Below are 72,089 nucleotides of genomic sequence, written 5' to 3'. Positions count from 1 at the left end.
TTCTAGCTGTTAAGTAGGAAGTGCAATGAGTCCATATCTTAATCAACTCTGGAGCTGGTCTAAGTGATCTGTAAAAGAACCTACTCTTTTAACACTGACACAGTTGATTTGCTTAAGTTTAGAAATGCAAAACAAATTTAACAGGAATTTTATTATAATTAATGGTTGTTCAAAGTTTTGATAATCCATACATTTTGGATGTAAGTTTGCCGGCTGAGCTGGAAGGTTTGTTTTCAGATGTTTCGTCACCATGCGAGGTAACATCATCAGTGAGCCTCTGGTGAAGCGCTGGTATTATGTCCTGCTTTCTATTTATGTGTTTAGGGTTCTTTGGGTTGGTGATGCCATTTCCTGTGTTGATGTCATTTCCTGTTTTTTTTCTCAGGCTGTGGTAGATGAGGTCCAAGTCAATGTGTTTGTTGATAGAGTTCCTTGAATTTTCTTCTGCATTGCAGCTAATGAGGATTCATAGTTTTGGGAAGTGCTGCTCAAAACATCAATATTTTAGTCCAGTCATTAGTGATAGACTTTATGATAAAATCCAACCCAAAAACTGGCCATTCTGCCCATTAAGTCTATACCGTTGATATTTTCCATTAGAGGCACCTATTGGAATCACTTAGATCACACATTTGATATATTTTAAAGACATCTCTATATGTTTCACGGGACCTTGATTGAACAAAACACAACATTACAACCACTAAAAGGCCTTTTAGGTCAAAAGACCCCAAATGTTTGGGGAGGTAGGTGTTATAAAAAGGTGTCGAGGAAGGAAAGCAAGGTAATGAGGCAGACAGCGTTTGGAATTCCAGGACTTAGCGCTCAAGCCCTCTGAGAGAAAAAAAATTGTCCTCATCTCAGTCTTAAATTGGAGCCATTTTATTCTGAGGCTCTAATCTGCAGTCCAAGACTCTCCCATGAGGAGAAACATCCTCTCAGCATTGACCCTGTCAGCATTGACATCCTCTCAGCATTGACTCCGTCAAGCTCTGATATGTTTCAATGAGATCACCTCTTTATTCTTCTGAACTCCAGCGAGTAGATTCGATTCCCTACAGTAGGGAAACATGGCCTTCGGCCCAACAATGACCCTCCGAAGAGTAACCCACCCAGACCCATTCCCTTACCTTATATTTACCCACGACTAATGCACCTAACACTACGGGCAATTTAGCATGGCCAATTCACCTGACCTGCACATCTTTGGATTGTGGGAGGAAACTGGAGCAACCAAAGGAAACCCACGCAGACATGGGGAGAATGTGCAAACTCCACACAGACAGTTGCCCAAAGCAGGAATCAAACCCAGGTCCCTGGTACTGTAAGGCAGTAGTGCTAACCACTGAGCCACCATGCTGCGTAGAGTTCCAACATGTTTGGCCTTTGCTCATTACTCAGTCCCTCCAGACTAGGGATCATCCTAGCAAATATTCTCTGACCAGCCTCCAATGAAATTATATCTTTCCTTAAATAAGGGGACCAAAACTGCCCACAGGTGGTCTCACCAGCCCCTTGCACAGTTGTAGTAATGCTTCCCTACTGTCATACTCCAACCCCCTTGAAAGAAGGAGAAAGTGAGGACTGCAGATGCTGGAGATCAGAGTTGAGAGTGTAGTGCTGGAAAAGCGCAGCAGGTCAGGCAGCATCCGTGGAGCAGGAGAATCGGCGTTTCTGGTCACCATATTATTAGAAGGATAGTCTTAAGCTGGAGAGAATTCAGATAAGATTTAGCAAGATGTTGCCAGGAATGGAGGGTTTGAGTTATCCTCCTGGAATGATGGAGGTTGAGAGGTGACCTTGTGGAAGTTTACAAAATCATGAGGGGCATAGATACGGTGAATGGCAGGTGTCTTTTCTCTAGGGTGGGGAATTTCAAGATTGTGGGTATATTTTAAGGCGAAAAAAGAAGGATTTTAAAAGGAAGTAAGGGGCAACGTTTTTACACAGAGAGTGATTTGCATGTGGACTGAATACCCAGAGGAAGTGGTGGATGCAGGTACAGTTACAATGTTTAAAAGACATTCAGATAAGTACTTGTATAGAAAAGGTTTGGAGAGATATGGGCCAGGAGCAGGCAGGTGGGACTAGTTTAGTTTGAGATGATGGGCAGCATAAACTGGTTGGACCGAAGGATCTGTTTCCGTGCTGTATGACTCTATGACTATGATTCTCCCCATCCTGCCTCCCCCAATTCACAAGCGAAGAGATCTAACTTGCCACTTTCAGAACTTTACATGTTAATATTGCTTTTTGATGGGTGGGATCGTGAGAAATGCTGTGTGCCCATTCTGTGTTTTACCAGACAGGGCTAAGAGAACACACGGTCCTCACAGAGAAACCTTTGGCAAGCCCTTTTATTTAGTATATGATGCAAAGTAGTTCTGCACATTTTTGAGTTGATAGCAAGCACAGCAAGGTGTTTTGTTCTGACTGTGTTATCACGCTAAAATGGTTCTGTTTTCATAAACAGAAAAGGCTTTAAAACACATTTCTCGTAAAGGCAGTGTGTCATTAACTCCTCATGTTATCTGCCAAAGAATGTAGGCTGCCCGCCAGGGGAATATTATCAGGAGTGCTGCATTGTCAGAGCTGCTGTCTTTTCAAGAAACAATTTGTTTGGGGTGCTTGCAATGGATTCCATCTTGTTGTTTGAAGAGGAAGTAAATCCCTTTGATGTCCTGGTCAAAATGCGTCCTCAACCCACACCATAATCATCAGCTTGCAAACGGTACTGAGCTTATAAATTGGTTAGTGCCCAAAACCAAGTGTAGGGTCTTAATATGCAATACTGCCATTGAGTGTGATGCGGTTAGTAGGTGTTGCTTGCTAATTGTAGTGACTTCTGCATGTAGCCAGTACTCTCTTACTGTTGACTCGCTACAGGAATCGGCAAATGGCCAGAAATTGCACTGAAAACAGGAATTGTAGGAGAAACCCGGCAGGTCTTGGAGAAAGAGAAGCAGAATTAATGTTTTGAGTCCAATAGGTAGCTAGCCCAGGTTATTTTGATGTGATCTATCCCTCTTAAAAGTGGCACACATCAGGCACTGGGAATGATGCCGATCTGTAGCAGCATGTTTTACTGGATGCAGCAAGGCACACATTACCCCTCTTTCCATAAGAAACTACAGTATCATGGCGTTGAAAAATCTAACAGATCTTTATTACAATGATAATTAGGGCAGGATTTATACACTTAACGATAAAGTCCTAGGGAGTGTTGCTGAACAAAGAGATCTTGGAGCGCAGGTTCATAGTTCCTTGAAAGTAAAGTCACAAGTAGATAGGATAGTAAAGGAGGCGTTTGGTATGGTTTCCTTTATTGGTCAGAGCATTAAGGATAAGAGTTGGGAGGCCATGTTGTGGCTGTACAGGACATTGATTAGGCCACTTTTGGAGTAATGTGCAATTCTGGTTTCCCTGCTATAGGAAGAATGTTGTCAAACTTGAAAGGGTTCAGAAAAGACTTATAAGAATGTTGTCAGGGTTGGATGGTTTGAGCTGTAGGGAGAGTCTGATTAGGCTGGGGCTTTTTTTCCTGGAGCGTCAGAGGCTGAGGGGTGACCTTATAGAGGTTTATAAAATTGTGAGGGGCATGGTTAGGATAAATAGACAAGGTCTTTTCCCTGGCGTGGGGGAGTCCAGAACTAAAGGGCATAGGTTTAGGGCAAGAGGGTAAAAATATGAAAGGGACCTAAAGTGCAACTTTTTCACACAGACAGTGGTGAGTGTATGGAATGAGCTGCCAGGGGAAGTCCTGGAAGCTGGTGCAATTACAACATTTACAAGGCATGTGGATGGGTATGTGAATAGGCAGGGTTAGAGGAAGATGGTCAAAATGCTAGCAAATGGGACTAGATGAATTTAGCATATCTGGTCGGCATGGATGATTTGGACCAAAGGGTCTGTTCCTGTGCTGTACAACTCTATGACTATGACTCCAATTACACTCTTCAGGTACATAAGTATCTGGGCTAATATTATATTAAAATTTACATCAGCAGAGCATGTGTCCAGTAGAGTATCATGCTTCATGTGATTTGAAGTAAGATGGAAGTTGAGATCTTCACTCCTTCAGGTTGCATGCTGTGGTACAGTAATGATGTCATGTGCATGCTTCTTACAGGCACACTGACATACTGGTTGGCAGACGTATTGCAGCATATTTGGCCACTGAATTGAACGTAGGAGCAAGGGACACATGGCCATTACTTGAGGGGAAACACACTCAGTTTTCAGATGCTGACCTGGCCAATGGAATAGAGAAGACATGTCCTATTCCCTGTAATAGAGACATCAACTAATACACATGGAAATCAATACCAGGAATGTAAAGTAAAGGACCAGATCACAATGCAGGAAGAGGTTTAGTAATCTTCCACCAATAGTAAAGGCCAGCATCTTCAAATACTTTGTCCAAATTACCTCAACCATGACACAATCCATCCTGTCTCCCACTCGACCCCCAACAACCTCCATGAATCAGAACTCATACCAAGCATTCATATACTTCACCTCACGCTGATACACTTTCCACTGGTACAAGTCCTGCATCCACATCTGATAACTTGGGTACTCTGGATGGCATGGTGGCTCAGTGGTTAGCACTACTACCTCGCACTCAGCTAAGGACCCAAGGTCAATCCCATCCTTGGGTGACTGCCTGTGAGGTGTTTGCATGTGTTCCCTGTGTCTGTGTGGGTTTCCTCCTACAGTTCAAAGCTGTGCAGGTTAGGTGGATTGGCAGTGAGAAATTTGGGGTTGCAGGGATAGAATGGGTCATGGTGGGATGCTTTTTGGAGGGTGGGTTAAATAGCCTGAGCCTACATTGTAGGGATTTGATAATTCTGTGAACATGAGTAGGCCATTCAGCCCCTTCAGACTGTTCCATCATCTCATACAATCTTGGTTTTTCTGTTTCTTAACTCTAGCTAACTGCCTTAATTCCATATTCCTTAAAGCCCCTTTCCAACTCAATATCTAATTTAAGACTACTAATTGATCTAGCATCAACTGATTTCTGTGGGGGAGAGTTGTATAGATTTATCAGTAATCTCAGCCTTGAATGGCATGACTCTGATGTTAAGATTATGTCCTTTTATCCATGGAAACTGAGTTTAGTTTATACCATCACAAGTCAGAGACTAAACCAGTGCTTCCAAAACATATTTCACTGCAATATTATAGTATTTGTAAGGTGCTTGACAGGGTCGATGCTGAGAGGATTTTTCCCCTCACGGGAGATACCAGAGGACATAGACTCAGAATAAAGAGGCTCCAGTTAAAGCCTGAGATAAGGAGACTCAAAGAGGTGTGGGAGTAGAGTTCTTGTGTATATTTAAGGCTGTGATAGATTCTTGATCAGTCGGGGAATCAAGGGTTACAGGGAAAAGGCAGGAAAGTGGATGTGAGGAATGTTGGAACCGACATAATCTTATTGACTGGTGGAGCAGGTTTGAGGGGCTGAAAAGCCTACTCCTGTTCCTATTTCATATGGTCTTGTGGATCCCATATTGAGCCTTGAAAACCAGACACGTGAGGCGTTTGGGGTGGGAGGGGGTGGGTTGGGGCTCGGTGCGGCCAGGATATTATGTTGGTGTATCAGAGCAACCTTGAGCATGATTAGGACTGGGGCTAAGCATAGTCGTGCCTTTGGGGAGGCGAAGGCCTATTGCTAAACTATTGAGCCAGAGACCCAAATGATGATCTTGTGACTCCGGTTCAAAGCCAGATGGTAAAATTTGAATTCACTAAATTTAACAATCTAATGATGATCCTGAAATCATTGTTGATTGTCAGGGAAACCCATTTGGTTCACTAATATTCTTCACTGAAGAAAATTTGCCGTCCTTACCTGATCTGGCCTGCATGTGACTCCAGACCCACAGCAATGCGATGGACTCTTAATTACCCTCTGGGCAATTAGGGATGGACAATAAATGCTGGCCTGGTCAGTGACACTCGCATCTTATTGGTCAAATTCTCAGCTCCTAGAAAGCAAGTGAGGAAAATGCTCAGACAGTCTTTAGGATGAGTGAAGTTCAATCTTGATGAACAGTAAATAGGCTTATTAAATATTACTTAACAGCTAGTTACTTTACAACTGAGATATATCATAGTTCTTATTTAATCATTGAATCGAATAGTCTAGAGGAGGATCTTTGGCTCCATGAGCCTGCCCTGCCAAAGCTACATTAAGTCTTACTTTCCAGCACCAGACTCTTAGCCTTGAATGCTATAATATTTCAAGTACTTCAGTTGACTCAGTGGCTCAGTGGTTAACATTGCTACCTCACAGCGCTAGGGACCAGGATTCGATTCCACCCTTGGGTGACTGTCCATGTGGTGATTGCACGTTCTCCCCATGTCTCTGTGGGTTTCCGCCAGTTTCCTCTTTCAGCCCAGAGGGTGTGCAGGATTGGCTGTGCCAAATTGCCTGTGGTGTTCGGGGATGTGCAGGTTAGGCACACTAGCCATGGGAAATGCAGGGTGACAGGGACAGGGTAGGGGGATGGATCTGGTTGGGATGCTGAGGGTCAGTGTGGACTTGTTGGGCCAAATGGCCTGTTTCCACACTTGGATTCTATGATCCAAGTATCTTTTAAAGGTTGTGAAGTTTCCTGTCTCAACTAGCGTCCCCCCATCCCCACAGACCATGCATTCCACACCCCCACCACTATCCTGGTGAAAATATATTTCCCCAAATCCCCTCCTGCCTTTCACTTTAAAATTATGTTCCCTTGTTATTGACCCTTTGACTCAGGGAGACAGCCTCAGCGGTGCCCACCAGCAAAGGCTAATGCTAACAAAGGTTGGGGAGAGCCACTAATTGGCACTGCCCATATATGGGGTGGGGGGAGGGGGGGAAACGGGGACTGGGAGGGCACTAAGTGAAAATCGCATTGGAGGGGGATTAAATGGACCCTAGCCCCTGTGGTGCCCACTTCTCTGCAAATAGCCTCAGGGCATACGTTGACTCTGGGCTCACTACCACTAGCGATCCCCAAGTATGAACATAGCTGCAGAAGAGGAGTGGGCAAGCAGGTGGCTGGAAGAATTCAGCGAGCTAGGCAGCATCTGAACATGGAGAGGTCAACATTTTGGTTACACTTTTGTTCTTCCAGCCTCCTGCCTGTGTACCTTGGATTCCAGCATCTGCAGCTTTTTCCTGTGGAAGAGAAGCAGGAATAAAAATGAATGAGTGTCACTTGCACCAAGTAGCTTTTCTGGTTTACCCCTAAGGGAATTTGTCTGCAGCCCTCACTATCTCCAATGTTCTGATGCTGACAACCCTGAGTGAACTCTAGTAACACCGCCATCGCTGTGTTTCAGTGACCTGTGTTGTTGTGTGAATGGACCCTTGAGTCTTTTTGGATTTCCACTCTTCCCAGCTTTTTACTATTTCAATAATATTCAGATTCATCCGTGTTGTCAGCACAAAATAGATGGTCTTACATGTAGTTGCATTGAAATCCATCTGTCACAGTAATACCTGCTCCCGTAATTTGTCACGGTGTCATTGTAATCTTGTGATCCTCTCTACATTACTTACAGCAGCAACATCTCTGTCATCAGCAAATCTAGCTACAGTGCTGTTGTGTTATCAATATTAAAACTGCAAATTATTGAGTCCTTAGCACAGATCCCTATAGAGAACTCTAGTCACTTATGTCTGATTCCATTTCAAACCTCTCTTGGCTTCCACCACCTAACTGGGTCAATCGTTTGAACATAGAACGTTACAGCACAGTACAAACACTGAGGCCCACGATGGTGTGCCAACCTGTGAAAATAATCTGATGCCCAACTAACTTACACCGTTCCATTCTTATCCATGTCTATGTCCAATGCCCATTTAAATGCCCTTAATGTCAGAGAGTCCATTACTGTTGCAAGCAGGCCACTCCAGGCCCCTACTACTCTCTGAGTGAAGAAACTATCCCTAATATCTGATCTAAATCTATCACCCCTCAATTTAAAGCTGTGTCCCCTCGTGTTAGCCTTCACCATCCAATGTTAGCTTTCAGTTCCATACGCTTTCACTTTTTAGCGAGAAATGTCAAACAATTCTTTGACAATGAGGACCATGAAACCACAGAGGGTTTTGGCTTCATCACTTCAGTGTGGATTATTTATGATATAAACACAAGAAAGAGATTTGCAGAAACAAAATCAGAAATTGCTGAAAAAACTCAGCAAGTCTGTCAGCATCTGTGGAGAGAGAAAGCAGAGTTAATGTTTCAGGCCCGGTGACCCTTCTTCATCTAGCACCTAGGAAAAGGTTGATGTACGTGCTAGAGGAAAGTTGGGAGAAGCTGGGAAAGTAAACGAGAGGTAGAGATGGACCCAGAGAGAGAGAAATCCAGTTGTTGGTAAAGGTCGGTCTGGGAGAATGAACAGCTGCTAATGGAGACCATTAGTGATTGACAAGGGGCTGTTTGTGGTAGCAGACCATGTGATGACAAGGCCTGGGTTGTAGGTCGGGGTAAGGACGTGGAAGAAGGTGTTCAAGCATTAAAAATGATTGAACTCTGTATTGAATCCAAAAGGCTGCAGGGTTCCCAAATGGAAAATGAGGTGTTATTCTTCCAACTTGCACTAAGCTTTACTGGAGCACTGCAGCAAGCCGGAGACAGAGATGTTGGCCAGCGAACGGGGTGAGGTGTTGAAGTGCCGGGCAACTGGAAACTCAGGGTCATTCTGCGGCCAGAGCGTAGGTGTTCTTCACAACAGTCTCCCCAGTGTAGAAGAGTTTATTAGCTATTATTAAGAGTTTATTAAAGAGGTTTGCAGTTCTATTCCTTTTGCTTTATAAAATAACTCTCTGGCATATTTATTTATTTATAATCAGATTCCAGCAAGACATAACGTAAAGCTTCAGCCCCAAGCCTAGTGCAGGGTCTCTCTAACAGCCTGGTGTGGAAAGGTGCTAGTCAAGGTTGTGTTGAGGAATACTGACTTCAAGACCTCTGTGCATGCCCTGAGTGTGCACTGGAGGAAGATTCAATTCAGACCATCAAAAAAACAATTGACTAATGACCTGAAGAGAAATTCTTCAGCCAGAGAGTGGTGAATCTAAGAGATTCATTGCCACAGAAGGATGTGGAGGCCAGGTCAATGAGTATATTTAAAACAAAGATGGATAGGTTCTTGGCAAGGGGATCAAGGATTATGGGGAGAAAACGAGAAAATAAGAGTTGAGAAACGTATCAGCCATGATTGAACAGTGGAGCAGAATCAATGGGCTGAATGGCCTAACTTCTGCTCCCAGGTCTTATGGTCTTAAACCAGTGGGTACTGGGATTGGCCGTCTTGTGGATAAGCCAGCACTGAAGTGATGGGCTGACTGGCCTCTTTCTGTGTTGTAACCATTCTCTGATTTGACACAAAAATGTCCGATTCACTTTCTGGATTTTTCCTGACACTTTCACGCGGAACATCGAGCACTTTTGTATTTCACACTTTCAGTGAGAATGACAGGCAATTAAGATGAAAGTTTTACAAGATTGTAATTATGAAATGGTTTAGAGCATTGACTAAATCAGCAATTAACTGAGCATTGTCTGTAAAGTGGGCCTGAGCATAATGCCGTTTATTAACCTTTAAATTGTGAGGTAATTTCTGTTTCACTAACAATGACAGTGATAGGTTCATTCTCATTATTTCAAGCAACATATTAACCCTTGGATTGTCCAGCTCCCACGTCCTTGCTTGATGGGAATTTCTCACAAAAGAGGGAAACAGGTGCACTTGTCTTGCAACCTGTTAAAATGACAAAAGGAACAAGTGTACCATTTGGCAACATCTCAAAACTGGTGGACTCTTGCAAACCAAGTAGCTGGGTATACTCACAATTCAAACCATCCTGAAATCAGTGCAAAACACATTTGAATCCTTCAGCACCATTCAGTACTGGAAGGGACAAATAAATGAATAGACCGCACAATCCTTCCAGCCTGCTCCCCCATTCACAGCTGATTGGATTTTAATCTCAATTCTACATTCCTGTGCATCCTCCGGCAATGTTTCATCCCCTTGGTCATCAAGAATTCATTTCCCTCCGGCTTACAAAATATTTCAAGATTCCACATCCACGGCTTCTTGAGGAAAGGCTGGCTCAGTGACTAGCACTGCTGCCTCACAACACCATGGGTCCTAGGTTCGATTCCAGCCTTGGGTGACTGTCTGTGTGAAGTTTGCACCTTCTCCCTGTGTCTGTGCGGGTTTGCTCCGGTTTCCTCCCACAGGCCAGGTGAATTGGCCATGCTAAATTGCCCATAGTGTTAGGTCAATTAGTCAGAGGGAAGTGGGTCTGGGTGGGTTACTCTTTGGAGGGTTGGTGTGGACTGGTTGGGCCAAAGGGCCTGTTTTCACACTGTAGGGAATCTAATCTAAACACTAAAAGCTCAGTAGTTTGAAAGGCAAATTCTATTATGGCATTTATTTTGACAGGACTTGATTTTAAAAGCAGAGATGTACTTCTGAGGCTCTATAAGGCTCTGGTCAGGACACATGTGGAGTGCTGAATGTAGTTATGGGCCCCATATCTCAGGACGGATGTACTGGCCCTGGAGTGGGTCCAGAGGAGGTCCCAGGAATGAAAAGCTTAATGCATGAGGAATATTTGAGAACTCTGAGACTATACTTGCTGGAGTTTAGAAGGATGAGGGGGGGATCTAACTGAAACAATCAGAATACTGAATGGCCTGGACAGAGTAGATGTTGGGACGATGTTTCCATTGGTAGGAGAGACCAGGACCCAAGGACACAGCCTTAGAATAAAGGGAAGACCTTTTAGAATGGAGAGAAGGAGAAACATCTTCAGCCAGAGAGTGGGGAATCTATGGAAGTCACTGCCACAGAAGCCAGTGGAGACCAGGTCATTGAGTATATTTAAGACTGAGATAGACAGGTTCTTGATGGTCAAGGGGATCAAGGGTTGCGGGGAGAAAGTAGGAGAATGGCATTGAGAAACTTATCAGCCATGATTGAATGGCAGAGCAGACTCGATGGGCTGAAGGGCCTAATTTCTGCTCCAGTGTCTTAAGGTCTTAAAAAGAACAATCTCTCCATACTTGGCTTTGTTGAATATCCAAATAAAATTGGAACCATGAGACTATAAGATTTAGGAGCAGAATTAGGCCAGTTAGCCCACCGAGTCTGCTGTGCCATTCAATCATGGCTGATATGTTTCTCAAGAAGAGAAAGTGAGGACTACAGATGCTGGAGATCAGAGTGTGGTGCTGGAAAAGCACAGCTGGTCAGGTAGCATCTGAGGAGCAGGAGAATTGACGTTTTGGGCATAAACCCTTTATCAGGAATGACTGATGAAGGGCTCTTGCCCGAAATATTGATTCTTCTGCTCCTTGGATGCTGCCTGATATGTTTCTCAACCCTATTCTCCTGTCTTTTCCCTGTAACCCTTGCTCCCCTAACTAATCAAGAACCAATCTATCTCTGGCTTAATTACATTCAATGACTTGGCCTCCAAACCCTCTGTGACAATGAGTTCCACAGATTCACTACCCTCTGGCTGAAGAAGTGTCTCCTCATCTCATTTCGCAATGCCTCCTCATCTCAGTCTCTCCACGCTGACATTGTGTCTCAGGTCCTAGCCTCTCCCACTCATGAAAAATCTTCCCTCTTAATATTCTGTAAGCTTCAATCAAATCCACCCCTCATCCCTCTAAACTTTATTGAGTACAGACCCAGAGTACTCAACCACTCCTCATATGACAAGCCCTTCATCTCCAAATGAAGGGGCAGCGCTCATAAAGCTAGTGTTTCCAAATAAACCTATTGGACTATAACCTGGTGTTGTGTGATTTGTGCTGTCCAACACCAGCACCTCCAAAACACTCTTCCCCAGGATCATTCTTGTAAAGCTCATCTGGACCCTTCCAACACCAGCACATCCTTTCTTAGGTACAGGGCCCAAAATTGATCACAATATTCCAATCGCGGCCTGTCCAGAGCCTTAAACAGCCCCAGTAGTATATCCCTACTCTTGTTTTCTAGCCTTTTTGAAATGATGATGAGATTAGATCCCCTACAGCATGGGAACAGGCCCTTCAGCCCAACAAGTCCACACCAACCCTCTGGAGAGCAACCCATCCTGAGTAATGCACCTGATACTATGAGTAAATTAGCATGGCTAATTCACTGACCTGCACATCGTTGGACTGTGGGATGAAACCCATGCAGACACGGGGAGAATGTGCAAACTCCATATAGACAGTTGCCTGAGGCAGAATTGAACCCAGGTCTCTGATGCTGTGAGGCAGCAGTGCTAACCCACTGTGCTACCGTGCTGCCCTGAGATGCTGATGTTGCAGTTGTCTTGCTCACTCTAACCAAACCTGCTTGTTAACTTAAGAGAACCTTGAACTAGGTCCCCTAAGACCCTTTCTGCTTCATATTCTGAGGTTTTTCCCCATTTAGAAAATAGTCTATGCCTCGATTCTGCCTGCTAGAGCCACACAGCCAATGGAACTGCCAATGCCGCTCTGCACTCATATAAAAGAATGTCAGACACTTGTCTATCAACACAAACCTTCAATGCAAGGCTCGAGTCAGGGACGCAGTTAACACAGTTAAAATGAAGGCAAGCATGCAGGTACAGCAGGTCGTGAAGAAGGCTAATAGCATGCTGGCCTTCATAACAAGAGGGATTGAGTATAGAAGCAAAGAGGTGCTTCTGCAGCTGTACAGGGCCCTGGTGAGACCACACCTGGAGTACTGTGTGCAGTTCTGGTCTCCAAATTTGAGGAAAGACATTCTGGCTATTGAGGGAGTGCAGCGTAGGTTCACGAGGTCAATTCCTGGAATGGCAGGATTGCCTTACACGGAAAGACTGAAGCGACTGGGCTTGTATACCCTTGAGTTTAGAAGACTGAGAGGGGATCTGATTGAAACGTATAGGCTTATGAAAGGACTGGACACTCTGGCAGGAGGGAACATATTTCCGTTGATGGGGGAGTGCCGAACCAGAGGACACAACTTAAAAATACGGGGTAGACCATTTAGGACAGAGATGAGGAGAAACTACTTCACCCAGAGAGTGGTGGCTGTGTGGAATGCTCTGCCCCAGAGGGCAGTGGAGGCCCAGTCTCTGGATTCTTTTAAGAAAGAATTGGATAGAGCTCTTAAAGATAGTGGAGTCAAGGGGTATGGAGATAAGGCTGGAACAGGATACTAATTAGGAATGATCAGCCATGATCATATTGAATGGCGGTGCAGGCTCGAAGGGCAGAATGGCCTACTCCTGCATCTATTGTCTATTGTCTATAAAAGAAGCTCAATGAGACTCTGATAGTCCTCTCTAGGAGGTTTGATTTTGTTCTAGAGACTTGGAGAAGCTCTGACGTAACCAAATTGAAGGTGGTACCAGAAACAGGAAACTGGAAAAGCTCAGTATCTCTGGCAGCATCTGCGGAGGGTAATCGGAGTTAATATTTTGGGTCCTCAGAACCTCAAACATTCCAAGTTCTGAAGACGGGTCATTGAACTCAAAACATTAACTCTGATTTCTTTCTGCGGATGCAGCTAGATCTGCTGAGATTTTACAGCAATTCCTGTTTCTGTTTCTGATTTCCACATTTCTTTCAAGGTGGCACCACCTTCTTCAAAAACAAGCAGAGAAAATGATCTTTCTGTAGGCTATTTACAGTTTGCTTTTATTGTATGTACAGCCAGCATTATAGAAGGTTACATTTTTGTAAGGAATTAATGAAGAAATATGCAAAAATAAAAGCTTTTTATGACGATCAAAAGAGCAGGAGCTACTTTTACTCTGAATGCTATAAATCTTTGGAAACCTCTGCCACAGAGGGCTGTGGAAGTTTGGGGTTTTATTCATTTATGGGATGAGGGTGTTGCTGCTGGGGCAGTATTCATTGCCCATCCCTAATTGCCCAGAGGGCAGTTAAGAATTAACCACTTAGCTGTGGGTCTGGAATCACATGTAGGTCAGATTAGGTAAGAGTGGCAGATTTCCTTCTTTAAAGGACATGGGTGAACCAGATGGGTTCTTTTCCAAACGATTAACAATAATTTTATGGTCATCTGTCAATTCCTAATTCCAGTTTTTAAAAAAAAATTGAATTCAAATTCCACTATGGCAAGATCTGAACTTGAACCCTGAGAGTGTGAATTGTTGGATCAATAGTCTAGTGACAATATCACCAGGCCATCACCTCCCCCAGTCTTTGCACATGCTTGAGGTTGGGATGGATTAATTTCTGATTCCCAATGGTGTTCAGGGTTCTGGGAATGGGGTGGCTAAGTGTTCCATCAGCCACGATAGCATTGAAGGATTGCGCAAGCTTGATGGGCTGAATGGCCTACTCCTGTTCCTATTTCCTATATGGAATATTATGTGCAGTTTTAGTCTCCCTACCTAAGAAAGGATATCATTGCCATAGAGTGAGTGCAGCTGAGATTCACTGGGCTGATTTCGGGAATGGCAGAACCTTCCTATCTGAAGAGATTGGCTCATATGGGCCTGTATCTATCGGAGTTTAGAAAATTAAGAGTTGATCTGATTGAAGCAGGTAAAATTCTAACAGGGCCGGACAGACTAAATGCAGAGGGGATGATTTCCCCGGTTAGAGAGTCCAGAACCAAAAGGACACAGTTTCAGGATATGGAATAGGTCATTCAGGGGTGAGATGAGGAAACATTTTTCACTCAGATGGTTAAGCTGTGGAACTGTGGTCCAGCAAATGCCTTACCCAGGACTGTAAGAAAATACAAAGAGTAATGAACATCGCCCAGTCCATCACGCAAGCCAACCTCCCATCCCTAACTCCATCTGCACATCTCATTGAGATGGAAAGGCAGCCAACATCATCAAAGATGAAAATGTGTTGCTGGAAAAGCGCAGCAGGTCAGGCAGCATCCAAGGAACAGGAGAATCGACATTTTGGGCATAAGCCCTTCTTCAGGAAAAGGCTTTAACATCGTCAAAGAGCCTTCCCACCCACCCCAGTTATAATCTCTTCCAACTTCTTCCATGCTGGTGTTGTGTGATTTGTGCTGTCCAACACCAGCACCTCCAAATCACTCTTCCCCAGGATCATTCTTGTAAAGCTCATCTGGACCCTTCCAACACCAGCACATCCTTTCTTAGGTACAGGGCCCAAAATTGATCACAATATTCCAATCGCGGCCTGTCCAGAGCCTTAAACAGCCCCAGCAGTATATCCCTACTCTTGTATTCTAGCCTTTTTGAAATGATGATGAGATTAGATTCCCTACAGCATGGGAACAGGCCCTTCAGCCCAACAAGTCCACACCAATCCTCTGAAGAGCAACCCATCCTGAGTAATGCACCTAATACTATGAGTAAATTAGCATGGCTAATTCACTGACCTGCACATCGTTGGACTGTGGGATGAAATCCACGCAGACACGGGGAGAATGTGCAAACTCCATATAGACAGTTGCCTGAGGCAGAATTGAACCCAGGTCTCCGATGCTGTGAGGCAGCAGTGCTAACCACTGTGCTACCGTGCTGCCCTGAGACGCTGCTGTTGCAGTTGTCTTACTCACTCTAACCGAACCTGCTTGTTAACTTAAGAGAACCTTGAACTAGGTCCCCTAAGACCCTTTCTGCTTCATATTCTGAGGCTTTTCCCCATTTAGAAAATAGTCTATGCCTCGATTCTGCCTGCTGGAGCCACACAGTCAATGGAACTGCCAATGACGCTCTGCACTCATATAAAAGAATGTCAGACACTTGTCTATCAAAACAAACCTTCAATGCAAGACTCGAGTCAGGGACGCAGTTAACACAGTTAAAAGAAGCTCAATCAGACTCTGATAGTCCTCTCTAGAAGGTTTGATTTTGTTCTAGAGACTTGGAGAAGCTCTGACGTAACCAAATTGAAGGTGGTACCAGAAACAGGAAACTGGAAAAGCTCAGCATCTCTGGCAGCATCTGCGGAGGGTAATCAGAGTTAATATTTTGGGTCCTCAGAACCTCAAACATTCCAAGTTCTGAAGACGGGTCATTGAACTCAAAACATTAACTCTGATTTCTTTCTGCGGATGCAGCTGGATCTGCTGAGATTTTCCAGCAATTTCTATTTCTGTTTCTGATTTCCGCAGTTCTTTCAAGGTGGTACCACCTCCTTCAAAAACAAGCAGAGAAAATGGTCTTTCTGTAGGCTATTTACAGTTTGCTTTTATTGTATGTACAGCCAGCATTATAGAAGGTTACATTTTTGTAAGGAATTAATGAAGAAATATGCAAAAATAAAAGCTTTTTATGACGATCAAAAGAGCAGGAGCTACTTTTACTCTGAATGCTATAAATCTTTGGAAACCTCTGCCACAGAGGGCTGTGGAAGTTTGGGGTTTTATTCATTTATGGGATGAGGGTGTTGCTGCTGGGGCAGTATTCATTGCCCATCCCTAATTGCCCAGAGGGCAGTTAAGAATTAACCACTTAGCTGTGGGTCTGGAATCACATGTAGGTCAGACTAGGTAAGGGTGGCAGATTTCCTTCTTTAAAGGACATGGGTGAACCAGATGGGTTCTTTTCCAAACGATTAACAATAATTTTATGGTCATCTGTCAATTCCTAATTCCAGTTTTTTTTAAAAATTGAATTCAAATTCCACTATGGCAAGATCTGAACTTGAACCCTGAGAGTGTGAATTGTTGGATCAATAGTCTAGTAACAATATCACCAGGCCATCACCTCCCCCAGTCTTTGCACATGTTTGAGGTTGGGATGGATTAATTTCTGATTCCCAATGGTGTTCAGGGTTCTGGGAATGGGGTGGCTAAGTGTTCCATCAGCCACGATAGCATTGAAGGATTGCGCAAGCTTGATGGGCTGAATGGCCTACTCCTGTTCCTGTTTCCTATATGGAATATTATGTGCAGTTTTAGTCTCCCTACCTAAGAAAGGATATCATTGCTATAGAGTGAGTGCAGCTGAGATTCACTGGGCTGATTTCGGGAATGGCAGAACCTTCCTATCTGAAGAGATTGGCTCATATGGGCCTGTATCTATCGGAGTTTAGAAAATTAAGAGTTGATCTGATTGAAGCAGGTAAAATTCTAACAGGGCCGGACAGACTAAATGCAGAGGGGATGATTTCCCCGGTTAGAGAGTCCAGAACCAAAAGGACACAGTTTCAGGATATGGAATAGGTCATTCAGGGGTGAGATGAGGAAACATTTTTCACTCAGATGGTTAAGCTGTGGAACTGTGGTCCAGCAAATGCCTTACCCAGGACTGTAAGAAAATACAAAGAGTAATGAACATCGCCCAGTCCATCACGCAAGCCAACCTCCCATCCCTAACTCCATCTGCACATCTCATTGAGATGGAAAGGCAGCCAACATCATCAAAGATGAAAATGGGTTGCTGGAAAAGCGCAGCAGGTCAGGCAGCATCCAAGGAACAGGAGAATCGACATTTTGGGCATAAGCCCTTCTTCAGGAAAAGGCTTTAACATCGTCAAAGAGCCTTCCCACCCACCCCAGTTATAATCTCTTCCAACTTCTTCCAGCAGGCAAAAGATACAAAAGCTTATACACACATACCAACAGGTTCAAAAACCGCTTCTTCCCTGCTGTTATTGGACTTCTGACTAAACATCTCAAATTTCAAATCTGATGTTAATCTTCCTTTTTGTGCACTTCTTTGCATCCATAACTTTGTATTCCTCGCTCTGTTCCACTACCCTCCGACCTTGGTATGGTATGATCTGGTATACCTGTACTGCACTCAAAACAAATGTTTCACTGTACCTGGGTATGTGTGACAATAATAAATCAAATCAAATTAAATCAAATCAAATCAAACCAAATCAAATCAAGTTTGCTATTGTAAGAGGCAGTAGAAACTGGATCACTGTGTTTAGTCAAGAAAGAGATTGATACATTAAAAGCATCAAGAGCAGGGAAATAGGGATGTTTGATTGAAGTGCTCAATCAGCCATGAGTAGATTGAATGGGCAGCAGGCCTGAAGGGCTGAATGGCCTACTCCTGCTCCTAATTTCTCGGCTTTAGTTTGATATCTCTTTCAAGGAGGTAGCATAGGTTGGATGACTTCTCCCTAAAGGGTCATTCTATTCCAATAAGTCAACTTCAAGTGACATAAAATTTAATTTTAAAAATCACACAACACAAGATTATAGTCCAACAGGTATAATTGAAAGCACTAGTTTTTGGAGTGCTGCTCCTTCATTGGTTGGACAACCACCTGATGAAGGAGCAGCACTCTGAAAGCTAGTGCTTCAAAATAAACCTGTTGGATTATAACCTGGTGTTGTGTGATTTTTAACTTTGTTCACCCCAGTCCAACACTGGTGTCTTCAAATCATGAAACTTTAATTTAGTTTTCATCTCTAGACTGAACTGATACCATTAATTCGCCACTTCATGAAGACACCAACACGGGCAGAAATGGAATGGTAAGGAGTAGGCCTATCTCAGATTAATCCTCTGCACCACTTTAAACTCATTGTGCTCGATGGGCAAGCCATTCTCTGTTACATGGCACTGTCTAGGCTAATCAGAGTCAGCTTGCCAACCAATTACCAACCGAGCCTTTTCCTCCACCGTTACTTCAAGAAACCATCTTGTGTTCATGCGGACATTTCTGTTCCTCGACCTGCTGCAGTGTTCCAACTAAGCACAACACAAACTCCGAGGAACAACACCCCACGTTCTGCTCAGACACGTTACACTCTTGATGCCTCACCATCGAATTCAGTAACTTCAGAAACTGATCATCTTTGAGGTGAAAGGCGAGGGACTTAAAAATGACATGAGGGGCTTTCTTTTTTACAGAGCATATGGTTCCCATGTGGATTGACCTTCCAGAGGAAGTGGTGGATATGGATGCAATTACAACACTTAAAAGACATTTGGATAAGTACATGAATAAGAGAGGTTTAGAGGCAGGTGGGGCTAGTTTAGTGTAGGATTATGTTCAGCATGGACCTGTTTCCATACTGTATGACTCCATGACTACAGCTCTAATACTTTATGACTGTTCTGCACTTTGTGTATGTTCTGTCTCCCCACCTCCTACCCCACAGCCTTGTCTTGTATGTGTCATACTTACTTGCTGAATACAGAGGATCCATTCTCCCTATTTTAAACATTAATTGACACCTATTTTACATCTTCTTTCCTCATCCTCCACTATAAACAACCCCTTTGTATATTGCACACTGCCTCTGGCTCTCCCTAAAGTATAAAAGGACCCGTTTTCCAACAGTTCTGAAAAAGAGTCTGACAGGATTTGAAAGATTAAATCTGTTTCTCTCTCCCTACAGATGCTGCCAGACCTGTATTCTCCATGTTTGTGTCCTTCCTTCTCCATTGTATAAATTGATGTTCCTGTTGAAATGTGGTGTTCTTGCATTTGTCCTGATGAAGGCAAGACAGAAAGCTGGGGAAACAAGTAATATAAAAGAAAGTGATGATGTCTACTAACGTTTACAAAGACAGGGTCAGGCTGCAATATAATGTCCACCACAAGGACAAGGGCCAAGCGCTGAAAAATGGGATATAAATAGTTAGGTCATTGTTGTTGACCATGGAGCATTCAATGGGCCCAAGGACCTTTTTCTCTCTGTGCTGTAGATCTCAATGTCTCTATAACCACAGTTGATCAGTCCATGAATACAATGCATGCATCAGCTCAGCACTCACTGGAAAGTGGGAAGAACTCAATTTATAACAAACTGCACTCAATAAGAGAGATCAAGTCTGAAGCTATAATTTCACACTGCAGAATGCGATAATTTGAATCACCTGCACTTCTGGATTAGACTAAATTTCCAGTTAATGCTCCATGTATTCATTATTTCCCATATAACATTGAGTAGGTTATTAATTACCCTAGTAAGTGCAGTCTCTGAGCGTAAAGGAAATTCTTTATTATGCCCTCGTTCAAATCATGACAGTATTATTCTGTAGCAATGGTATGGCAGCAATGTCTCAGTCTTTAATCATTGTAATTTCAGCTATGTTTGACTGTCATTAGTTTTTGTTCTCTTTGTATTAGAAGCACAGAATGGAGAAAGAACAAAAGGCTGGGGTTTAAAGCGGTTTTGCTACTCGGAACAGCTCAAAGAGTAATGGACTTCCTTGATGCACATAGGTCACATAATGAGAGCTTGCACCATGCTGCTGAGTGCAGGCTCATAGTGGGGGGAGGGTGGGGTGGGGGGGTGGGGGTGCTGGTTGGTTGGTTGGTGTTGAGGGGGTAGGATTGTGAGCTTGAGGGATGAATGCAGACCCTGTATTCCTGTATTGCTCAATGGTTCGACGTAATATGGAGAACTGCTTCTCCTGGTTAGGCTGGAAGAGGGCGTATCATCTAGAAATTAGCATTGGACATTACAGGAATGAAATTAGCAAATACATGTAGCCTTGTAAAATTTAGAACTCTCTTCTGTGTTTCACAGTTTAAGAATAATAATTTTCTTAATTCAGTTGTAGTACATAACTATCGCTGGCTGAGCCAACATTTATTGCCTGTTCCTAGCTCCCCTTCAGAAGGTGGAGCTGAGCTGCCTTCCTGAACCACTGTAGTTAGATTCATGATGCCGTTAATTCTGGAACGTTGACCCTGTGACAGCGAAGGAACGACAATATATTTCCAGCTCAGGACGGTGATTGGCTTGGAGGGGAACTTATAGGGGATGGTGTTCCCATGTATCTGATGCCTTTGTCTATTTAGACGGAAGTGGCTGTGGGTTTGGAAGGTGCTGTCTGAGGACTTTAGGTGAATTTCTGCAGTACATCTTGTAGATGCTGCTACTGAGTGCCGACGGCGGAGGGTGTAAATGTTTGTTGATGTGGTGCCAATCAAGCGGGCTGCTTTCTCCTGGATGGTGTTGAGCTTCTTGAGCATTGTTGGAGCTGCACTGATTCAGGCAACTGGGGACTATTCCAGAGGAAGGGACATTACTCTTGCACCACAAAAGCACGTTGGGGAATCTTTCAGTGCTGGTATGGGTGAGGGAAAGGTGGTGAGGTGCCCCGGGATGAGTGACTGCCCACTAGTGTTGGGGGAGAGGTGCAGTGAAGGGGGCACTGACAGTGAGTGTGGGAAGACATTGTACCTGACAGTGAGAGCTTCTCTCAATACTTTTTCAATGAGTTTTTTGTACCTAGGTACCTAAAATGGTGCGGTGTGTGGCGATATTCGACTCTTTTCACTGTATTCCTGTATTTCTGTACTTGAGTACATATGACAATCAAATCTCAATCTAAACCTAAATCTAACTCAAGAATACCTCTCCTTCAACACAAGGTTGCTTCTGGATCAGGGTTCAGATTTGCAAGTGATCTTTTCCATACATGACTACATTCTGGTGACTGAATATTTCACCAAATAGTCTTTGAGAAGCAAATCAATAATCTCACCTGTGCACCAGTTGGTGACCCAGAACCTGCCATATTCCATACGTTCAGTGTATTTCGATAAACTGTCTCTCACAGTTCATTGGTGCACCCTTTGAAGACTTGTGCAGGAACTGGGGTGTTCAACGTTTTACCTCCTATCCCCACTGCCCCCATATCTAACGGTCTCGGACAATGAGATGTTCATGCTGTGAAATCCACAGCAAGAAAACACTGGAGTTGGAACCGTTTATAAACAAATGCAAAGGTAGGGAAGGATGGAGGAACAACACAAATGCAAAATGAAAGTCTGGAAGGTGGGTAACATGAAATGGTAATGGAATTTTCTCCCTAACACCACTGCATGGGGTCTATACAATCAAGGGACTTGCAAAGATTTTCAAATAGTTGTGTTAAGTCCACGCATTTCTTTTTTTAGACAATAGATTACGTTTGTGTTTGGAATTTGGGGCTACCCAGATCTGCTCAGATACATTGTATGAAAGCAGGAAGAAAATAGAATAAAATCATGATCCCTGAGCAGGCAGACTGAATCTAACTTGAGGAAGGGTCATTCGACTCGAAATGTTAACTCTGATTTCTCACCATAGATGTTGCAGAGCTTTTCCAAAAATTTCCACTGTTGTATCCAGGGCAAAGTATATAAGTTTGAAACTTTTGCACGAATGCTTGGATTTATGCAAATGTGCAATGCTGTTGTGTCCAGCCTGGGTCTTATGATGTTGCAATGAATAAACTGTCAAGACCTGTGCAGAAATAGTTGACATACCTGAACTGCAGATCATCAACTGCACATCATACACGATGACAACGTAGGAGCAAATTACTGCAGATGCTGGAATCTGAACTGAAAGCAAAAAAATGCTGGAAATCACAGTGGGTCAGGCAGCATCCACGGAGAGAGAGAGCAAGTAAACATCTTGAGGCTTGATGACTCTTCATCAGAACTTCATCCAAGATGACATCGTGGCTACTGAAGATATCACACCATACAACTGCCTCCAGTGCCAGGATAATCAATACATATCCCTCCACAATGAGAGGTAGCACATTGAAGAGTGACGCTACACCGCCAAGTTAACAGCATGAGCAAGATGGCGCCAGATATGGCTGACTCCTTGCGAGCTCATGTGTGCAGATCTAAGTTTCCTACTTCCTACAATCATTCTATATTCTTTAAACTTAATAGCATGCTTTTAAAGATTACTAATAACTCTGTTTTATCTAAACTCCTAACATTCTCCTGTACCTGTGTTTTTGTTTTTGCCGCTGTTTACCTATTATTTACTTATTTATGTTACTTAACTCTGTGAGCTGCCTGTATTGCTCACAAGACAAAACTTTTCACTGTGCCTCGGTACATGTGACAATAAATTCAATTCAATTCAATTCTTATTGTATGTCCATCATCTGAATGCACAAAGAGAATACGTAAATATGCATCCTTGTATGTAGGCTTCCTATTATTTAAAAGGTGATTGTATTATGGCACAGACTCCAGAATGGGCCTTTAAGATGGTGACACGACATCACAACATGTAACATTCTGGTGTAAAGGGACCTGCCTTATCTTCTGTCACTCTCTGTAAGCAATGGAGTCCATGTAGCATTTTCATTCAGTCTACTCTGTGTGCGTAGTGAACAGTACAGAACATAAACTGTGTGTAAGTCATTGTAGACATGTCAACAGTTATAGAGTCATAGAGATGTACAGCACAGAAACAGACCCTTTGGACCAATTCGCCCATGCCGACCAGATATCCCAGCCTAATCTAGTCCCATTTGCCAGCCCTTGGCCCATATCCCTCCAAACCCTTTCTATTAACATACCCATCCAGATGCCTTTCAAATGTTGCAATTGTACCAGCCTCCACCACTTTCTCTGACAGCTCATTCCATACACGCACCACCCTCTGCGTGAAAAAGTTGCCCCTTAGGTCCTTTTTATATCTTTCCCCTCTCACCCTAAACCTATAGTTCTGGACCAGAGGAATTGGTGGAGGCTAGTACAATTGCAACATTTAAAATGCATTTGGATGGTTATATGAATAGGAAGGGTTTGGAGGGATATGGGCCGGGTACTGGCAGGTGGGACTAGATTGGGTTGGGATATCTGGTCGGCATGGACGGGTTGGACAGAAGGATCTGTTTTCGAGCTGTACATCTCTATGACTCTATGGACCAGCAATAGTCATGTCCCATGAGTGAAAAAGTAGGAGTGGTCAGGAGAAAGGTGTTAATCAGTAAACACAAGTAAACACAAGTAAACACAAGGTCAGTAAACACAAGGTGGGTGTACAGGAAGTGTCTGAACTGTCTGAAAGGAAAGGGGAGCAATGGGTTCTATCTGCAATTTGTGACCTCAATGCTGAGGTTGGAAAGTGGTGTAAAAAAAAGCGTAATTAAAAGATAAGCTGCCATTCTCTAACCTTCTGATAATTCTTCATTGGAACAATGCCAAATGCCTGGGGCAGAGGGAGACTGGTAACAAAAGTGGGAATAGTGGGCTGAATAAAGGTTATTCATCAGGCAATCATCTCTACATTGGTGTCAAGGAATGTCGGGGAAATGGTACTGTGAGTAGCGAATCAAGGAAGTGAAAGTAGAAGAGATGCAAGTAGATTGGCATTTATAATGGCTGTGGTGGCTGTGGAAGTGCAGGGGATGAAGGGTGAAATATTTGGAGATAGTGCAGGAGGAGATGGAAAGGCAAGAGCTAAACTCAGAAGCAGTGTTGATCACAGTGTATTCAGTGGAGCAGCTGCAAGACTTGACACTGCTTTTTAAGAAAGAGAATCTGCAAAATTCACAGTCAGAGTACATTTCTGGCTTCAGGCATCACAGTTCCTGGGGAGATTATTTATGTATTTATTTATTATATAGCTTTCAGCATTTCATTGCCATTAGTCCTGTCCCTAAACCTGACAAATGTCCTCCGCATGTACTGATACTTCATGCTCTTCTGTGTGTTGTTAAAATCACTGATATAAAACAAACATTGGATAATTGAAGACGTTTTTTTCTGGAGCTATTTGATGGTGCAGTTGAAAGATTTTCTGTTCTGCTCCAGCTCCCTCTTTGCTTTATTAGTGTAATAGATAGCATAGCAGCCAACAATATATCGATCAACTTAAATGCATCAGGATGAAAGAAGGAGCAGATTAACGCAAGAACTTTGTTCATTCTTGGAATTCTTGCCAGCAAAAGAAAGTTGGAAAAATAGCGTTACATTATGGTTTTCTATATGTAACTCCACAGTGCATTAACAATGGAAATGTGGGCTCTTATTGAAACAGACGTCTTGAAGTTTACTAATTCATTCATAGTTCCTTGAAAGTAGGTAGATAGGATAGTGAAGAAGGCACTTGGCATGCTTTCCTTTATTGGTCAGAGCAACGAGTGTAGGAGTTGGGAGGTCATGTTGCGGCTGTACAGGACGTTAGGCCACTTTTGGAATACTGTGCGCAATTCTGGTCTCCTTCCTATCGGAAGGATGTTGTGAAAGTTGAAAGGGTTCAGAAAAGATTTACAAGGATGTTGCTAAGGTTGGAAGATTTGAGCTATGGGGGAGAGGCTGAACCTCTGTGTGAAAAAGGTGTCCCTTAGGTCTCTTTTATATCTTTCCCCTCTCACCCTAAACCTATGCCCTCTAGTTCTGGACTCCCCGACCCCAGGGAAAAGACTTTGCCTATTTACCCTATCCATGCCCCTCATGATTTTGTAAACCTTTATAAGGTCAATCCTCAGCCTTTGATGCTCCAGGGAAAACAGCCCCAGCCTGTTCAGCCTCTCCCTATAGTTCAAATCCTCCAACCCTGGCAACATCCCAGGGTGCCCTTGAGAAGGTAGTGGTGAGCTGCCACTTTGAACCACTGCAGTCCACCTGCAGTAAGTAGCCCCATACAGTGACGTTAGGGAGGGAATTTCATTATCATTTAATGCCCCTCACCTTTCTCTCTTTCACAGTCCCATCTCATTTGCTCCGTTCCTTCCCTACCTCCCTATTTCCATACAAACTGTTCCATCTCCAACCTTTTCTTGTACTGATGGAATGCCGTCAACATACAGGATTTCACAGCCTCACCATTCGAGAAAGTCCTGATTTCTGTTCCTCTTTCTAAAGGCACTGAGACACTTGCTGAATATTTCCAGCTCAGTTTGTTTTGATGTTGCTATCCCAGCGTGTTTATTTACCTTCCAGGGATGGAATGAAAGCTGGAATGTTGTCTTTCTCACTCTGAATTGGAAAGCTGTCTTCCGATAATGAGAAACCTGCACCTTCTCTCTGGAATCACAAGATGGGGAATGTGTAGGGATTACAGCATACAAGTGCTATCCAAATACCTCAGGGCATGATCCACCACTGTAACCCTTTGCTTCAGACTAGAATTCAAAGTTATATTAACAGCAGGTTTCCTTTTGCCATCATTGTGGTTGGTAGAGAATTAAAACATTGTTAACCATATTCTAAAACAACATAAAAACATTCTTTGGATATATCTTTTATAAATTTGAAATGGTACCACCAGCACAGCAGTGATAATATTCAATAGATTGGAATATAGGGAGAAATTTGATGCTCAGACCTGAAGTGTTCTACTTGAATCAGGAACAATCAGACAGGATTTAATTGATATTTTAATGTCCTAGAATTTTGTGCTTTGATTTGCCATTCACAGAGCTGCATATTTCTAAAGGATGATGAAGTTCATTGCTTCGTAAAATGTTAGTTATTTTATTGCTCCCTTAACTAAGCATTTTGTTTTGCATCCTGCTTAAGATATATGCCTGCCAGAATTTTTGTTTTGTTCATTCACAGGATGGGGGCGTTAGCAGCCAGGACAACATCTACTACCCCTCCCTAATTGCTCAGAGGGCAGTTCAAAGTAGCAATGTTGCTGTGGGTCTACAGTCACGTGCATGGGACACTACTGCCGCATGATGCCAGGGACTCAGGTTTGATTCCACCCTCGGTTGACTGTCTGTGTGGAGTTTGCACATTCTCCCCGTGTCTGCGGGGGTTTTCTCCAGGTGTTCTGGTTTCTTCCCACAATCCAAAGATGGGCAGATTAGGGTGAATTGGTCATGCTAAATTGCCCATAGTGTTCAGGGACGTGTAGGGTAGGTACATTAGTCTGGAGTAAATATAGAGTAGAGAAATGAGTCTTGATGGGTTACTCTTTGGAGGGTTGGTGTGGACTTGTTGGGCCGAACGGCCTGATTCCACTCTGTAGGGACTCTATGATTCAATAAGCCAGCCCAGGTAAGGATGGCAGTTTTCTTTCCTAAAGAACATTCATGAACCAGATCGGCTTTTCCCAATAATTGACAATGAATTCATGGTCATCAATTGACTCCCAATTCCTGACAGTTTTTGAATTCAAATTCCACTATCTTCTGTGACAGGATTTGAACCTGAGTCCCCACCTCCTTACCTGGTCTTTGGATTAACAGTGCAGTGATAATACCATAAGATCATCACTCCCCTGTGTCCTGTTAGTATTGTTTGTAATCTAATACTATGCTGATATTTCAGGCAAATGGTAGAGCCAGTACTTTCTGATTGATATTACTTTGAACATTCTTCATCAGAGTCATCTAAACTCAAAACGTGAGCTTGCTCTCTCTCCATGGATGCTGCCTGACTCGCCGTGATTTCCAGCATTTGTTGTTTTCAGTACGGGATTCCAGCGCCTGCAGTGATTCACTCCTACATTGAAGTTGCCATGAAGCCCACTAACAGGAAGCAGGAAGCCCACTAACATCAGAGTCACAAGGTAGATAATTCTCAGCTGGGCTTGCAATGTGACTTGTAATATTGTTTCCTGGGAGTTGCATGCATTCGTACACAAGGACCGGTCCTATCTAGCCATAAGGAACATGTAGAACTCTCAAGGATTTTTGGGAAAAGCGGACCTGGGTTGTACGTGAATAAATAATTGAAGGTTCAGGACAGGGTGAAAGAGTGATAATGAAGAATGTGGTATCCTAGGCTTCAACTAGAGTACTGTGTTTTGTTTTGGTGCCACGCGTCTGTGAGGATATGAGGACTTTCAAATAACTGCATAATTTGGGCGACATGGTGGCCCAGTGGTTAGTACTGCTGCCTCACAGTACCAGGGACCCAGGTTCAATTCCAGTCTTTGGGCAACTCTCTGTGTGGAGTTTGTACATTCTCCCCGCGTCGATGTGGGTTTTCTCCAGGTGCTCCAGTTTCCTCCCACAATCCAAAGATGTGCAGGTTAGGGTGGATTGGCCATGCAAAATTGCTCATAGTGTTCAAGGATGTGCAGGCTAAATGAGTTAGCCATGGGAAATGCAGGGTTACGGGATGGGTCTGGGTGGAATGATGAGGGTTGGTGCAGACTTGATCGGCTGAATGGCTTGCTTCCACACTATAGGGATTCAATGATAAATTGTTGTTCCCTCTGAAATTTGGCATTCTTGCATTTGTCCTGGTGAGTGCAAGACAAAAAGCTTCAGCAGCAATATTTTTTAATCTCAGCACTTGTCAAACACCACTCAATTTGGTCTTGAATTGAGAGCATTGTTTAAACCATGAGCATCTTATACAGTCTCACGTTCTCAGTAAGAGCTGCAGACAAGAAGAGGGTGTTGCACTAGTTAAGAAGGTAAATATGCTTCTGTCAAGCAAAACATCTCATCAGCAAAAGTGCATGCTTCACATTTTCAGTCCTCTCAAGTGATAGAAATAATTCAGAGCATTTGGGAATGGACATGTTCTCTCTGCCACGGAAAATTGCATTTATTTTTAGCTCACAGCATTTGAATTCACCTCTTTCACCCACTTTCCTGTGTCATTGTGGTGAAGTGGAATTGTATGGATCTAACAGTTTTATCAGTAAAAGGAAGACAAACTTCCAGGACTACATTCAGGTCTTCTGTAACATGACGGTTGCATTCTTGTGCAACCCCGCTTTATAGAAATATCGCGCTTTAGAAACAGTGCTTAAAGTGTTGGTGATGTAATTATGTTATAGCCAACACGCGTCTTCAAAGTTTGCACTTTAGAAACAATGTCCCCAATTCATCAATCACGTTACTGCGAATTCGCGTTAACAAAATTGCGCATTATCACGGAACGACCTGTATGGGGATAGCGTGGGGAAATAGAACCAAAAAGTAACAGAATAACATGGACTCAAAAGGCTGAACAGCATCCCACTGTGCTGTTATGACTCTAAGGGACTACTAAGCATTTTAAAATATTTCTGAAAGGAGTTTGAGATATCTTTAAAAATTCACTGCCTTGTTTATCCACTACTGTATCTTACCTCAGTATAGATTTGAGACTTGCAATCATTCTGTAGATCCAAGGTAAAAACAATAACTGCAGATGCTGAAAACCAAATACTGGATTAGTGGTGCTGGAAGAACACAGCAGTTCAGGCAGCATCCAACGAGCAGCGAAATCGACGTTTCGGGCAAAAGCCCTTCATCAGGAATAAACCAGCCCACATTTTGTCTTTTCTAATGTGGCAACTTGGCCCCAGTTACCTGGACGACGGAGCGGTGGTATGGTTGCCAAATTTGCTGATGACACAAAGTAGGAAAGTAAGTCACAAAGAGGACATAACAGGCTCTGAAAAGGATCTAAGGAGGTTAAGTGGGTGGACAAAGATCTGGCAAATGGAGTACAATGTAGCAAACAGTGGAGTTATCCTTTTTGGGGTGAGGAACAATAAAGATGCAGATTACCCAAATGCTGAGAGATTGTAGAGCACTGAGAGGCAGTGGGATTTGGGCATCCCATTGCCCCTATTGAGAAAGGCTGCTCTGCAGGTACAACCAAAACTTAGGCAATCTACTAGAAAGTTATGGTTTACTGAGATGAGAACTGGATATAAAAGAAGGAAGGTTAAGGGGAAACAAAATGAAAGGACTGAGGATGCTGACAATCAGAAATTGCTGGAAGAACTCAACAGGTCAGTCAGCATCTTTATTTTTATAGAATCCCTACAGGGTGGAAACAGGCCCTTCAGCCCAACAAGTCCACACTGACCCTCTGAAGAGTAATCCACCCACACCCATTCCCTACATTCACCCCGACACTATGGGTAATCTAGCATGGCGAATTCACCCTGACCTGCACGTCTTTGGACTGTGGGAGGAAACCAGAATACCTGGGGGAAACCCACACAGACGTGGGGAGAATGTGCAAACTCCACACAGACAGTCACCCAAGGCTGGAATCAAACCCAGGTCCCTGGTGCTGTGAGGCAGCAGTGCTAACCACTGAGCCACCATGCTGCAGCGGAGGGAAGCCAGAGTTAACATTTCATATCTATTGACCCTTCTTCAGAACAGGCAGGCTAAGGTCCATTTATCCAGGACATTACAGTGTACAGCAGCAAGCACCTTGTTTAAGGAAAGATGTACATGCCGTGAAGGCAATTCAGAGAGGTTTTCCAAAGCTAATACCTGGAATAGGTTAAGTCTTTTTGAGGAAAGGCTGGACAGACTAGACTGGAATCCGCCGGATAACAAGAGGCAACTTTATTGAAACAATGAAGATCCTGAGGGGATCTCGAATGGGTGGACGTGGAGAGGATGTTTCCACTTGTGGGAGAATCTAGAACTAAAAATGAAGGGTTGCCCTTTTTAAATAAAGATGAGGCAAAACTATTTGTCACAGAGGACCGTGAGTCTTTGGAAGCCTGTTTCTAAAAAGGCAGTGAGTCTTTGAATAGTTTTAAGTCAGAGGTGGATTGATCCTTGAAAAGCCAAGGGGTGAAAGATAATTGGGGTTGAGCAGGGAATGTAGATTTGAGGTTACAATCAGATTAACCAGAATCTTATTGACCTGAGGGGCTGAATGGCCTACTGTTCTTCCTTGTTTGCATGTATTTTTAAACTTCATGAAACAATGAATAGCGTAGTGTCGGAGAACAGAGACAACAGACTCCCTCAAAACATTTCAAGAAAGTAGCCCAGACCCTAACTTTGCTTGTTGTTGTAAGGAGGTGTCAACAGATATTCCAGGAGGGATGCAGCTGGTCAAACCATGTAGTTTTAAACAAAGCAGAATTTATTTACGAGATTAGCGAATGAAACACAAACAACCAGAACAGAATACAGAATAACTTAGTGTCATAGAGATGCACAGTGCGGAAACCGACCCTTCGGCCTAACTTGTCCATGCCGACCAGATATCCTAACCTAATCTAGTCTGATTTGCCAGCACTTGGCCCATATCACTCTAAACTCTTCCTATTCATATTCCCATCCAGATGCCTTTTAAATATTGCAATTGTACCAGTCTCCACCACTTCCTCTGGCAGTTCATTCCATACATGTACCACCCTCTGTGTGAAAAAGTTGCCCCATAGGTCCCTTTTATATCCTTCCCCTTTCACCCTAAACCTATGCCCTTTAGTTATGGACTCCCCCACCCCAGGGAAAAGACTTTGTCTATCTATCCTGTCTATGCCCCTCATGATTTTATAAACCTCCATAAGGTCACCTCTCAGCCTCCGACGCTCCAGGGAAAACAGCCCCAGCCTGTTCAATTTCTCCCTATAGCTCAAATCCTGCAACCCTGGCAACATCCTTGTCACTCTTTTCTGAAAACTTTAAAATTTCTCAACATCCTTCCGATAGGAAGGAGATCCGAATTACATGTATTGTTCCAAAAGTGGCCTAACCAATGTCCTGTACAACTGCAACATGACCTCCCAACTGACCAATAAGGGAAAGTATACCAAGCCTCTTCTTCACTATCCTATCTACCGTGACTCTACTTTTAAGGAGTTCAGAACCTGCACTCCAAGGTCTCTTTTTCAACACTGCCCATTAAGTGTATAAAGCCTACCCTGATTCGCCTTTCCAAAATGCAGCACCACGCATTTACCTACATTACACTCCATAGGTTAAACTTAACCTACCCAAAAACCCAAAAGATTATCCCAAGACTATCCAAACTCAATGATGCTGTTCTAAATTCCTGCAACAATCCCCATGAACACCCCATGGCAAAAAGGGAAAAATCAAACACAGGGTCATACAGGGAGAGGAAGAGATGGCAGAGAGATTGAGCGTGGAACATCTTCATCAATGTCACAGTTCTGGGTAGCCCACAAACCCACCATCACACTAAAACAGCACCTTGTGAACTTGAAAAACCCTATACAGACAACAAGCAAAACTGACGTCATTTACAAAATACCGTGCAAGAACTGTAACAAACACTACATTGGACAAACAGGCAGAAAACTAGACACCAGGATACATGAACACCAACTAGCCATAAAGCGACATGATTCTCTCTCACTAGTATCCTTACATACGGCTGAGGAAGGACACCACTTCGACTGGAACAATACATCCATCCTAGGACAAGCCAAACAAAGGCACGCACGAGAATTCCTAGAAGTATGGCATCCCAACTGGAACTCTATCAACAAATACATTGAGTTAGACCCCATCTACCACCCCCTGAGAAAAGGAACAGGAAATGACTTCACAACAGGAAATGACATCACCATAGGAAATGACATCACCAACCCAAAGAAACCCAAACATATAAATAGAAAACAGGAATTATCAGCAGTGCTTCGCCTGTGGCCAACTGAAGATGCTATCTAATAGGGTGACGAAACGTCTGGAAATGAGCCTTCCAGCTCAGCGAGCAAACCTACATCCAATGTCACAGTTTCTTGGATCAGCAGCCTCAAAACCGCCTGACTGCTCTCAGTGAATAGCCAGACCGCCACAAACCAGAACAAAGCTGAGCTGGGAGAACTGGCCACTCTGTTTTTTTGTACAAGTGTTTCTTTTTAAAACTTGTAAGCCTTTTGCCTGAAGTCAGTATCTGTTAGCTATAATCAAATTGGCCCAAAAGCTCATGAAAAGCCAGACTTTTCAAAATCGCTGCTTCTATGACCCCTTTGAGGAAAACAAACTAAGGACAACATCACCTTGTTAGAGGATCAGCATCGTCACAGACCGAGGTGTTTGAGCACATAATATTTTGAAGTTACCGTTAGATGTAGACAGAGTGCTTAAGCGGGTGTTCAGCACGCTTGCATTCATTGCTCAGACCTTTGAGTATAGGAGTGCGAAGTCATGTTGAGGTTGTGCAAGACATTGGTGTGACCTTTTCTGGAGTACTGTGCCCAGTTCTGGTTGCCCTGTTATAGGAAGGATGTTATTAAGCTGGAGAGGGTTCTGAGAAGGATTGACCAGGACGTTGCTTGGAATGAAAGGTTTGAGTTATAAGGAGAGGATGGATAGGCTGGATGTTTTTCACTGGAGCATGGAAGGTTGAGGGGTGCCCTTACTGAGATTTATAAAATCATGAGAATTACAGATAAGGTGAATGGCAGATGTAATTTTCATAGGGTGGAAGATTTCAAGACTAGGGACATGTGGTAAAGTTGAGAAGAGAAAGTTTTAAAAAAGGACATGGGAGCAATATTTTTACACAGAGAGGTGTTTGTGTGCAGAATGAACTTGCAGAGGAAGATGTGGACATGTTTACTGTTACAACATTTAAAAGGCATTTGGGAATGTTCATGAATAGGAAAAGTTTGGAGGGGTATGGGCCAAGTGCAGGTGGGACTAGTTTAGTTTAGGATTATGGTCGGCAGAGACTAGTTGGGCCGAAGGGTCGAGAGTGTGACGCTGGAAAAGCACAGCTGGTCAGGCAGCATCCGAGGAGCAGGAGAATCGACTTCTCAAGCAAAAGCCCTTCATCAGGAATGGTTAGACTGAAGAATCTGTTTCCGTGCTGTAGGATTCCATGTAATGAGACAGAACTGGGTGCTGCAGATGCTGGAGATTAGAGTCAAGATTACAGTGGTGCTGGAAAAGCACAACAGGTCAGGTAGCATCGCAGGAGCAGGAGAATCGACATTTCGGCAAAAGCCCTTCATCGGTGGCACAGTGGTTAGCACTACTGCCACACAGCACCAGAGACCAGGGTTCAACTCCCACCTTAGGCGACTCTCTGTGTGGAGTTTGCACATTCTCCCCGTGTCTGCGTGGGTTTCCTCCGGTTTCCTCCCACAGTCCAAAAATGTGCAGGTTAGGTGAACCGGCCGTGCTAAATTGCCCGCAGTGTTAGGTGAAGGGTTAAATGTAGGGGAATGGGTCTGCACTTCAGCGGGTCGGTGTGGACTTGTTGGGCCAAGGGGCCTGTTTCCACACTGTAAGCAATCTAAACGAATCCAGAATGACACAAAGGGCTTTTGCCCGAAACGTCGATTTTTCCTGCTCCTTGGATGCTGCCTGACCTGCTGTGCTTTTCCAGCACCACTCTAATCTCGACCCTATTTGATGTTGCAAAAGAGTGCTGGTCAATCCATTCACTGCATCCAGGTAATGTGAGCAAACGGTAGGCCAGCTGATGGAAACCGCCTTCTTGTTGTTCCTGTGAATGAAAAGTGTTGATAGAAAAGTCTGAATTGTGACAGCGCCCTGCTGCCTTGTTTATAATCAGTGTTCATTTTCCATTTCCTTCTCCTGATAACTTTAGAAGGTCACTTTTCTCACTGACAGGAACGGCTGCATCTGGAATTAAAAGTGAACAAAATCTCATTTCTTTCCGTGTGAACCTTTCTGTTAATTAGTCTCAATGAGCTGTAAAATTGACGAAATATCTGCTAAAGCCTGCCAGCAAAGCAAAAGACAATCCAATCATGTCAGTTTCATCCTAAGTAACTGTAGCAAACAAAACAAAAAGCCATTAAATTGTCAGTGGTAAGTGGCACTTTGGATATGAACTGGATCTTGTGATTGTCATCATGTACTCATGTTTGTTTTGATGACCATCAATTGCAGACAATGATTGGATGTCTGTCACTCAATGGGGGTCAGCAAAACTAGGTCCTTATAGTTTTGGAGAACCAGGTGAAGTGGAAGAATTCCCTTGGCGAATGTTTTGGAGGTGAAGGAAAGAAAGTTAGTCAAAATCGACGCCCCTGAAGCACTTCCCCTCTACCCGAAACCTCAACAGTAGCACCTTTCCAGCTCTTCATCATTACGGTGACACTCGGTTGTAATTGATCATGTGAGTCTGTTTACTATTGATGCTCACATAGAACATAGAACATAGAAAAATACAGCGCAGTACAGGCTCTTCAGCCCTTGATGTTGCGCCGACCGAAGCCTACCTAACCTACACTAGTCCACTATCCTCCATATGCTTGTCCAATGCCCGCTTAAATGACCCTAAAGAGGAAGAGTCCACCACTGATACTGGCAGGGCATTCCATGAACTCACAACCCGCTGAGTAAAAAATCTACCCCTAACATCTGTCCTACACCTACCACCCCTTAATTTAAAGCTGTGTCCCCTAGTAACAGCTGACTCCATACGCGGTAAAAGGTTCTCACTGTCAACCCTATCTAAACCCCTAATCATCTTGTACACCTCTATCAAATCTCCCCTAAACCTTCTTTTCTCCAATGAGAAAAGTCCCAAGTGCCTCAGCCTTTCCTCATACGATCTTCCTACCACATCCTGGTAAACCCCTTCTGCACCCATTCCAATGCCTTCCTATAGTATGGCAACCAAAACTGCACACAATACTCCAGATGAGGCCGCACCAGAGTTTTATACAACTGCAACATGACCTCAGGACTCCGGAACTCAATTCCTCTACTAATAAAGCCCAGTACACCATATGCCTTCTTCACAGCACTATTTACCTGGGTGGCAACTTTCAAAGATCTGTGTACATGGACACCAAGATCCCTCTGCTCATCCACACTACCAAGTAGTCTACCATTAGCCCAGTAATCCATCTTCTTGTTACTCCTATCAGAGTGAATGACTTCACACTTAGCTACATTGAATTCCATTTGCCACCTTACTGCCCAGCTCTGCAACTTATCTATATCCCGCTGTAACCTGCCACATCCTTCTTCGCTGTCCACAACTCCACCGACTTTCGTGTCATCCGCAAACTTGCTCACCCAGCCTTCAAGCCCCTCCTCCAGGTCATTTATAAAAATGACAAACAGCAATGGTCCCAAAACAGATCCTTGTGGAACACCGCTAGTAACTGCACTCCAAGATGAACCTTTACCATCAACTACTACCCTCTGTCTCCTTCCAGCCAGCCAATTCCTAATCCAAACCTCTAATGCACCCTCAATGCCATACCTCCGTAGTTTTTGCATCAGCCTGCCATGGGGTACCTTATCGAACGCCTTGCTAAAATCCATATACACCACATCTACTGCTTTACCCTCGTCCACTTCCTTGGTCACCTTCTCAAAGAATTCAATAAGGTTTGTGAGGCACGACCTGCCCTTCACAAAACCATGCTGACTATCCTTGATCACATTATTCCTATCCAGATGTTCATAAATCCTTTCCCTTACAATTCTCTCTAAGACTTTGCCCACAACAGAAGTGAGACTGACTGGCCTATAGTTACTTGGGCTATCCCTGCTCCCCTTCTTGAACAAGGGGACCACATTCGCTATCCTCCAGTCTTCTGGCACTGTCCCCGAAGACAACGACAACCTAAAAATCAAGGCCAATGGCTCCGCTATCTCCTCCCTAGCTTCCGTGAGGATCCTAGGATAAATGCCATCAGGCCCAGGGGACTTATCTATTTTCATCCTTTCCAGTATTCCCCAGACCTCTTCCCTACGTACCTCAAGGCCATCCATTCTAATCACTTGTGACTCAATATTCACATCAGCAACAGTGTCCTGTTCCTGAGTGAATACTGACAAAAAGTATTGATTTAGTGTCTCACCAATCTCCTCCGCCTCCACACACAACTTCCCACTACTATCCTTGACTGGACCGATACCTACCCTAGTCATCCTTTTATTCCTGACATACCTATAGAAAGCCTTTGGGTTTTCCCTAATCCTACCAACTAAGGACTTTTCATGTCCCCTTCTCGCTGCTCTTAGCTCTCTCTTTAGATCCTTCCTGGCTACCTTATAACTCTCAATCGCCCCAATTGAACCTTCACGCCTCATCTTTACATCGGCCACCCTCTTCCCTTTAACAAGGGATTCCAATTCCTTATTAAACCACGGCTTCCTCACAAGACCCTTTCCTCCCTGCCTGACTGGTACATACTTATCAAGGACACCCATTAGCTGTTCCTTGAACAATCTCCACATATCATTTGTGTTCTTCCCTTGAAGCCTATTTTTCCAATCCACGCATCCTAAGTCATGCCTCACCGCATCATAATTTCCCTGTCCCCAGCTATAACTGTTGCCCTGCAGTGCACACTTATACCTCTCCATCACTAGAGTAAAAGTCACCGAGTTGTGGTCACTGCCCCCGAAGTGCTCACCTACCTCCAAGTCTAACACCTGGCCTGGTTCATTACCTAGAACCAAATCCAGTATGGCCTCACCTCTTGTTGGCCTGTCTACATATTGTGTCAGGAAACCCTCCTGCACACGTTGGACAAACACCGACCCATCTAACGAACTCGAGCTATAGCTTTCCCAGTCAATATCTGGGAAGTTAAAGTCCCCCATAACAACCACCCTGCTACTTTCACTCTTCTCCTGAATCATCCTCGCAATACTTTCCTCTACTTCTCTCGGACTATTAGGAGGCCTGTAGAAAACTCCTAACAGGGTGACCTCACCTTTCCTGTTTCTAACCTCCGCCCACACTACCTCAGATGGTAAGTCTTCCTCCATCACCCTATTTACTGCTGTAATACTATCCTTGACAAGCAATGCCACACCTCCCCCTCTTTTACCCCCATCTCTGACCCTACTAAAACATTTAAACCCTGGAACCTGCAACAGCCATTCCTGTCCCTGTTCTACCCACGTCTCTGTAATGGCCACAACATCGAAGTCCCAGGTACCAACCCATGCTGCAAGCTCACCTACCTTATTTCTTATACTTCTGGCATTGAAGTATACACACTTCAAGCCACCTTCCTGTTTACCAGCACCCTCCTTCGAGATCGATGCCTTGTTCCTAACCTCCCTACACTCAAGGTCCTGTACCCTAAAGCTACAGTCCAGGTTCCCATGCCCCTGCAGAGTTAGTTTAAACCCTCCCCAAGAGGACTAGCAAACCTCCCCCCAAGGATACTGGTGCCCCTCAGGTTCAGGTGTCGACCATCCTGTTTATAGAGGTCCCACCTTCCCCAGAAAGAACCCCAGTTGTCCAGAAACCGGTTGTCACAGTGCTCAATTCATTAAACTTCAGAGAAACGTTATCTGCCTTCCCACCTATCCACTCTACCCTGCCCACTGACCTATCACAATTACCTCTGACCCGCATCCACCTATCACTATCCCACCTATCTCCCCCAGCCCTGCCCTCAAACACCCCATTCATCTCTCAGCCTCTTTCCCCTCCACCTTCTTGATGAAGGCATTATGCCCAAAACGTCGACTCTCCAGCTCCTCGGATGCTGCCTGACCGACTATACTTTTCCAGCAACACCCTTTTTGACTCTGACTCTCCAGCACCTTTCAGCGCTCACTTTCTCCTCCTTGATTTGATTGCCATGTGTATTTGAGTACAGTGAAAAGCTGTGTTTGCGAGCAGTACAGGCAGATCATAGTAAGCGGGGACACACAGGGTGAGAAAGAAAACTTGGGCGGAGTGAGGTGTACAGGTTACATTGAACAGGATGTGCACTAGGTAAGATCAACATTAACAAAACCAGCATTATTTGAACAAGGTCAGAAGTCACATGACATAGCCCAACAAGTTTATTTGAAATCACAAGCTTTCGGAGTGATGCCCCTTCATCAGGTCACTGCGATTTCAAATGAACCTGTTCAAATGAACACTCTAACCTGGTGTCATGTGACTTCTGACCTTATCCACCCCAGTCCAACACTGGCACCTCCACACCGTAGCATTATTTGAAGTTAGACTGAAGTTTATCAGTCTAATGATGGCAGGGAAGAAGCTGTTCTTGAACCTGCATGTTTTTAAGCTTCTGTATGTTTTGCCTGATGGAAAAGGGTGTAGGAGAGCATTGGAGAGCCAAAGGTCTAAGTTGAAGCATTGAGCAGATATTTTGAAATACTGTGCATAAAACCTGTGACACACATCGAGTGGTATTTTCACTTACTGACAGGATATGGGGAGATCGCAGTTTAAGGATATGGAGTAAGCCACTTAGACCTGACGTGACCTGTTGGAAGTTTATAAGATCATGAAGGGTATATGTATGATTAATGGGAGCTGTCTTTTTCCCTAGGGTGGGGGATTTCAAGTCTAGGGGACACAGTTTCAAATTGAGAGGAGGGAGATTTAACAAAGATGTGAGGAACAATTTTTTTCCACAGAGAATGGTTCATGCGCGGAATGAACTTCCTGAGGAAGTGGTGGATGCGGGTACAGTTACAACATTTAAAAGACCTTTGGGTAAGTACATGAATAGGAAAGGTTTGGAGGGATATAGACCAAGCGCAGGCAGGTGGGAGTAGTTTAGTTTGGGATTATGTTCGGCATGGGCTGGTTGGACCAAAAGGTCTGTTTCTGTGCTGCATGACTCTATGAGGAAACATTCCAGACAGTAGTGAGCCTGTGAAATTCATAGAATCCTTGCAGTGCAGATAAACGCCACTTGGCCCATCAAAACTGCACCAACCCTCCAAAGAGCAAACCACTCACTTATTGTGGCTAATCATAGAATTCCTACAGTGCAGAAAGAGGCCATTCAGCCCACACTGACTCTCCATAGGGGATCCCAGGCAGACTCAGACCCCCGCAACCCTGCATTTCCTATGGCCAACCCACCTAACCTACACATTCCTGAACTCTATAGGCAATATAGCATGACCAAGCCACCCGAACCTGCACATCTTTGGACTGTGTGAGGAAACCAGAGCATTGGAGGGAACCCATGCTGACACGGGAAGAATGTGCAAACTCCACACAGGCAGTCCCCTGAGGCTGAGATCAAACTTGGGTTCCTGGCACTGTGAGGCAGCAGTGCTAACCACTGAGTCACCATGCCACTTAGCTAACCTGCACATCCCTGGATACTATGGGACAATTCTCAGCCACAGAAAGCATTTGAGGCCAAAACATTGAATGTTCTTCAAAAGGAGTTTGAGACAGTTCTTAGAACTAAATGGATCAAAGGATATGGGTAGCTAAAGGGAACAGGAGACTGAGTTGGAGAATCGGCCATGGTCATATTGAATGGTGGAGCAGGGCAAAAGGGCTGAATGGCCTACTCCTGCTCCACTTTACTGTGTTTCTATGAAAGAAGCAAGAGGGGAAGATTAACGAATGACCTGGCACTGGGAAGGGCCGTGCTGCTTCTCATCACTGAGGAAATTAGGTTTTACATGGGAAGGTCCACACCCCGCTCTGTAACCTCACTACCAATTGAGGCTTTCTCTTGGCCAATCATCAAACATTTACAGACGTCTTCATTCTATCTTCCTGATTTTCTCTATCCCTGTCAGGCAGTCTGAATGGAAACACAGAGTGGCCGGCCTGGTTTAGGAGTGGGGGCCTTTGATCTATCCCAAGTTGTGGGTGAGCAAGGTAGTGTAGTGGGATAACGATATGTGAAAGATGGTGAAGTAAATGATGAAACCAAGCAGATATTAGCACAGTGGAGCAAAAGGAAACTTGCGAACCATAAGACCTTAACAAATAGGAACAGGAGTAGGCCATTCGACCCCTCGAGCCATTCAATACGATCATGGCCAATCCGACATTCCCCTTGTCCACTTTCCTGCATTTTCTCCATGACCTTTGGTTTCCTCTAACGATGCTCTTTGGCTAGGAGTTCCAAAGACTCTGAGAGAAGAAATTCCTCAAGACTCAAAGAAGAGTGCAAGAGAAATGTTGCATTAAAGTTTAAGCAAAAATGTATATCTTAGTGTAAATAAAGTGTTTACAGTACTACAGAGAGCGAGGAAGCCTCACTTTCAATTAATGACAAACTTGGAGTTCATGCAATGGATTCAGAACAACCAACATTCCATCTATTCCCTGTCCACCACCTCTACAAGGCACAAGATGGATTGCTTCCCACATTCCTAGATGGCTGTAGCTCCAACAACACTCAAGAAGCTCGACACCATCCAGGACAGAGCAGCTCCTTGATTGACCGCACATCCAGAAACATCCCACCATTTCTGACACTCAATCACATCAGTGTGTGCCATCTACAAGATGCACTGCAGAAATTCACCAACCTTTCCTCAACAGCACCTTCCAAACCCACGACAACTGCCATCTTGAAGGACAAGGGCAACAGTTACATGTGGGGACTCCATCCCCTGTTAGCACGCCTCCACTCATCAGCCTGACTTGGAAATATATCACCGTTCCTTCGGCGTCACTGGGTCAGGATATTAGAGCTTCCTCCCTAATAGCTCTGTGGTCTACACATATCACATGAATGGCAGCGGATCAAGAAAGCAGAACATTAGCCAGGCATTCTGGATGACTAGTCCATTACACTACTACCTCCCCCTGTAGAGGGGGTCTCAGTTACTATTGAGGGTTAAGGTTACCCCATCTCTCTCAACCTGCCAACACAGTCACAATTATTCTGCTATCACACGTCATGGACAGGGGCTGGTGGAAACATCTTTATAACATACTGAGAATGGAATCCATTCCTGAATCTGCTCATAAGTCAGTTTGCAAAGAATTTGGAGCACAATGCAGGACAATATAAAGCAGCTGTTTTTTAAGTACAGGAAATGGTAACATGTGTGGGATCGTGTTTGTAAGTACCAGTGTTCATGAGTCAGATGTCCATAAATCAAGGCCCTCCCATGTCCCATAGAGATGTTAAAAGATGAAGGCATCCTTTTCTTACAAGACTCTTGGGCGAGTCACTCATCAAAGAAAGAGAGAGAGAGAGAGAGAGAGAAAACTGGCAGTCTTTAACTTGAGGGTCACCATGCCTCAGGAGTGAGAGGAGAGTTGTCAAGTCAGAAAATTGTAGAGTGATACAGCATGGAAATGGACCCTTCAGCCCAACTCATCCATGCTGACTAAATTTCCCAAACTAAACCAGTTCCATTTGCCTGTGTTTGGCCCATACTCCCCTAAACATAGAAACATTAAGAATAGCTGTGGGAGTAGGCCATTCGGCCCTTCAAGCCTGCACCACCATTCAATCTGATCATGGCTAAACCTTCCCTATTCATGTACCTGTCCAAATATCTTTAAAATGTTGTAACTATACCTGCATCTACCACTTCCTCTGGCAGTTCATTCCACATATCAATCACCTTTTATGTGAAAAGGTTGACCTTCTGGCCCCTTTTAAATCTTTCCCCTGTCACCTTAGAATGACACCCTCTAGTTTTGCTGAAAATGTGTTGCTGGAAAAGCGCGGCAGGTCAGGCAGCATCCAAGGAGCAGGAGAATCGACGTTTCGGGCATGAGCCCTTCTTCAGGAATCTTTTTTACCCTCTAGTTTTGAACTTCCTTACCCCTGCCCTGCTATATTGCCTACTGAGCTAAGCCAACAGGACTATAGAACTGAGTAAAATAAGCTACAGATTCGCCTGATCTATGCAGAGCTGAATGATTCCTCCTGTACGGCAGGTTAAAGATTCCTCAGTTGGAGTTAGGAGTGTGTGCTGAGTTGGCTGCTGAGCTTCAGAGTCAGAATTGACATTTTCTGATTCTGCGAGGGAAAAGGGGGAGGGGGGGGTGAGATTAAAAAAAAGCTGCAATCACAGCTCCAATTCCTGATTACTACCTAACACCTCTTTGTGAAGTGACAGTTGCTATTGGAGGGATGCCTTCTTGTTTTTGTTCATGTAACAATAACTTGATGCCAGACACACACTGTCACACTACCATTGCGATATCAGCTGGATAAACACAAATCTATAAGCCAGGCATGCAACAGTCATCTTCCCAAAGACAACACGTTACAGTTTCTGAGCTGTCAGCCAGCCCATCCATATATGAGGCCACGGGCACATAAAATCAATGATGCCATGTGTGTGTTGCTAAAAACAAGGCACTCACAAAGCGGTTTGATGGATTTTTAGTGGGAAACAATGGAATAATGACTTCTTCACTTTTGTTGAATTTTCTACTGGGCTAGCATTTACAACACACGTTCTCCAGAAAGGGGATTTATAAAGTGTATGGGACAGAAAGTGCAGGGACTGAGGCACGACGCATTTGTGACGGATAATGTGTCATTGCTAATGGGCTCACCTCACAGCTCTAATGTCCTCTGAGCTGCCTCTGCCTCCTTATGAATAAGACAGCGACTATCTCTCCATCTGTCCACCACTTTCCATAACCCACGGCACTGTATTTGCTGGAAACTGCATTCAGCTAGCTCTGAAACCTTTCACTTCCAGGCAGCCTTGGAGGGTCCAGCTGGCAAGGACTCTTCCTCAGGTATTATACTGTACACTGCCTGTCTGTACACTTTGTCTGCCTACCCACCAACTGCTAAATACAGGCAACTTGATCATGACAAGTAAAGAGTCACATTCAAGCTCAATCATATCCTTATCTGACTGATACTTATAAGACCAGAAGAAATAGGAACAGGAGTAAGAAATTCAACGCTTCGATCCTGTTCCACCATTTAATAGGATCTTAGCTGATTTGATATTACTTGCGACCACCACCGTGGGCGGCACGGTGGCACAGTGGTTAGCACTGCTGCCTCACAGCGCCGGAGACCCGGGTTCAATTCCCGCCTCAGGCGACTCTCTGTGTGGAGTTTGCATGTTCTCCCCGTGTCTGTGTGGGTTTCCTCCGGGTGCTCCGGTTTCCTCCCACAGTCCAAAGATGTGCAGGTTAGGTGAATTGGCCATGCTAAATTGCCCATAGTGTTAGGTAAGGGGTAGATGTAGATGTAGATGTAGGGGTATGAGTGGGTACGCTTCGGCGGGGCGGTGTGGACTTGTTGGGCCGAAGGGCCTGTTTCCACACTGTAAGTAATCTAATCTAATCAAATTCCCCCACAACCCTTGATTTCCTGATTGATCAAGAATCTCTCTCTCTCTCTCTCATCCTTAAATACACACAAGGACTCTGGCCCCACAGCTCTCTCTGTGGTCAGGAGTTCCAAAGACTCACAACCCTCTGAGCGAGGAAATTCCTCCTCACCTCAGTCTGAAATTGGGGCCCCTTTATTCTGAGACTATGCCCTTCGGTCTTAGACTCTCCCGTGAGGAGAAATATTCTCTCAGTGTTGACCCTGTCAAGCCCCTATATCTTTCAATGACATCATTTCTCCTTCTTCCAAACTGCCAAGTAAAGAGTCACATTCAAGCTCAATCATATCCTTATCTGACTGACACTTATAAGACCAGAAGTAATAGGAACAGGAGTAAGAAATTCAACGCTTCGATCCTGTTCCACCATTTAATAGGATCTTAGCTGATTTGATTTTACTTGCGACCAAATTCCCCCACAACCCTTGAGTAGAGTCCCAACCTGTTTAGCCTTTGCTCATTCCTCAATCCCTCCATACTAGGGATTATCCTGGTGAACCTTCTCTGAACTGCCTCCAATGAAACAATATCTTTCCTTATATAATGGGACCAAAATTGCTCACAGTACTCCAGATGAGGTTTCACCAACACCTTCATACTTTTGAGTAAGTCTCACAATAGCTGGAACTCCACCAAACTAGTGGACATTGGGCGAGAATTATTTCAGTATTTGTGCTGATGTGTTCCCACTCTGGATTTTGGGGTACAGGGATCCTTCATATTTATCATTATTCTAACCAACAGCTTTAATCTCACACGATTAAGAGCTCACTCTTCATGCTTAATGTCTTGATACCTTTGGCCTCATTATGTCATCGGTTGAGGATGGTTATCTTCCATCTTTGTCACGCTGAAGTTTCATTCAAATCACAGTTCTCGATTGCAGTTCTTTTTCATGGTATGTTGCTGTCACAAAACTTTAATGTCCATCCTAATTATCCTTGATGGTGAGCAGCCATCTTGAACATTTGCAATCAGTGTTGTCCACATTCACCCACAATGCCCTTAGGGAGGGAATTTCCAGGATTTTGACCCAGTGACACTGAAGGGACGATGATACATTTCCAAGATGGATGGTGAGTGATTGAAGAGGAAATTTCAAGACAATAGTGTCTCCAGGTGTCTTATCATCCAGTCACCAGACTAAGTCTGGAGACTGTCATACAGTCATAGGGTCATAAAGGTCTACAGAAAAAGGCCCTTTGGCCCATCAAGTCTGCACCAGTCAAAAAGCAACTACCAAATGATTTACAAGGATGTTGCCAGGGTTGGAGGATTTGAGCTGTAAGGAGAGGCTGAATAGACTGGGGCAGTTTTCCCTGGAGTATCGGAGGCTAAGGGGTGACCGTATAGAGGTTTATAAGATCATGAGGGGAATGGATAGGGTAAATAGACAAGGTCTTTTTTCCTGGGGTGGGGGAGACAAGGACTAGAATGCATAGGTTTAGGGTGAGAGGGGAAAGATATAAAAAGGACCTAAGGGTTAACTTTTTCACACAGAGGGTGGTGCATATATGGAATAAGCTGCCCGAGGAAGTGGTGGAAACTGGTATAATTACAACATTTAAAAGACATCCGAATGGGAATAGGAATAGGAAGGATTTAGAGGGATATGGGCCAGGTGCTGGCAAATGTAACTAGATTAGTTTAGTATATCTAGTTGGCATGGATGAGTTGGACCAAAGGGTCTGTTTCTCTGCTGTGCATTTCTATGACTCCATGACTCTATCACATTTTCCAGCATTTGGCCCATAGCCTTTGCATGGCAAGTCTAGATTTGTCTTCCTACATGATGGCATGGGTGACTCCATTATCTGAATAGTTAAGAATGGTAGTGAATATTCTTCAGTTGTCAGTGAATGTAGCAACTTGTGGCCATTTGATAGAGAGAACATCGGTGATGGAGTGTTAGAAATGGTTGAGCCTAGGACAATGCTGTGAGGAGCTTATGCAGTGAGTCCTTGGGATGAGATTGTTGGTCTCCAATAACAATAACCCTTTTAATATAACTCCAGTGTGCTCCTCAACAATTAAAGTTGGAGCTTTCAAAAGAATTGCTGAATTAAATAAAAGATGAAGGTCCAGCTATGACGAAAACAGAAAATGCTGGAAATACTCAGCAGGTTAGGCAATTTTCAAATTAATAACCTTTTAGCAATAAGTCGTTGATCTGAAATTTTAGATTTTGGTGGAATAACAATCAGAAATGTTAAGGGAGGAAGCGTTCCATCAACTATGTGGGTAACAGGGGTAGGGGATTCCTCCACTGATCTTGGCTTTGTATGGGTCTGAAGCATCAAAGCTTCCAGTCCAATCACCAACTGAGGCCCTCAAATGGTCAATGAATGCCCATGAGGACCTCATCCCATTGGAGTTGATGTTAACCCAATGGCCAGCAGGGTGTGGGGGAGATGGAAAAGGAATGGTGATGGCTTTCCTTGCAAACTTTCAGAAGTGGTTTCTCATCCAAAAGTCACACAGGGATCCCAGCCTTGGAAAGTGAGGGGAGGGAAGATCTTGCTGAGAGCCATACCCTGTACTGCACCCCCTGTTCCCAATGAAGCCTATGTTCACCACCAGTCACCTGTAACATGGGTCCCTCGGAAATCCTGGGCCTTAGATTGGTGCATTACCAATCCCTTTCTAATTGATAAGGCAGCGATGGATTAGTCACTATTCATATTTCGACTCCACACCTCCCTCATTGTTCATCTAGATTTTCACACAACGAAGCCACGAGCAAATTGCTTCATTGGGCAAAACGTTTTGGCAGCCTCTACCCAATAGCAGCTGTTTCCCCAGAACCTTCTTCAATCATTCTTCTCGATTCCACATGTTTATTCTCCCACTTCCCTGCATTGACAAAATTCTGAAGTTAAGAGTCAACGCACTGTTACGAAACAGTGAGAAGGGATGAATTAGCTCTCCTGTTTTTAATCCCCTCTGTCGTTTTCAAAAAAATGTATTTTTTAGTGCTCAGCTATTTGGCCAAAATGGCAGCAGAGCGGCGTTTGGGCCCAGGAATCCAGAGACCATCCACTCCGTCCAATTTTCCTCTTCATTCTTCTTTCTCTGCTCTTTTATGAACTTTAGCCTTTCTTGCTTACCTTCCTGTGGAGAGGGAGGCATCTTCTATGGCATCGAGGCGTCCATCGTATTGGAGGAAATGTTTGTTCCGGGTGCCAGTGGCGGAGGGAGGCGAATTTTGAGCCAGTGCCCGGTGCACGACTTGCCAGCTTCAGCAGCATCTCCGTGGCCAGGATCAGCCCAGTGCGGACTCATAGCCTCAGCATCAATGGCAGAGGCAAGATGGCGCCGAAGAATGGGGCAACAGTTCTATGGTGATGCTAATGTGAAGCGATTCGAGGCAACTGCTTCTTGCTGGCGTTGGTCTCAGCGTCGAGGTAGAAGACCCCAGATCCAGACCCATGGTGAAGCACTTCACAGAGACTGTAATGTTGATCTTTAGGACTTTATCTCTCTACCTTTATATCCTATGTCTGATTTATTTCTGCATTTTATGATGGCACAGGATAGCAGCAACATTAGACAGCACTTTTCACTTACTTACAACTATTACACGTGACAATAACTCAATAACCAATATCACACTTTAATTAAAGTACAGCACTGTCTAAAATCAACTCATTAGAAGATTTTCTTAAGTGAAAATAAGGAATTTTATTAGTCACTAACCCCAGAAAAATGAAACAATATCAAACACACACGTAAGCTCTGTGAGAATGTTTAAACAGGAGAAGAGTATCTACAATAATAGGAAAATGATGAATATGTAGTTTAGCAGGTTTAGAGTTTTTGAATTATTATAGTTGAACCTGAGGTGATGGCTGTCAAGCTGATGTCTTGCATCCTCAGCAATGGTGAACTTCGTAGAATCCCTGCATTCCCAGGTATTTGGAATGATTCTATTTTAATTTGCTTTATCACTAGTGCTGGCCTTTTGAGATGATGAGAAAGAATGAGCAGGATAAACAGTTTTTCAACTGTTGCCAATCAATTTTCTCTCTCTCCATCTGCTGAGCTACCAAGCAATTACTGAAATATATTTCAATTGCATCATGCTGAATCTAGCTCATTGTGTTTCCAAACTGGACAGTTGCAGGCAACCCTCCGTGTCCAATATGAGCAATTTTCAACATAAGGACAAACTAAAATGGAAGATGTGCGTTTCTTGATACCTCTTGACACTTATCGTTGCTGTGGAAAGATTGCAAATATCATCAAAGACCCCTGCACCCAGATAATGCTCTCCTATAACCTCTTCCATCATGTAGAAGACACAGAAGCTTCAACACATGCACTAACAGGTTCAGGAACAGATTCTTCCTTGCCATTATTTGACTGATGAATGGACCTCTCTAACTTCAAACAATGTTGATCTTGTTAATGTTGATTTTACTTTCTGCATCTCCTGTGCAGCTGTAACCTTGTAAGCCTTAGTCTGTTTAAGCACCCTGCGATCTGTATGCTCTAGTTTGCTATGATCTGCCTCTACTGTTCGCAAAACAAAGCTTGTCACTATACTAAGGTACATGCGACTACAATAGATCAAATCAAATCAAATCAAGCCTGGTTGAGTTGACTGATTCATCTTTACATAAAATGGCAATTTCAGTTCAGATAATTTTGTTTATTCTGCATTTGTTTCTTGCATTTGCCTCGATCTGTGGCCAGGAGATCATTGCAGTTATTTTAGGTCCCTTTTCTCCCCTTTTAAAAACACCATTTTAGTCTTCGAAGGTCTCAGGTATTAAAATCAAATGCCAGAAGTAGAATATTGGATTAGTGGTGCTGGAAGAGCACAGCAGTTCAGGCAGCATCCAACGAGTAGAATATTGTCAGCCCATATTTTATCAATTTAGCGTGACAATGATCTCTTACTTTGATAATATAAAATAAAGGATTGTAAATGTTGGAGAGCTGAAAACTCACAAAAACATGAATTATAGTCAGTTGGCCCAGAAGCAGAAATGGCTATGAGATTGGTTCAGAGCTACACTCAAGGATGTTGGGAATTTTGGTCAAGCTAGTTTGAACTCTGACTGAGGTAAATATGACCTGCAGTTTCCTGTGTTGACAAAATAAGGGAGGTGTCATGGTGGTCTGCTAGACATACTGTCACCACTATTACCTTAGATGGAGCAGGATATGTGGCTGTTTATGATTTGGTGTAAACATTTGGGAGTTGTTTACCAGAATCCCATTGGCTGGGATTGAAAGGTGTGATCAGGTTTTGCTCGATTCAGGGGCTGAGTACCAGAGAGAGTTTTTGCAGATGAGTACATTTTGGGATGAAAGTTAGCAGAACAAAGGATTTTGCATGAGTGAGCCTTTGAGAACAACATTTGAGAAACACGTGCCCTGAAGTTACCTTCAGAGATGACAAAGAGCCATGAGGCAAGATCTACACTGACAGCAGATGTTGGCCACTTTACTCGAATTGGGGTAGTATTTGTTTCAAGTCAAACTTACCAAATAAGTTAGAGTTAAATGTGGATTAAGTTAAAGTAAGGTAAAGTGAAGAGCTGAAAATGTGTTGCTGGAAAAGCGCAGCAGGTCAGGCAGCATCCAAGGAGCAGGAGAATCGACGTTTCGGGCATGAGCCCTTCTTCAGGAAAGGGCTTATGCCCGAAACGTCGATTCTCCTGCTCCTTGGATGCTGCCTGACCTGCTGCGCTTTTCTAGCAACACATTTTCAGCTCTGATCTCCAGCATCTGCAGTCCTCACTGTCTCCTAAGGTAAAGTGAAGTCAAATAAAGTGAGTTAAAGGTGAAATTAAGTTTAGATGAAATAACAAGTAAACCTTCTTGAAAGTGAAGTCACAGGTAGATAGGATAGTGAAGAAGGCGTTTGGTATGCTTTCCCTTATTGGTCAGAGCATTGAGTACAGGAATTGGGAGGTCGTGTTGTGGCTGTACAGGACATTGGTTAGGCCTTTTGGAAGATGTGTGCAATTCTGGTCTCCTTCCTATCGGAAGGATGTTGTGAAACTTGAAAGGGTTCAGAAAAGATTAACAAGGAGGTTGCCAGGGTTGGAGGGTTTGAGCTATAAGGAGAGGCTGAATAGGCTGGGGCTGTTTTCCCTGGAATGTTGGGGGCTGACGGGTGACCTTATGGGGGTTTATAAAATCAGAGTCATAAAACGTGGGCAAGATTTCAAGACTATGAGGCACATTTTTAAGGTGAGAGGAGAGAGTTTAAAAAAAGATGTGGTTACACAGGAGTTGGTTCTCATGGGGAATGAACTTCCTGAGGAAATGGTGGATGTGGGAACAACTACAATGTTTAAAAAGCGATTGGATGGGAAAGGTTCAGAGGGCCAGGAGCAGGCAGGTGGGACAAGTTTAGTTTGATAACATGGTTGGCATGGACTGGTTGGACCAAAGGGTCTGTTTCCATGCTGTATGACTCTATGTAAACTTCAGCGGTTCAAGAAGTCAAACTCACCGCTACCTTCCCAAGGACAACCAGGGATGGCCTGTAAATGCCACAAAGTCCATATCCAGAGAGTTGGTATTTGAAAGGCTCTTTACTGTTCATAAGGCAGTTAAGTACCTGAAAGGGTTTTATATCATGAGATAAACACTATCCACCAGGATATAAAGGCCTGTTCCTGGGAGGAGCTCATCAATGTTCTCGTTCTTGTTTGAATCCAGTACCAGTTGCAAATTCAGTGTTAAATTGAACCTAACTGACCAGAAATGTTTGCTTATTTTTAAGTTTAGTCTGAGATCGAGAAAAGAGGAGCAGGAGTAGGTCATTCGGCCTTTGAAGTGTGCTCACCCATTCAATACGATCATGGATGATCATCCAGCTCAGTCCCCTGTTCCCACTTTCTCCCCATGCCCTTTGATCCCTTTCATCTCAAGTGCTACATACAACTCTTTCTTGAAAATATACAGCTTTTCTGCCTTGACTGCTTTCTGTGGTAATGAATTCCACAGACTCACCCCTCACTATCTTCCTGCCAAAATGCGTAACTTGACATTTCCGATATTATATTCCCTCTGCTAAATTGTGCCAACTCACTTAAACCTGGATTCCTCTGTAGACTTCTCACCAACTTAATTTTCTGTGGCATGCCATTTCTCTCAGTGTATTATTACCACCAAGCCAAGGGGTCAAAACTGGCTGTAGTGAAGATTTCAGGAGGACATGCAAGGAATAGCCAGGCACACCTCCAAATTAGATGTTAACTTGGTGAAGCTACATTACAGGAATACTTTCCTGCCAAACAGTAGAAGGTTGAACACAAGGAGGTTGAGCAGTTCATTAACTTTACCAACACCTTCCACCCCGACCTCAAATTCCCCTGGACCATCTTGGAAACCTCCTTCTCCTTCCTGGATCTCTTCACCAATGTCTCTGGTGACTGACTAACCACAGACATATGCTACAAGCCCAACAATTCCCACAGCTACCTAAACTACACCTCCTCCCACCCTACCTCCTATAAAAATGCCATCCCTTATTCCCAATTCCTCCACCTCCACTGTATCTGTTCCCAGGATGACCAATTCCACCGCAGAAAGTCCCAGATGACCCCCTTCTCCCATGACCACAACTTTCCTTACCCCGTGGTTGATGATATCCTTCAGCACATCTCCTCCATTTCATGCACTACCACTCTTGAACTCCACCCCTCCCAATGCAACAAGGTCAGAACCCTCAGTCCTCACCTTCCACCCCACCAACCTTTGCATACAATGCATCATCCTCTGCCCCTTCTGCCATCTTCAAATGGACCCCATCACTAGAGACATATTTCCCTCCCTACCCTTTCAGCATTCCGAAGAGGCCATTCCCTCCATGACTCCCTCATCAGGTCCATGACCCCCACCAGCCCACACCCCACTCCTGGAACCTTTCCCTACCACCGCAGGAAGTGCAAAACCTGCACCCACACCACTCCCCCACGTCTGTCCAAAGCTCCAAAGGATCCTTCCACATCCATCAGAAATTTCCCTGTACCTCTACCAAAGTCATCTACTGCGTCCACTGCACCTGTTATGGTCTCCTCTACATCGGGGAGATAGGACCACCATAGGTCCCAGAGATGGTTTCAGAAACCATCTCTGGGACACCCACACCCACCAACCCCACTGCCCCATGTCTGAACACTTCAAACCCCCCCTCCCACACCATCAAGGCCATGCAGATCCTGGGCCTCCTCCACCGCCAACCCGTTACCACCTGACGCCTAGAGGAAGAATGCCGCATATTCCACCTTGAGACCCTTTAACCACACGGGATCAATGTGGATTTCAACAGCTTCCTCATTTCCCTCCCGCCACATTATCACAGTCCCAAACCTCCGACTCGGCACCACCTTCCAGACCTGAAAATCACTCCCTCCACTGACCTATCACCTTCTCCCTCACCTTCATCCTCTTTCTGAGCAACTTTCCCCTCACTCCACTCCCCCTCCCATTTATCTCTCAGCCCCGACCCACAAACCTCATTCCTGCTGACGAGCTTTTGCCCAAAACGTTGATTCTCCTGTTCACCGGATGCTGCCTGACCTGCTGTGCTTTTCCAGCACCACACTCTCAAAACAGTAGAAGCAGCATCTGATAGACTGGTGTAAGTGACAAACTCATGGAACCCCTACAGTGTTGAAGTGGGCCAATTGGCCCATTGGGTCCACACCAACCCTCCGCAGAGCATCCCTTCCAGACCCATCCACCTACAACCTTGCATTCCCCATGGCAAACCCACCTTGCTTGCACACTCTGGGTAATTTAGCATGGCCAATCCACCTAAGTTGTACATCTTTGGACTGTGGGAAAAAAAAAACACAGCAACCCTATGCAGACATGGGGAGAGCGTGCAAACTTCATATAGACAGTTACCCAAGGGTGGTATCATACCCTGGTCCCTGACACTATCAGGTAGCACTGGGCCACCATGTCATCCTGTGATCTTCATATAACTCAGATTTAACATAAATAGCGATTGAGTACAATGTATTAAACCTACACTACTTAACAAAACTTCCCAATGCCATCTTCTGACAAAGACTTGGTGTGACCATCTTTCCCCACTATCCCAATAAGAAGGTGTGGTATCTCAGTTGCTGCTTGTGGGCACAAACACAACGTGTGCCCTTCACTTTGGTCAGTTTTCATTTCGTACTGGATTTTTTCGGGACATAATTCAAAGTCGCTTTTGTCAGATGTAGGGTAGTTTTTGCCTCGATGGGCTGAAGGCCTCTTCTGCAATGTAATGCATAACGCCAAGGTGGAGCGTCTCATCAAGGAGCCCAGAGATCAGACTGACAAACCACAGAGATTGGAGCCACTTTTCACACAGCAGAGCGGGTGGGACCAGCCATGGGAAGGCAATCTCCAGACACTGGGTAGCTTCTGAGTTTCCACCATGGTCACGCATTCGGGCCATTTTCATTGAAGTGAGATCAGAAGCTGAGTGACCCATGTGAAAGCCAGACAGAACATTGGTGAGTGGGTTATTGTTGTGGCATTAAGGAAGGAGTTGGATATAGTTCTTTGGGCTAAAGGAATGAAAAGGTATGGGATAGAAAGCAGAAACGGGGTAATTGAGTTGGATGATCATATCGAGTGGTGGAGGAGGCTTTAAGGGCTGAATAACCTACCTTTATCTATTTAAGTGCCTCTTCATAGCACTGTCAAAGCACCCTACATCCGAGAGAAGGCTAATGAGGGAGTAGGTATTGGACTGGACTGGATATTTCCTCATTTTTGTGAATGACACATACCCTGGGTAGTTTTTGTTATTGTTAGGTAGATACATGTGTTAATTGTAGTTCAGGCAAAAAGAGGACTTACTCTCCACCTGGCTGAATGGAGTCCAGGTCACTTTCTCTGTTTGTTGCAGGAGTAGGCAATTCATCCCATCCTGCCTGCACTGGTCAGGAATATACTGCGATATAAGGTAAACAGAGCAGCTCAATGATAAAGCTACAGCGTTATGATAATACACTGTGCTCATCGCTGGCGGTAAGTTGTGACTTGGTCCACTGGGTATCACCAGCCACTTGCGATCCGGTCAGCTGTGGGTTCAATAAGCATTCTAAAAAACTGAAGTACATAGTTATTGCTGAGTATTGCTCCAGTGTCGCACTGAGGGAGAGCGGCACTGTCAGAGGTGCACAGGAGATGTTAAACTTGTTGCTTGCATGGAGGTAGAGGATCCTCTGGTACTACTTTGGAAGAAGAGGGAGGGATATTATTCCTGGTGTCAGGACAGCTATTTGACTCTCAGATTCCATCTAGATTGGCTGATCTTTATCACATTGAGAGCTTACTGCAAACAAATTGATCACTGCTCCTCTTGTGGGAGCATATCTGTTTACTCAGGGTTAATGGATTGAAATTATAATCTCATGATGTAAAAACAAGGACTGCGGATGCTGGAAACCGGAGGCTAGGTCAGAGTGGTGCTGGAAAAGCACAGCAGGTCAGGCAGCATCCGAGGAGCAGGAAAATCGGAGTTTCGGGCAAAAGCTCCTCGGATGCTGCCTGACCTGCTGTGCTTTTCCAGCACCACTCTGATCTAGCCTCTTGTAATCTCATTAGGCCAGGCAGGAGTGACCATTGTTCTAGTTTATGTGATCACTTGTTTTTGTTCTGTTTTGCAATGCAGTGTTACTACTTTTGTAAAATTGTAACAGCGTCTTGTTTGTTCAGTCCTCTGTAAGTCTTGTTATTATTTTGTGACTGTGTGTCACACGCCCATCACCTGATCCAACTGCCAAACGGAACAATTTGTGTCGACCCAGATGTGTAGAAAAACTGTGTGTGTACCCTTTTGATCTTCTCAGACTGACAGTTAGGGTATCAATACCTTGCTACCAGGAGGAAAACCAGCCCTTGTACAAGTAACATTTCTTGTTTGATTTACAAAGAATCCAGTTGTATAACCTTTGACATTCGTACGTTACCATGGTGATGACACTTCAAAAGTGTTTAGCTGGCTGTGAAGCGATCAGGCACGTCTGAGGTTTTGAAAGGTGCTATGTAAATGCAGGTCTTTCTTTCATTATTATCTGGCAATTATATCCCTCACCTGCTAATAAAGGAAGGGATGGTTACCTTGCAATTAGGACTTAAGGAGAGATGATGGCTTTAAGTGGTGTTACCGCTGGACTGTTAATCAAGAAATTGATTACAATCTCAATACACTCTCGACTCTGATCTCCAGCATCTGCAGTGCTCACTTTCTCCTGTTAATCAAGAAACTCAGCTAATGTTCTCAGAACACGGGTGGAACTTGCATTCAATCTGAAAACAAAAATCTGGAATTAACAATCTGCTGGTGACTGTGAAACCGTTGGCGACAGGTGGAAAAAACCCACCTGGTTCACTGAACTGGACATCCAGTACAGAGTCATAAAGGGTGACCCTGGGAAAGCACAGAGGGTCAGGCAGCATCTGAGGAGCAGAAGAGTCGACGTTTCAGGCGTAAGCCCTTCATTCGGAATGTGGTGGTGAGGGGCTGAGAGATAAATAGGAGGGTGGGAGTGGGGCTGGAGGGGGAGGTGGGTGGGAAGGCAGGCGGTAGTGGTGAAAGATCTGAGGATCAGCGACTCTGATTTTGATTGGATCTGGTGTAGACGGGCGGGGAAGTGGTGGAGGGGGAGCAACAGCACAGGCATCGTTGATGATGAGCTGACTCAGGGGTGATGGACTCTCTTTAAGCTACATAGATATTTTTGTTTCCCTTATTCTTAAATTATTCAAAATGGCACCGAATCTTGGCGCCAAATTAAGGCTTTTTCACTGTATTGTATTGAGCTCTTACTGTAAAGGGCGCATGATAATAAAATCATTCATTCATTCACAATGTTGTTCGGGGAAGGAAATCTGCCACTCTTACCCGGTTTGGCCTACCCATGACTCCAGACCCACAGCAATGTGCTTGACTCTCAACTGTCCCCCTGAAATGGCCCAGCAAGCCACTCAATTCATGGATAACTAGTGATGAGCAATAAATACAGGCCAGCCAGCAATGCCCACTTCCCACAAGTGAATAAATCAACAAAAATTTGAATGATAAGCCGAAATAACCTACTTGCTCACTGTGCATACACAGGAAAGGTTTGCAAGTAATTCTTGATAACAGCACGTGTATAAGGAGCTCACATTGATAGAGCAGAGAGATTCGTTCTGTTGTTAAGAGCAAGATGTACGCTCAACAGGCTTGTCAGTTTATTTATCCAAAAACAGTTCCACTGGATTGACAGTTCAAGACAATAAGTAAATGCCAGCGAGCTATTGTTTTCTGTCTCTGACTCAATTACATGCCCAATACAATCATGACCAAACAATGCTGACAGCGTCAGGAAAGATGAGTATAAAACAGGAGAGGAAACGAATGTCAAAATTAATCAAGGTTTGCACTAGCTATTAATATCACATTCGAACGTCAGGTAAAAAAGTACTCTGCATTGTTGATCTGGAATTCCTGAGCAGTTGTTTGGTTGAGTTCTTTTCAAGAATTGAATTTGCAGACCCACCTGCCATCATCTGGCAGAGCTATTTCTATAATCCCAGGCAATCTTAACAGCTATAAAATGGCAGTTGTTTGAGCTCATGCATTGCAATTATTGAAATCGCACATTGCACCAGCTCTGAGAGGTGAGAAAATCAGCAGTGAGCATAATTTTAATCGCCTGAGATGTGGTTGAATATTCAATGTCCGCTTCCCACGGCAATCTGATACCATAGCACAGCCTCATATCCTTGGTGAGCCAGTGCCTCACTATCTCGTCTGGACAGTGGTTGATATAAACAAGAACGATAAAGAAAGGTCCGCATTTATACAGCACTTTTCACAAATTGGTGAAGTCACCATCATCTCAGTCTCTTCTAAGAGAAGGATAACCAGTGGTGAGTTTGACCTGAGGGTCTTCACATCACAGGTGTCTATAAGATGCACTGCAGAAATTCACCAAAGATCCTGAGACAGCACCTTTCAAACACACGACCCCTGTCACCTAGAAGGACAAGGGCAGCAGATTCATGGGAGCACCTCCAGGTTCCCCTCCAAGCTACTCACCATCCTGACTTGGAAATATATCGACATACCTTCACTGTTAAAATCCTGGAATTCCCCCCCCAATGGGCATTGTGGTTCAATCTACATCAGGTGATCTGCAGCGGTTCAAGAGGGCAGCTCACCCCCACCTTCTCAAGGGGCAACTAGGGACAGGCAATAAATTCTAGGCCCAGCCAGTGACACCCACAGTTCTCGAATGAATAAATTTAAAAAATGAGGTGAAAAGATGAGAAAGCAGGGCTTTTGTGGTAATCTCAGTCAGCAGAGGAATTGAATCCCTGCTATTGGCACCACTCTGCATTAGAAACTATTCAGATTAGAGTGGTGCTGGAAAAGCACAGCAGATCAGGCAGCATCCGAGGAGCAGGAAAATTGATGTTTCGGGCAAAAGTCCTTCATCAGGAATGAGGTTGGGAGCCTCTGAGGTGGAGAGATAAATGGGAGAGGGGTGGGGCTGGGGAGAAGGTAGCTAATAGTACAATAGGTGGATGGAGGTGGGGGTGAAGGTGATAGGTCAGAGACGAGGGTGGAGTGCTTTTCCAGCACCACTCTAATCTCGACTCTGATGTGCAGCATCTGCAGTCCTCACTTTTGCCTATTAGAAACTATCCATCCAAGCTAACCATCCCATCTTGAAGTGCTTTACAATGCTAATGTTGTTGAGTCTTAACTGCACTTTGGGCAATTAGGGATGACACTACGGTGAACCCTTCTGCTAATTAAACAAAACACCCAGAAAAGCTTACCTTGCCTAGTAATCTGTTAAAACATGAGTGATAGAGAGCTCCCAAATTTCACTGTTTAATGAAAATAATATCCATCTAGTCTTTAACACTAAAAGCGAACATTAAACAACAGCTATTCACAGCTCTAAGCCCCATATCTCTTAACTGATTATTGTCTGCCTCAAATTCTATAACAATATACTGTTCCAATAAAACACTTATTAAAATTACATCCACTTAATTTCAGAACCATACAGCAGTTGTCATCTTCAGTGTCTTTCTTCTTCTGACTGAAGATCTCCCTGGGTCATCTTCTTTCTTGTTTCTGCGAATATGTTTCATATGAAAACGTTCCTTTGCTGGAGAGGGTTTCAATGGCTTTTGCTCTGTCTGATTTTCAAAATCCCTGCCTTTTTCATATGCCCAACATTGGATTTTCACATTGGTTTGATGTTGGCAAAACAGTAAATTCAAACTCAATTGGATTTTAGTGTCCTTGGGCATAATTTAAACCATTTTTAAAAATTTGAGTTGTTGTCAAAACAGCAACCAACTCAGGTATCTATTTCCCAGCCAAATGTTACATATTTTTAATTTCTCAGGACACTCTGAGACTGCTCTTGGAAGCTCTCAGTGCAGAAGAGCATTCACTCTCTCTTAAAGGTATAGTACACGCCTTCAACTTCATAAAATAACATTGCTCACCAGCCATACCCACATCCCATGAATGAATTAAAAGAAAACCAATCTTTGGGATACAGTTGCTGATGTCAGGTGGAAAACCCAACCAATTTACACACAGCAAGATCCTCCAAAGAGTAATGTGATAATCTGTTCATGTTGATTGAGGGATAAATATTGGACAGGCCACTGACGGGGATGGGAAACTGCTACTCTCTGAAAAGTAGGAACATGGGATTTATTTAGCACTGAGCAGGTAGGTGGAGACAAGCTCTAACATCACATCCAAATGCCCCAAAGCCAATGGTGGTAGCTCTGCAGTGGAGAGTTCACCTTCATTTGTGTGTTGAAGCCCTGGAGTAGAAATACTGAATACTCTTCAATACAGAACTTAGTAATTCAAAGGTTCCACGGCTGCATGACCATAAAGGGGTCAAATCTCATGGGTGCGTATTGGTTGTCCCTCCTCTCTCACCCATGTCCCACTCGCTCATGTCCCTTTGCCCGATGAAAGGGTCAGTCTTGAGCCTGTCCTGTTTGAAAGATGCTGCCCTGGAACTGTGATAGGTGGAGGGTCGAGACTGGGTTGGAGTGCAGTCTCAGTGAGCTGAGTGTGGGACCCCAGCCCCTTGCAATCCTGCCCTTGACAGCTCTCGGCCAAATTGAATGACCAACAGCTGAGTTGTTCCAATGTCTCCAGAAGGTCAATAATGGGAAGTAAACTCACAGGACTGTTATGGCAGGGGTGTGGGAAATGGGTTTGACTGGATTGTGCGATGGAGGGGCAGAAGGGAACCGTCATGACTCCATGGTCCAACAAGCTGTCCTAACTTTCACATAATGCTTTCATTTTGGTTCATTGTTTCTGGCTGAATGACAAAATCTACTGCAATTAGTGAAGAGGAAAATTGTGTTGGTGGAACGCCGGAGATTTTCCATTGTAAAGCTAAGGAACAGGAAGGAGATAGGAACTGCCACTGACCCTTCCTTGTAGCCACCGACCGGATTCATTCCTCCCATTGACCAACCAGGTCGTACCCTCTACCTGTCTGCACCTATCCCCACCTCACCACTCTGCCCCCTTTATCTGCAGCTTCCCCTACACCCCCCCCAGTCCTGAAGAAGGGTCACACCTGAAAAATCGACTTCTCCACCTCTCGATGCTGCCTGACTTGTTGTGGTCTTCCAACCTCCTTCATGTCTACCTTGGATTCCATCATCTGCAATTTTTTTTTGTCTCTGGTGGGAGGACATAATTGCAGTGATGAGTTGACATGGATGGATTCCCTTCTAAAGAACAAACTGTAATTTATAATGGAGAGGCTCATGCAAAACTCAATGATGGTCTACTCAACTTGCGTGGTCTACTCCTGCTCCTATTCATTGTGTTCTTGTCAGAAGTAATACAGAAATGTGGGCGGCACGGTGGCACAGTGGTTAGCACTGCTGCCTCACAGCGCCAGAGACCCGGGTTCAGTTCCCGCCTCAGGCGACCGACTGTGTGGAGTTTGCACATTCTCCCAGTGTCTGCGCGGGTTTGCTCCGGTTTCCTCCCACAGTCCAAAGATGTGCAGGTCAGGTGAATTGGCCATGCTAAATTGCCCGTAGTGTTAGGTAAGGGGTATGGGTGGGTTGCGCTTCAGCGGGGCGGTGTGGACTTGTTAGGCCGAAGGGCCTGTTTCCACACTGTAAGTAATCTAATCTAAAAATGCACGCTTAGCAAGCCAGCACACCAAAGGGGGAAGGAGCAGAGAGAGACATTAGAAGAAAACTCTTCCTAAACACATGTTTTCATGCAGTGAATGGTGAAAACTAAATCTGTTTATTTCATTCACTGGATGTGGGCACCGCTGGCTGGTCCAACATTGCTCATTGCCCAGAGGGCAGTTAAGAGTCAATCACATTGCTGTGGGTGTTCCACAGGCTTATCACTCTTTAGGTGAAGACATTTCTCCTCATCTCTGTCCTAAACGACCTACACCATATCCTCAGACTGTGACCCCCAGTTCTGAATTCCACGATCATCAGGAACCCCCTTTTTAAAATTCTGTCTAGTCCTGTTAGAATTTTACAGGTTTCAATGAGACTCACCCCTCATTCTTCTGAACTCCAGTGAATATAGTGCTAACTGATCCAATCTCTCTCCATAGGTCAGTCCTGCCATCCCAGGAATCAGTGTGCACTCCCTCCATCACCAGAGCATCCTTCCTCAGATACAGAGGCCAAAGAGCCCACAATACTCCAGATTTGGTCCCACCAAGGCCCTGTACAATTGTAGCAAGGTATTCCTACTGCTGTACTGGAATCCTGTCACCATTAAGGTCAACATACCACTTACCTTTTTTACTGCTTGCTGCACCTTCATGCTTACCTTCAGCGACTGGTGTACAAGGACACCATGGACTCGCAGCACCTCCCCCTTTTCCAATCTATAACCATTCAGATAATAATCCGCTAACCTGCTTTTCCCTCACATTTATCCACATTATACTTCATCTGCCATGCATTCGCTTTCTGAATGTTTACTCTTCCCCAGTCAAATTCACTGCTTCCAATGAGTCTCGAACTGGTGAAAATAAAAGAGACAAGATAATTTTAGCTCTCTCTCTCTCTCTCTCTCTATCTCTCCTCCTTTTCTGAAGGGGGTTTGACCTGAATGGTGCAGGCAGCCCTTCAGTTACTGGATTGCCCTAAGTACCCAAGGCTCAACATTGAGTGTTAGCTTACTATTCAACTGGGGAAGGCATTGCAACCGAACCTGATCCTGCCCTCAGCTTGAATGGCCCCACTTTCCAATTAAAATAATCTGTGATTACCCTTGGAAATATATGAGAAGATCAATCGGTAATCCCCCTCAATCAGAATAACCTTTCATACGAACTCAAGCAAAAGAGTCAAAGGTTGGGGGTTGGGAGGGCAGGAGAATGGGGTCGAGAAACACATCTGCCATGATTGAATGGCGAAGCTGGTTTGATGGGCCGAATGGCATAACTGTGCTCCTATGTCTTATGCTGCTGGGAGTAACTTCAATTTCGCCATTACTGTCAGCAACACATTAGCAACAAGAATTTATACATGTGGAGCATCTTTAATGTAATGAGGCATCCCCAGATGCTGCAACAGGAGATTTCTAAAACTAAGATTGACACCGAGACAACATAAGAAGAAAACTTTTTCAGATTTCCGAAAGCTTGGTCAAAGCGGTAGGTTGGAAGAAATATCTCAACGTAATGAGATTTAGGGAGTGAACTTCAGAGAGTGGGGAGAAGGCAGCTGAAGGCATAACCTCCATTGTTGGTGAAATTATGATTGAGAATGCACAAGAATTAAAGGAGTATAGAGATCTTGGAGGGTCTTGGGACTAGAGAAAATTACAGAGATAGAACAGTAATAGTCCTTAGTTACATATATAATGCATGGAATACACAGATTCTATTCACTGAATAATCTCTGGTGGATTTATCTAAAAGTTATCTTCAGACACAGCCTGTGCCTTCAGTGCTACAGTGCAGAGATCCTGTGACCTGTGATCCTGTGACAACATTCAGTTACTTCACTCATTTACATTTTGATCTCTTAAAGGGGTATAGCTCCAGAGGGGATTCCATCACACGGAGAAGTGAAACCATTGAAAATGAGGATGGAATACTTAAAACCAGGAGCTAAAGACGTTGAGCACAGGGTCCCACAAGTTAAGACAGGGAAGCAGAGTTTTGAGTTACCACATATGGTTGGAGGGAACCCATCTGGTTCACAAATGTATTTGAGGGAAGGAAACTGATCTGTCCTACGTGTGACTCCAGACCCATAGTAATGTGATCAACTTTAACTGCCAATTAGGGATGGGCAATAAATGATGGTCTAGCCAGCAATGCCCATATTCCATGAAGGAATACAAAAAAAAAGGATACAGTCTACCAGTGTTGTAGTGCAGTGGCAGTGCCTTTCCCTCTAGAACCAGGAGTCCTGGGTTCAACTTCTATTTGTTCCGGAGGTGTGTCATGATATCTCTGAACTGGTTCATTCAGCAAATATCTATAACATCTCAGCCTGGGAGTGCACTGGAAGATTGAAGTCTAGAGTTAATGAATGATTGTTCACTGTGTGTAAAGGTCTAGTGCCCCTGAATATTTCTTCATTAAGATATTTTTATCTTGTTAAGGCACAGCAAACGAACACATTGACTCTAACACTCCTCCCAGACAAGCACCCAGTCTTTCCTAATACTTTGGTTACTTACAGAGACTAAAGCTCAGTGTGTTTCACACAAATAACCCCTCTCCTTCGCTGCTAGTTACAGTAATTGATAGACGAAGAATGATACAAATTTCAGCAACCATACTCTGAGGGAAATGAAACAAATCAGTGGCTTACAGACACCAAGTATCTCTGTACAGGAGCTAAACACCCCCATAAAATAAAGTACCATCCTGTTATTTTTGAACATTGTTCCCTGGATGGTTTCGCCATTATTGATTTAGTGTGCCTCAATATGCATTGATTTTCTCTTTCTCTCATCGAATTTCCCGCAGACTGTGCTCCAGACTTGTAGCCTCATGCTTGCCCGTGTAAGTGATGTGACAAACTGAATACGGCTATCAGAGACAAATTATATTTTTCCAATAATTGCCTCGGCTTATTCTACCAGAGATTACTAATCGATCTCTGCTGATTGTTCTTGTCTGTTGAACTCGCGCCATTGTGCGATTTGTGCTTCATTGACAAGGCAGCAGCGTTGTTTTCTCTTTGATGAAATATCCAGTTTTTGCTGGTGGCATCGCAGGCTGTAATAGCAAAGGAGGAGTCCGTACAGAATCTGTGATGGCTACTTGAGGGATTCAGCTCACTCCTTCCCCCACAACTGTGTATCCCTTATGGTCAGAGCGTCTTGGAGTCTTTACAGTAAAAAAGGAAGGCATTTGGCCCATGGAGTTGGAAAATTGTCTAAGAGCTTTACAACACAAAGTGAGGCTCTTCGGCCCATCATATCATCAAGCACCGATCTATTCTAACCCCACTTTTCAACTCAAGCTATGTAACCCACACAGACACGGGGAGAATGTGCAGACTCCACACAGACAATCGCCCAAGGCTGGAATCAAACCTGGGACCCTGGTGCTGTGAGGCAGCAGTGCTAACCTCTGAGCCACCGTGCCACCCTTATCCTGAAGCAAACTCCACCCATCAGAATATAAAGGTCTGCTCCTGGGAAGGAGGTTAACCAGTGTCCTGAGTATTTGCTCAAAGTTGTTCTAATGTTGACTTAATGTAGGTGACCGTAATGTGCCCTCACACATACAGATCACACGTTCCACACGACACTTGTACCTTGAATGTAATGGATCGAGGTACAGAGGAATCTCGATTATCCAAAGGACACAGGCAGGCAGTATTTTGTACGGTAAATTGAATTCCGGATAATCAAATGCTGGATGACATAGTTTAACTTAACATTGGAACCTTGCGATCTTGCTGGATAATCCGATATTTGGATAATTGAATGCAGGATAATGGAGGTTCCCTTGTATTCAGTAATAAAACAGTAAACCTTCGCTGTTTACAAAAATTAATCTTATTTACATCCAAAACTTTATATGGGCATCATTCCGGGCATAAAACCAGTAACTTCGATTCATAGAATACTTAGAGAGCAGAAAGAGAGCATTTGACCCATCCAGTCTGCAAGACCGTCCAAAGAGCAGCCCACCCAATATTTATCATGGTTAACCCCCCCTAACCTGCACATCCTGAACATTATGGGCGATTTAACATGGCTATTTAACAGGGTTGAGTTTGGGTTGGGGTTAGTGTTGGGGTTAGGATTGGGGTTCGGTTTGGGGTTAGAGTTGATGTTGCGGTTAGGGTTATGATTAAGGTTGAGTTTAGGGATGTTGTTAGGGTTGGGGTTAGGGGTGAGGTTGGAGTTAGGGTACGTATTAGGATTAGAGTTAAGGTTAGGGTTGGGGTTAGGGTTGCAGTGGAGTTAGGATTAGGGTTGTGGTTGGGGTTTGGGTTAGCGTTAGGGTCAGGGTTGGGGTTGAGTTTGAGTTGGGTTTCGGGTTCATGTTGTGATTAGGGTTGGGTTGTGTTTGTGGTTAGGGTTGGGATTGGGGTTGAGGTTAGGGTTGTGGTTAATGTTGGGGTTGGGGTTGGGGTTAGAGTTGGGATTAGGATTAGGGTTGGGATTAGGATTCAGTATGGGGTTCGGATTGGGTTAGGGATGGGTTTGGAGTTGGGTTTGGGTTGGGGTTATGGTTAGGGTTAGGGTTAGACTTAGGGTTACTGTTTGGGTTAGGGTTTGAGTTAAGTTTACGGTTAGGGTTGGGGTTGGGTTTAGGGTTAGCATTAAGGTTATCATTAGGGCTAGGGTAAAGTTTAGATTTAGGGTTAGGTTTGGGGTTGGGGTTAAGACTAGGGTTAGGTTTGGGGTTGGGGTTAGGCTTGCGGTGAGATTTGGTGTTGGGGTTTGGGTTAGGGAGGCCTGTGCAAAAGGGTTAGAGTTATTAATAGGGTTATGGCTAGGGTTAGGTTTAGAGTTAAGGTTAGGGTTGGGGTTAGGATTGGAGATCGGGTTTAGACTAGGTTTGGGGTGGGGTTGAAGTTGGGGTTAGGGTTGGAGTTAGGGTTGGGGTTGGGTTTAGCTTTGGAGTTAGAGTTGGAGTTCAGGTTGGGGTTCGGGTTAGGATTAGGGTTAGGGTTAAGGATCACTTTCAGGTTAGTGTTCGGGTTGGGTTTAGGGTTAGGCTTAGGGAGAGGATTAGGGTTAGGGAGGTCTGTGAGATAGAGTTAGGGTTTGGGTTAGGATTAGAGTTCGGGTTAGGGTAAGGGTAGGGTTAGGGTTAGGACTCGGGTTAGGATTAGGGAGGTCTGCGCGATAGGTTAGGGTTAGGGTTAGAGTTCGGATTAGGGTTAGGGTTAACCTTAGGGAGATAGAGTTAGGGTTTGGGTTAGGTTTAGGGTTCGGGTTAGGTTCTGGGTTGGATTTGGAGTTGGGGTTTGGGTTAGTTTGAGTTTGGATTTGGGGGTTAGCGTTGGAGTTAGGATGAGGGGTTTATCCACCCTATTGGTGGTGACAACGGTGAGGATTTTTACCAAATTTAAGAACTGGCACTTAATGCATTAAAGAAAAAAAAGTCTTCACATGTCTATTTCATCTCCTGTTGGCAGATTGATAAATCTGTTTCTTACTTTTCTCCAAACGTCTGTGATTCTGTTCCCCTACTTCAAATATTTATGCATCTTTCCTTTGAAAAATGCAATGATCTCTGCTTCGACTGTGTGGCAAAACAGCTCACCTTCTAACAACTGTCTGTATTGAGAATGTCTCCTCATTGCTCTGCAATCAGAAACTCTTACATTGAGGAATACTGATGAGGAGAAATCATCTTCACTGTTCATTCTATTAAAGCTCTTTATCATTTAAAATAAACCTCCAAGAAGCCTCTTGATTGAAACATATAGTATCCTGAGGCCCCTTGACAGGATGTGAAGAGGATGTTTTCTCTTGTGGGAGAATCTACAATGAGAGGGCATAGTTTCAAAACAAGGGGTTGTACATTTGAATCAGAGATAAGGAGATTTTCTCCTTCATTCAGAGGATGGTGCATCTTTGGAAATCTGTTTTGCAAAAGGCTGTGGGAGCAGAGTCTTTGAATATTTTTAAGGTTGAGGTGAATAGACTCTTTAATATGTAAAGGGGGTAAGAGGTTATCGGGGTATGCAGGGATATGGAGTAATCAGATCAGCTCTGAGTGTATTGAAGGGGAGAGTAGGCTTGAGGGGTTTAGTGTGGAGTATTGCTGTTAATGCCTATGGTGCTGTGTGATCTGTATTAAATGTCCTTTAGCTTTTACTGTTCCATTGGAAGTAATTGCACAGGATCAGGAATATGCTAATCAGCCCCTCTACCCTGCTCTTTTATATGGTCTAGAAGCAGATGTAGGCCATTCAGCCCATCAAGCCTGCTCCACTATTGAATGAGATTGTAGCTGATCTGATAATTCTCAACTCTACTTCCTTGCCTTTCACTGTTGACTCCCTTACTGATTAAAACTCTGTCTAACTCAGCCTTGAACAAACCTAATGACCCAACCTCAACAGCCCTCTGCAGTAAAGAATTCCACAGATTCACCACTCTCTGAGGGAAGAAATTCCTCCTCATCTCAGTTTTAAATGGCGATCCCTTATTCTGAGGGTATACCCTCTGACCTTAGACCTTTCCACAATGGGAAACACCCTGACTGCATTTACACTGCCAAGTCCCCTCTGAAACTTACATAAATCAATAAGGTGCCCTCTCATTCTTTGATATTCCATTGAATACAGGTCCAATTTACTCTATCTCTCCTCATGAGCCCATCCTTCCATACCCAGGGTCAAACTAGTGAACCAGCTGTGGACGGCCTTTAATGTCAGTTTGGAGGCTGAGTGATTAGCACTGCTGCTTCACAGCACCAAACTGCCCAGGTTTGACTCCATCCTCGGGCATCTCTCTTAGTGGTGTTTACGTGTTCTCCCTGTGTCTGCGTGGGTTTCCTCCCACAGTCCAAAGACGTGCAGTTTGGATGAGTTGACTGTGCTAAATTACTCCATAGTGTCCAGGACTTTCCGTACTTTGATCTGCTTTCTCCAGGTTCTTTCCATTTTTCCAGAGGAGGCCCAGGGCAACTGGTACACTAATTACAAAGTCTCTTAGTTACTGGTTAAAAGTTTACAGCAACTGGTGGGAGAAAATAAGAAGTTAAAAACATAAGAATGAGGAGCAGAGTAGTCAATTCAAGCCTGCTCCATCATTTAATATGACCATGGCTGATGTCAGCTCAGCCTCAACTTCTCTTATCTATTCACTGTCTATAATACTTTAATCTGTTACTAATCAAAGACTTCTGGATTAGTGGTGCTGGAAGAGCACAGCAGTTCAGGCAGCATCCAAGTAGCTTCGAAATCGACGTTTCGGGCAAAAGCCCTTCGGCTTTTGCCCGAAACATCGATTTCGAAGCTACTTGGATGCTGCCTGAACTTCTGTGCTCTTCCAGCACCACTAGATTAGATTAGATTACTTACAGTGTGGAAACAGGCCCTTCGGCCCAACAAGTCCACACCGCCCCGCCGAAGCGCAACCCACCCATACCCCTACATCTACCCCTTACCTAACACTACGGGCAATTTAGCATGGCCAATTCACCTGACCTGCACATCTTTGGAGTGTGGGAGGAAACCGGAGCACCCGGAGGAAACCCACGCAGACATGGGGAGAATGTGCAAACTCCACACAGTCAGTCGCCTGAGGCGGGAAATGAACCCGGGTCTCTGGCGCTGTGAGGCAGCAGTGCTAACCACCGTGCCACCGTGCCGCCCACAGAATCTGGTTTCCACTAATCCAGAATCTGGCTTCCAGCATCTGCAGTCATTGTTTTTACCTCTCTAATCAAAGACTTGCCTATCCCCTCTTTCGATTTACTGGAACAAATAGAACGAAGATTTACAAAAATGTTGCCATGACTTGAAAAATTCTGGCTATGAGAAAAGATTGGATAAGCCAGCGTTGTTTACCTTAGTACCTGAAAGGTGACTTAGTTGAGGTGAACAAGATAACGAGGGACTTAGAGCGGAGAGGACAAGGCCTATGTTGCCCAGGAGAGGTCAATCACCAGCAGACACCAGTTTAAGATGATTGATAGAAGGACTGAAGGATGAATAAAGGAAAATGTTTTCACCCAGAAGCCCCTGAGACTCTGGAATTGGCTGCCCAGCTTGGTGCTTGAGGTGGGAAACCCTCAACTTATTTTACAGGAACCCCGATCTGTTGCTGGAAACTGTCAGGATGTAGGACCAGATGCTGAAAGGTGGGATTAGAATGGGTATCTAGTTTACTCAGACAGGATCAGCTGAGTGGCCTTGTTCCATGCCATAATGATTCTACAGGTCTCTGTTTCTAATAATAGGATATAACCAATCACGTTCTGTAAAGGAAAACAAGACAGATTGTTACTCAATTTGATACTAGACTATATTGAATGATTAGATCTTGTTGATTTTTGATGTTAATGTAATTAAAGTATGCAATATTGATAACGTTATGTACCAGAAATTTAATTCTTGCAGCTAATGTAAGCTGAATTTTGCTGAATATTGTGTTTCCCTTGAATTTGACAAACCAACCACTCTAAATTCATTGGAAATGTCTCAAGTTGTCATAATTGTCCACTCCATTCAAAAATAAGACTTCTTTTTTGAAGCATTACTGACTAATTTGGGAAGAGATTTATAGTATTTTATTTCACTTTCCCCGTCAAATCATGTAGAATAGCTGCAGCACACTGGCCTGCTGTGTTGGCTCTTTGTAGGTGGAACTTAGCTAGCTCCACTTCCTCACCATTCCTGTTTGAATCATAGAATCCTTACTATGCAGCAAGAGGTCATTAAGCCCATCCAGTCTGCACCAACCCTCTGAACAGCATCCCATCCAGACCCTAGCCCATCCCTGTAGCCCTGTTTTTCCCATGGCTAACTAGACAGCCTGCACATCCCTGGACACTAGGGGTAATTTAGCGTGACCAATCCACCCTAACCTGCACATCTTTGGACTGTGTGATGAAACCTGAGCACGCGGAGGGAAACCTGCGCAGACATGGGGAGAAGAAACAAACGCCACACAGTCACCCGACTGGACTTTATGACTCGAAAACACTTACCTCCTGCCAAAGCTGTCGTCACATGTGGAACAACCAGTATCAAACCATCAACTAGCAGAGGAGAAACTTCCATCCACTTTCCACTGACTTTGTCCTGATTCTGTTAAATCAGCAGTGGGTGGCTGGGGATTGAGGTCTTTCAAGAGCAACTGGGTTCAAGTGCTCCCCTTCCTGACGTGCTACTATTCAATCTACAGTGTGTATGTAAACCACATGTGACCATCCCTCTGTGTAACTTTTAACAAGTTCAAGGCTGTTGTCAGTAATAGTCTCCTTGATTAAGTCAGTGGGTTTGATCCATTCATCTAACAAGAACTATAAAATAATCATTGATGTCCTCTTATTGTTGCAGCAGAGTAACATTCAATACTACAGGAGCTTGGTATTCATCAGCAGAGTGCCCAGCACAGTGAAGAATGAGTATTTATTAGGCACACAGTTAGTCCAAATGTCAGTGATAAAGTTAATAAATCCCCTTTTACATCTTTTATCAGTGAGACCAATGTATTTTCAACAGCCAGATAGATATTTGAGATAATTGGATGTGAAAAGTCATATGTTTAATTCCCCTCACAATAATTGCCTTCCATTTATTTCTTGTTCATGTATCAATCCATTGTGTGTTTCTTTCCCTACCCGAACACTGCTTTCAGGTTACAGTCGCGCCTGCATGTCCTTGGAGAGGGAACACATGGTGTCTGTCAATGCTTTTGATGCCTATAGAGAGGGGGGTGGGCACCACGGGGAACACAGTGCTTTATTTTCCCCTCTAACTCATTTTTTTATTTAGGTAAAAACAATGACTGCTGATGCTGGAAACCAGATTCTGGATTAGTGGTGCTGGAAGAGCACAGCAGTTCAGGCAGCACCACTAATCCTTTTTTATTTAGTCCTTTCCCTCTCTTCCTCCCTGCCCCCACCCCCACACCACTTTTGATAACAGTGTATTGCCCACAATGGACCTTGCTGTAAATATTGAATTGGCTACACGGGTGTTTCCACACATGGTGGTTAGTAATTGATTTTAAAATGCAAACTTTAAAAAAAATGCAAATATCATGGTGATTTTGGTGGTGGGAAGGTCACATAGTTGTGTGCAATAGCACTTTGGGTTATGATAGAGAAAAACAATTCTATGACATTCTCCTGTTATGATGGCACTACAGTGTAAGTGGATGTCACTCTCCACATGAGGGTCCTTTGAGATGGTTGCCCCCACCAACCTATGGAAATCCCAGTGACGCTCCCTGTTCCAGTTTCTTCCAAAGGTTCCTTTTCTGAAAATTTATTCACAGAACGTGGGTATCGCTGGCTAGACCAGCATTTATTGCCGTTACTAATTACCCAGTGGGCAGTTAAGATTCATCTGCATTGCTGTGGGTCTGCTGTTACAGGTAGGCCAGACCAGTAAACGGGGTGGCACCATGGCTCAGTGGTTAGCACTGCTGCCTCATAGTACCAGGGACCCAGGTTCAATTCCACCCTTAGTTGATTGTCTCTATGGAGAGTTTGCACATTCTACCTTTGTCTGTATGGGTTTCCTCCCACAGTCCAAAGATGTACAAGTTGATTGGCCATGCTTGAAAAGCCCTGTAGTGTACAGGGATATGTAAACTAAGTGGATTAGCCGTGGGAAATGCAGGATTACAGAAATTGGGATGGTCAGTGTGGACTTGATGGGCTGAATGGCCTGCTCCCACACTGTAGGGATGTGATGATTTCAAGGATACTTATGAACCAGTTGGGTTTTTACAACAACGAATGTTGGTTACGTAAAAACCAAAAGTGCTATAAATCAGAAACAGAAATTGTTGAAAAAGCTCAGCAGGTCTGGCAACATTTTTGGAGAGAAATCAGAGCTGACATTTCACATTAAGTGACCCATCCTCAGTTCAACGTTAGCAATGTTGGTTGTCATTACTGGATATTGTTTCCGAAACGTTAACCCTGATTTCTGTCCACTGACGCTACCCGACCTGCTGAGCTTTTCCAGCAATTCCTGTGTTTGTTTCTGATTTACAGCATCTGTAGTTCTTTCATTTTTAAAAAAATTTAGCAATAAAACCATTTGGACATCGCCTCCCCTTTGATAACTGACTTCTTCTAAGAGCTTCTGGGCTAAACTTTTGATCACATGCCTGACACCTTTGTTTTCTTTTGGTAAGGGACAGTCGCTGATCAGAATTTTAGCCCGGAGGTTCTTTGAAGAAGTCAGTTATCAAATGAGAAGGCCTACTGGGATTATCACTAGGTGATTCATTCAGAAACTGAGCTCACATCAAATGGGCGTCAGGTATCCTGTTGTGTACTTAGCCCATGCCCAATAAGACAATGCAGGCAGTGTTTTTTGACATGATGCTGTCTTTTAAGTCACTCCTAAATGCAGTGCTGAGTGACTTCATCTCTCAACAGAGGTTCATGCAAGGCTAGAAGACTTCAGAGCCAGACTGCAGCACCGCAGGGAATTCATTGCATCCGGAGCAGGTATTATAACTAGCTATGGAAGAATGCACAGAGAGTTACAGGTAACACAACACACAGAGAGTGGGAGAGAGAAGCTCCCCGATTTTCTGATGTAGCAGTTCGAGGTGGACAGAGGCAGAGAGAGACCCTTTTATGGCAGCGGCCAGGGTAAACATAATTGGGAGCAAGTAGCCTTCAGACTTTTGAATGGACCTCTTTAATGTTAATGCTGATCACTCTCTCTCTCTGCACCTCCTCAGCAGCTGTAACACAGTATCCTGCACTCTGTTCTGTTACTCTGATGCAACTATATGCCACGGTCTGCCTGTAAAGCAGGTAGGACAACACTTTTCACTGTACCTCGGTACACGTGACAGCAATAAGTCAAACTAAGGTCTATGAAATCGAAAATACTGGAGATGCTGGAAGTCTGAAACGCACACAGAAAATACTGGAGAAACTCAGCAGGACTGGCAGCATCTGTGAGACAGAAACAGAATTAGCGTTTTGAGTCCAATATGATTCTGAAAAGTTGTTAGACTGGATTCAAAACATTGAGTCTGCTTCTCTGTCCACAGCTACTGCCAGACCTGCTAAGGTTCTCCAGCATTTTCTGTTTTCTTTTCAATATAAGCAACATTGGCCCAATGATTTGGGTGAGGCACTAAGTAGATATGTAAAGAAAGTCTGGATAGGCTGAGACTTCTTTTGCTGGTGCGTAGGAGGTTGAGGGGTAACCTGCATCAAGAGTATTCAGAACCACACTCTGAACTCTGATTTCCAGCATCTGCTGTCCTCACTTTCTCCTAAGAGGTGACCTGACAGAGTTTTATAAAACTATGAGGGGTATGGACCGGATTAATGGAACGTTTCTTTTCCTAGGATGGGGTATTTCGAGACTAGGGGGCATATTTTATAAAGTGAAAGGAGAGAGATTTAAAAAAGACATGAGGGGCAAATCTTTTACACTGAGGGTGGTTTGCATGTGGAATGAACTTTCTGAGGAAGCGGTGGATTTGGGCACAGTTACATTTAAAAGGGTTGGAGGAAACGAGCCAGGAGCAGGCAGGTGAGACTAGTTTAGTTTGGGATTATGGGCAGCACGGACTGGTTGGACCGAAGGGTCTGTC

The sequence above is a fragment of the Chiloscyllium punctatum genome, chromosome 12 (genome assembly GCF_047496795.1).
Source record: "Chiloscyllium punctatum isolate Juve2018m chromosome 12, sChiPun1.3, whole genome shotgun sequence".
Classification (NCBI taxonomy): Eukaryota; Metazoa; Chordata; class Chondrichthyes; order Orectolobiformes; family Hemiscylliidae; genus Chiloscyllium; species Chiloscyllium punctatum.
Note: the sequence above shows the minus strand (reverse complement) of the source record.